At 32.7% G+C, this 65,677-nt stretch overlaps 5 protein-coding genes across 15 annotated transcripts; 2 read left to right on the forward strand and 3 right to left on the reverse strand.

The window, feature by feature from the left end:
- Positions 1 to 680: 680 nt before the first annotated feature.
- Positions 681 to 4,083, reverse strand: LOC132064277 (probable xyloglucan endotransglucosylase/hydrolase protein). The gene is made up of 4 exons (XM_059457197.1): positions 3,730 to 4,083; positions 3,504 to 3,604; positions 2,665 to 2,858; positions 681 to 1,384 (listed from the first exon to the last, which is right to left on the reverse strand). The coding sequence occupies exons 1-4, from the start codon at positions 3,917 to 3,919 to the stop codon at positions 1,072 to 1,074; spliced, it is 798 nt and encodes a 265-aa protein (XP_059313180.1). The 5' UTR covers positions 3,920 to 4,083; the 3' UTR covers positions 681 to 1,071.
- A 16,752-nt stretch (positions 4,084 to 20,835) lies between these two features.
- Positions 20,836 to 31,808, reverse strand: LOC132064278 (uncharacterized). 11 transcript variants are annotated; one of them, XM_059457203.1, is made up of 16 exons: positions 31,419 to 31,789; positions 30,462 to 30,822; positions 26,216 to 26,408; positions 26,030 to 26,121; positions 24,244 to 24,303; positions 23,582 to 23,677; positions 23,106 to 23,200; positions 22,935 to 22,984; positions 22,766 to 22,822; positions 22,561 to 22,619; positions 22,163 to 22,257; positions 21,951 to 22,019; positions 21,753 to 21,821; positions 21,563 to 21,631; positions 21,373 to 21,441; positions 20,836 to 21,239 (listed from the first exon to the last, which is right to left on the reverse strand). In XM_059457203.1, exons 4-16 carry the CDS (start codon positions 26,059 to 26,061, stop codon positions 21,190 to 21,192), a joined length of 870 nt encoding a protein of 289 aa, XP_059313186.1. In that variant the 5' UTR covers positions 26,062 to 26,121; positions 26,216 to 26,408; positions 30,462 to 30,822; positions 31,419 to 31,789; the 3' UTR covers positions 20,836 to 21,189. The 11 variants fall into 11 exon arrangements, with proteins under 11 accessions (XP_059313186.1, XP_059313184.1, XP_059313183.1 ...); XM_059457201.1 differs by having other exon boundaries at positions 23,582 to 23,686; positions 30,499 to 30,822; positions 31,419 to 31,787; XM_059457200.1 differs by having other exon boundaries at positions 23,582 to 23,686; positions 26,030 to 26,111; positions 31,419 to 31,787.
- Positions 31,809 to 35,239: 3,431 nt separating this feature from the next.
- Positions 35,240 to 38,831, forward strand: LOC132064279 (formin-like protein 11). Its single transcript, XM_059457210.1, has 4 exons — positions 35,240 to 37,141; positions 37,254 to 37,444; positions 37,538 to 37,773; positions 37,852 to 38,831. Exons 1-4 carry the CDS (start codon positions 35,652 to 35,654, stop codon positions 38,578 to 38,580), a joined length of 2,646 nt encoding a protein of 881 aa, XP_059313193.1. The 5' UTR covers positions 35,240 to 35,651; the 3' UTR covers positions 38,581 to 38,831.
- Positions 38,832 to 41,869: 3,038 nt separating this feature from the next.
- LOC132064280 (heat shock 70 kDa protein BIP1-like) lies at positions 41,870 to 45,339 on the forward strand. Its single transcript, XM_059457211.1, has 7 exons — positions 41,870 to 42,133; positions 42,608 to 42,884; positions 42,976 to 43,190; positions 43,291 to 44,013; positions 44,114 to 44,268; positions 44,386 to 44,468; positions 44,589 to 45,339. Exons 1-7 carry the CDS (start codon positions 42,073 to 42,075, stop codon positions 45,073 to 45,075), a joined length of 2,001 nt encoding a protein of 666 aa, XP_059313194.1. The 5' UTR covers positions 41,870 to 42,072; the 3' UTR covers positions 45,076 to 45,339.
- A 1,160-nt stretch (positions 45,340 to 46,499) lies between these two features.
- Positions 46,500 to 49,464, reverse strand: LOC132064281 (small ribosomal subunit protein eS10z-like). Its single transcript, XM_059457212.1, has 5 exons — positions 49,363 to 49,464; positions 49,233 to 49,281; positions 48,408 to 48,687; positions 47,798 to 47,933; positions 46,500 to 46,832 (listed from the first exon to the last, which is right to left on the reverse strand). Exons 1-5 carry the CDS (start codon positions 49,363 to 49,365, stop codon positions 46,755 to 46,757), a joined length of 546 nt encoding a protein of 181 aa, XP_059313195.1. The 5' UTR covers positions 49,366 to 49,464; the 3' UTR covers positions 46,500 to 46,754.
- Between the last annotated feature and the right edge of the window lie 16,213 nt (positions 49,465 to 65,677).

The following is a 65,677-nucleotide window of genomic DNA, read 5'->3' on the forward strand; positions in this document are numbered from 1 at the left end:
GAAATTGGCGATTGGTGGTCCACTATAGAGCTAGGCCAGTAGAAGAAAGAAAGTAAAGAAGTCCAAGTGAAAAGTGGGAATTACTAGAAAGTCCAAATGTAATATATATACGCTAGGGTATATTTGTAAAAGTAATAAATCTTAACGGGTTAATTTCAAAAATAAGGAAAATGATAAACCACACCACCGTAAAGCCAATAACTATAAAGTTGAAATCGTTAATTGATAACCCGATACCAATAAACCTATTTTACGGTTGGGTTATAAATTTTTGTTGATCTACTCTAATCTCTCTCTTTTTTTTTTTCAATTGGTTATTCCTATCAAAATTGATCTATTATGTGTCTTTACGTACATTGTAAGTACTATTATATTTAAGCATAGTCAGATAATGAGTACACTTTTCCATTTTAATTGCATCAGTTAAACTATTAGTAAATGTAATTTGGTGTTAATAACAAGTCAGAATAATTTGTTTATAATATATCTAAAGCATATAGTGATGTTGTGAACTTGTGAAATAAGACTAGAAAGAAAGTAGGGGGTGACAAAATTAGCTTGTGAAATATATTCGCGAAACCGTCTGAATTTGAACGAGTTGATGACCCATCCATTTGTTAATTCAAGCTTAAGTAGTCCAATTCAAAATGAAAGCTAGATCAATCATGCTACACTCGACAAGATAGCTAAAATTATAAACGTATTAATTCATAGTTTTAATTCAGAGATAACAAATAGTGCAATAAATTACAATACATCACTCGTGACCCCCAGAGTACATGAAGGCCTGGCATGAGATAGTACATAATCATCATGACTCCACCAATGATACACTTAAAAAGAATAGAGAAATAGAGCTTAACAACTCTCTGTCTTAGGATTCTCTCAATGGATGTTCACACATTAACATCCTTAAATTACTCACACATAATGCATATTAAGTTCTCATGAAACCCCTCTTAATAATTTAATTATTATTTAAATATCTCTGTCCTTAGTGCACTCTGGGGGAAGAACAGGGTACCTCTGCCTATCAGTGCAATAATTATAGATAGTGTATTTTTGACGGACCTAACGAAGTCTCCGGTATTGGAAAGCATCTAAATCTTGGAAAGCCTTTTGATCCCACCATCTCATCCCTTTGGTATTACAAACTTGGACTTCGTGTGGCGTGGCAGCTTCACAGCCGTCCACGTGGAATGATGTGTATGAGGCTGTGAATGGGGCTTTGGACCAGTCAGTTTTCTCAAGCCCACCTCTTGTGGCCCAATCATCAGCATCCCAAAGGCTTGAGTATATCTTCATGGGCTGATTGAATGGGAATTTCACACCAAGGTCTTTTGAGTTCTTGAATGCTCTAATTGGAACATCATCCACAAAGATCCTGCAATGTCAAGAGCAAAGGAAATTAGCCCTGTGGATTTGGTGGAGGCCCAAGAAAAAGTATGAAGGCCCAATATAATAGATGTTTATGTAAAGTCTAATGATTATGAATAAACAAGCATGAAATCGAAGAAAAAAGGTCATTGCTTTTGAGCATCTTTTCTTATTACGGTACGATTCTTTAAATTTGGCAATACCGAAAATAACCATTCGTCAACCATTCTTGTCATAACCTAATTATATTTAATTAATCTTAATATTAAAAGCCATTTGGGTTTTGGAAAATAATATTTCAAATGTTAAAAAGTAGTAACTTTTAATTATGAAGAACATATGTCTTAACTAATATTATCAAATGTCTTATTTAATTTTTGAAATGAAAAAAAAAATCTTTGAAAAAGAAATATCATATAACCTATAAACTCTTTTTATTTTCAATTGTTAATTGAAAACCAGAAATGTTAATTCAAAGTTCTTTTTTCATTTCATGCAAAATAAATAAATTATCATCTTCTGTCTATAATGTTCTTCATAATTAAAAGGACAAACCTATTTGAGTAAAATTAGTCTATTTAATATTAATCGCCAGCTGCTTAAAGTATGTGAGGACAGACCAAAAATTTGGAACCAACTTTATAACATAGCTTTTTTTTTTTTCGTAAAATCTCCAAGAAAAGGTCATTGCTTTTGAGCATCTTTTCAACCAGTGTGCTAAAATTTAAAAGCTAAGTGGTGAATAGTCACTTGTCTTTTGGAAGAAAAAGATACACCCTCTACAAGGAGACAGAAGACAAAAATTTCTGTCGCAAGGACACCAATCCGCCAGCTGCTTAAAGTACGTGGGACCAGATAATTTTTATCAAAAACTTATATATTTAAGGGTATATTTATCAAAAACATAAATCTTGATTAACACAAAAGACCAACATATATACTCTAGAGGGATTGCTCACATGGGAGAGGGCCTTACTATAATCTTGAAATTCTTAAACCATCGTGAACGAACAAGTTTTCATGCTTCTTTTTTCTTTTTATTTAAATAAATAACTCCTAGGCAAATGTGCATACTTTTTGTTAAACAACAATTGTTACCACACTACTTGTAAACATTGAGTTGTAGGACCACGCAAGAATAAAACCAAGTGCACCCGCTCCCAGAGATATGGGACCACAGAAGAAAACTTTACAGACGATAATTACTAACAAGATTATTGTTTTCTACTTTAAGAAATTAAAAAATAAGCAAGTATTTTATTTTAGGAAATTAAGGGGAATACTTACACAATCTGGAAGGTATTCCAAAGAACGGAATAAGAATGGTAACCCTTGGTTGGGTCAAACCAAAGATATACTCTCTGCTCTCTGTTTCCCTTTCCTCCCGTGAACACATTTGTCTGCAATATGTATGGCTGCCCAGTCCTGTTCCCCAAGAATTCAAAATCTATTTCATCGTGCTCTGCATTATTCGAGGACAACTGAAATGTTCACAAAAATGAAAAAAAAAATCAGTACAAAAACCATTACCATATGTGAGTTAGTGTTGGCTGTCCCAAGTTTGGATAAAGGAAAAGAGTTATGGTACATAGCCTTAGAATACAACATACATTGATGTAAAAACAGAGAAAATTGCAGATCTAGGGTGTAATCGGTATGAAGGAAAGTATTTTTTCAAGAAAAATAAGTGAGTTTTTTACTTATTTTCTTATATTCGATACGTAATAAAAAAAATGTATTATCCTAAAACCACTCATGTACAATCTAGACAAATATCATGAGAGATGGTGTGGAGATAGGGCTATACGGGTGGGGTTGAAGATGAGGTGCCTAGAACAGGGGCGGAGCCAAGTAGAGTTTAGGGGGTCGGCAAAAAATAATTACACTAATTATACGTAGTTAAAATTATTTTTTATGTATATGTCGAACCTCCTTTGGCTTCTTCATGTGTTTGATTTTTCGTATTTTAAACCTCAAAATCCTGACTCCGCCAAACTAGTTCCGCTAAGAAACTCATTTTCCTTATTTTTGGAGAATTTATTTTGTTGAAAAACATTTTCTAACACACCCCTGAGCAATGTCCGTTTTCTAGTATGGTGAAAAAGCTGAACTATTGATATACTTACGTAAAATGCAGTAACAACTCCAGCTGAGTCTCCTCCAACAAGCTTCATTTTCATGCTGAAGTGCCCAAACAGATATGATTTCTTTGACTGAAATCCAGCTCCTTCAAATGCAAAAATAAAAGTCAGAATATAGGGAGAGTAAAAAAGAAACACTTAAAAGTTAAAAGCTCATAGAAATGCACTTAGAAAACAATAACAGCCAGCTATATTAGTAGTACATTAATACCTGAAGATCTGTCAAGAACAAGATCAGCAGTAGAACCACCATTGAGGTACTTGATATGGTGACTAGCCCAACTCGGCTCATAGTTTTTCCAAAAGGGTACATCCACTGGTCTTCTAGGATACCCGCAAAATCCGAGTAGGGACAAATTAATCAAAACAATACTAAATAAAAGTCCATTTACAGTACCCATGATGATAGTGTTCTAAATCCAAGCCAAACAGAGAACACTGTTTTGTTTCTCTTGTCTTTGTGTTACAGAATGAATATGGCCCAATGGGGATGAGAAAAATGTAAGTGAAATGGCTGGTTATTTATAGCTGTAAAGGGGACTGGGTCGGACTTGTGGTTGAAACAATGTGAGATTTTTGCGATTTTTGGTGGTTGAATTTGGCCTTTCAAATAATTGTCCAAACAGGGGTTAGTGTCTTTTGGGTAATGCACATTGGGAGAGTAATTAACGGAGACATGCACATGCTCAAATCACCCTCAGACAGAGGAAGAAATTTTTATGACCCCATTTATTCCACTCTACCTAATAGCGCGTGATTTTGCACCCTTTATTATCCTTAAAAATGAATTTTAAAAGCTAGTTGAGAAAGAATTGCTCAAATCATATTAAAGAGATCGCTCATCCCTCAAAGTGCAATGTGAGACTCGAAGACCCTTGCTCAAATCATATTAAAGAGATCTATGGGGACCAAGATTGGAAATGAAAATTGGGATGGGTTCGATATCATGTAAAGAAATGAATCTTGGATTTAACTCAACCCGAAAAATTAGCTACAGAGAGGAGGGTTGCGCAAAGCATATTAAAGAGACCGCCCATCTCTTATAGTGTCGATGTGGGACTCTTGATACTATCGCCATCCCATTGTAATTATCCTTTTAGCTAAAAATAAAATTGTCCAAAATAATTACTCCTATCACTTTAGAAATTCAAGATGAAAATTGACAATCTTTTTCAACTATACACTTAACATTAAGAAATTATGCACAATATTTTAGAGGAAAAAATGAATCTCGCTTTATTAAATAGGGATAACTTATTAAACTACGTTGTTTTTTATTATGGGCATAACAAAATTAAAGCGACGATTAAAACGGGATGGAGTGAGTACTTTTCTACGACTTTCTAATATAAAGTTTATAATCTTAAACATGTCATAATATTTGTGACTATTATTTTTCTCCCCTAAAAGTCAAATGAGAAACTTAAATTACATACTTTCAGATTTAGAAATGATCATTCTGAGGTTAAACAACCTAAATGGAGTTAGTACTTCGTTAAGTTTTAAACGAAGCGACAATTCATGGAGTTAATAAATTGCTTGAATTTAAAAATAAAAAAATAATTCATGGGATTTAAACTTTTATAAGTTCAAAATTAAGAATAAATGAGGTTTACATATTTACAGGTTCTTCCGTGTTTTAAGTATAAATACTTTTATTCGAATTTATTTTCTGCATTAGAGTGTGATTATTTCCTTATTATTTTTCAAATGAGGGCTAACAACTAACAACAAACCCAAAACTTACTATTCGACATAATTTTCACCTACTTAGTCTATCTTAACTTAACTCATCTCAACCCAATTAACTTTTGAATAAATTAAAATAATGATATGTTATTAATTTATTTTATTTTAATCTCAAATTTAATTCAAATAGTTCATTTGTTACCTCTATAGACTATAGTACAGTAACAAGAGCCAACAGACGAGATGAGAGGGGGAGGGTGACAATCAAAGGATGTGGTGGAACGGATGAAGTTGTTTCTCCCTTAACTAGAGGTCTCGAATTCGAATTTTGGATATCAAAAAATTATTGGTAGGAAACATTTCTTCAAAATGTACTTTATTCGGCGGGAATTCGAAACAGTCAGGTTTTAATGGAGACACCGCATATCGAAAAAAAAAAAAAAAAAAAGGAAGGTGGAGGGTGGAAGCGACGAAGTAGGGGAGAAGAGTCGTTAAAGGAAAAGATCAGGCTAAACAGTGTTTTGTAGTGTAGTTAGGACACGTATACCAAATAAGTGCACGTGTATGGGTCGGGTTTCTGCGTAAATTTTGACGGCTAAACCGACGCGCCTTCCTAATGGGCCCCCAAAATGGGCTGGCTCTTCTACACAACGCACCCAATTGGGCAATTTGGGCAAGAGGGAGACACAGTCACAGACCCCACTATTTTGGTTCCAGTTCTTGCCACGTTAATAGATTTCCTTATTTTTGTAACAATTAATATGCTATACCAGAATGTAATAATGGAACTATCAATTTTTATCCAGAAAATAAATAATGCAGACAGCACTTGAATAACTAAGTAATGAAGTCTCCATCTGTTAAAAGGGACATTGCACAATCTGGAGTACGATATGTATCACTGGCCCACTCTTCAAATTAATTATGGTAGTATGATAAGATATTATTTTAATTATGTAAGGATAATAATAAGGAATTAAGGATCATCACACGCACAAATTATATAATCTTTATCAAATTTTTACACTTACGTACGTGAAACAAAAATCATAGTTATACACTAGTTTTACTAAGTACTGTCTTATTTTCTTCTCAAATTAATTAAATGTGTATGCTTCATCGTGTAATAATAATCCACAATACCTTTGTCGTCTTACAAACGCGAGACTTCAATGCTCAAATTGCAGCGGACGTTATTAGAGTACAGCTAATTTTGGTGGCTTAGTGTGTGTCAGCACATCATATAGTATGTCTTTTCTTTTGGTCCGAAGCACATATAAAGTTTATTGTAAACGGTGTTATTTTATTATTATAGCAACAAAACTTATACTTGCATGAGTTTTGGTCCTATGTGGCTATAAAGTTTCTAAGGATTTATTTTTTTGTCTCAAATTATTGGTAATTCGTATTTTCCCGACAATGCCAGCTTAGAAAAATATGACGGAGGGAGTATATATGTACTTCATCCGTCCCAAAATAAGTGTTGATTTAGCTCATTTTACCGCACATTAGAAAAATAATAAATATAAAGTATGGTTTACTAAGTTATCCCTATTTATTAGGTATTTTTTGAGAAAATTAAGCGCTATTAAGAAGAAGTAGTAGTTATTTAATATAAAGATATATATAGTTGGAAACAATTACTATTTTTTGTTTAGTTACTAAAGTGACACTTATTTTGATTTTTTTTTTTTTTTTTTTTTTTTACTAAAGGAACACTTATGAGACGAAGGAAGTAATATTAAATGACTTAACCCCATTTCTGAACACAGGAAATCAATTAATGGTTTCGAGCTTCCAACACGACTTGAACTAGAACGCGGGGCAAGTTTGAACTTTAATTAATTGAGCTAAATTTAAACAAGTCAGTATAAGTAATATTCACATTTTATCAGTTAAATGAGCCAAATTATATTCTCTTCGCACTAATAACTTAAAATTTTATTCTATATAATTTAAGATAAAATATCTCAAAAATACGTCATCCATCTGACTTTACGTACGTGCTTGGACTTGATTTGATGGTATAGTTGACCAACTTTAGAGTCATGTTTAATTTCACCTTCATTCTTCAACTTGAGTAAACAATAGTATTAGGCACAAGTTAACATGGAAAATGCAAGGTCGCTCGTTATACCTCTAACAAAGATGATTCTAACCTTTAAAATATTCTAAACTTAATTTAAAGACGAAGTGATCGATCATTCTTCACAACCAGGATTAGTTTGTTGATTGTGATTTGGCCAGAGACATATCTCAAAGGATATGCTAGAGAATCACTATGGAGGCATGTAATATGATAGAAAGCTCTCATAATTAAGCTCCTATAACCACATGACTTCCTCATATTTCTCGATTAGTTTAATTTTTCCTCCTATCCGGGATATATAATTCAAATTTATATTAATCTTGAAAAATGGTTATCTGTGCCGTATAGTGGAAACATTCTTAACCCATTACAAATATTAAAGGTCCCAAAAAATATAAATTTTGGAATAATTTAAAGAAATAACATGAAAAGCTTGGGACAATATAACATGATTGGTAGACCAAAGGGGTGGTCAAGTATCATATCATACATATGGACAACAGACCATCATAACTGTACTGATATCACGCATTTATTCTATTTGATGATACTGTCTTCACCGAGAATTATACTCCCCCATCTCAATTTATGTGACACTTTTTGATTTTCGAGATTCAATTTGACTAAATTTTGAAGCTAAATTGGATTAGATTAACTCGATATTTTAACATCAAAATTTATATATTTGAAAACTACATGAAAAGTACTATAAATTGCATCTTTCTCATATCAATTTAGTGAAAAAATATATCTTAAAAGATTGGTCAAAGTTCATGCAGTTTGAATCTCGGGAAACGAAAAGTCTGCACATAAATTGGGACAGATGGAATAATTAATAGTGCACCTCGGTTAGCAATTCCAGTATCCTCATTACTCCTATGACTCGTTCTAATCTAGAAATATAACCTTTCAACCAGTGACGGAGCCAGAATTTTTACTAAGGGGATTCAAGAACAAGAATAAACACGCGAAAATCGATGGGATTCAATATCTATTATATATACATAAAAAAAAAATTTAAACCTGGTATATCAACGTAAATTTTCGACGAATGGATTCAAATGAACCCTCTTGTCCCTTACTGGCTCCCCCCGCTTCCAACATTGAGATTAATAGGTATCTATTTATTAATTAAAAGAAAAAAAAAAGCATATGAGATGAAAAATACACAAGAACCCTACATGCTAAAACAACAACTTGATTCCTTCTTTTTTGGGGTCAATTGGATAATACATCGATAACCCCTTAAACTTACCGATTGATCATATGATAGTATCTCATGATGATGGATGTTTGATTATGTCATTGAAAAGATACTATGTTTATATTTTTGCAGTTATTATAAGATTACATCAATAGCTCAAAAATAAGCAAAATTTTATCATAATACACATTGAACTTGAACCTATGTCAAGTTACAATTTTCCACTTGGAAAGAGTTCATATAATATAAAAGATGATTTTATTTAGGACACAAAGAACAAGTTATCCTTAGTAAGTAAAATAGCTAGCGTACCGTGAACCAAGTTTTTTTTTGGTCATAGAAGAAAGAGGTCTATTATGAACCAAGGTCTATTATGAACCAAGTTAAGTATTATCATAACATATCTTTATTTTGACTAATTTAAGATTCAATCCAAATAAAGTTATCTAAAAGCTTTCATGCAGGCAGAGCTGTTTCGTATATTGAAGAGGCAAAGAGAGTAGACGAAATTTATTCTCAAACTTCAAATTCCATATTTATCATATCTTTCGAGATCCATCCTACAATATGTGATTTAGCCCTAATAGGAAAAAGTAAAAAAAAAATTTAGTGATTTAAGATTTAATTGAAAACCCATAATAGTTTATATAATTAATAACTTATCATAAATATATTAATACTTTCTCTCCTATTTAATATTCCATCTAAACGGAGTAGTAGTCTATTTATTCATCATATTGAAAAAATTTTGAATAATTCTATTAGGGAAAAAAATTTGCAAAAAAAATAATGCAAATTAGAAAAAATATTTTCTTTGGGTAGGAAAAGTAAATAGGAGAGAAAGAAAAATATTCTAATATATTGAATAAGTTATTAATAATGTAATCATGATTAGGGCCTTGTTTTAATCAATTAAATCTTAGTCATTTATCAAATTAGCCAAATTATTTCAAAGTTTATTCACATATTTTGTTTCTTAAAATATGGATCTTATTTGAAGTTTGTTTATCAAATTAGCCAATTATTTCAAAGTCAAACTTAAAATATGAAATTTGAAGTAAACACAGTTTTAGCTTCAACAGTAAACACAGTTTCGCCCATAAAACTTCAACAGTATTTTTGTCTCTAAACACAGTTTTAGCTTCTTCTTTTTTTAAAAAAAGATTTACTTCAATACTACTGTTTTCCTGATCTTATCCAATTCATATCCAAACATCTAGTATTTTATGTGCTGGAGGCTGATGGGGCTCTTCCCACCATATCAACTATGTTTGAATGAGATTACAATGAGCCCCACTCAAAAACTACTAGAATTAAAAGAATGTGAAAATCACAACAGAATGACGACAAATTTCAACACATATTTCACCGTCATATTTGACTATATTTCAACACACTAATCAGTCGCGCGGCAATATGGGCCTATTCCAACAGCAAAAATAATTTTTTTCCTTTCTAACTCTTTCCTATTCAGGAATAACACTACCAGCTTCCATTATCGGACATTGACATATTGAAAGTACCTATGAAATTTATATGCTAAAGAATAAATATAGAGGAATTACTATGATGAAACAAAGTAGTAAAGAACTAAGAAAACTAATAAAAAGATTATAGGAGAAAATACCATCTTCATCATTAATTAATTAATATGCATGTCTAGTAGATGAGCAAGCTAGCTAGCAAGAACATAATTCTGTGTCCCATTTGTTAATCTTAAGCACATGGCTTGTAGGGGAGTGAAGCCCAAGACTCAATTTCGGAGAGTCTTTTTTAATGGAAAGGCTGAGATAAAGAGCAAATGTCCTGTTGTATATAAAGTAAATAAATAAATAAAAAGAAGAAGTCATTTGATTACAGTTATGTTCGGCAGAGGCGAATCTAGGATTTAAATTTCAGGGGTTCAACATCTTAAATTTTTAGTACTAAACTATTATATTTCTAAAGTTATGGGTTCATATCTACTATTTATTATAATTTTAGTAAACTTTTACATATAAATTTATACTCCGCATCGAAAGTTTAGGATTCAATTGAACCCCAAGTTATAGTGCTCCATCCGCCTCTGATGTTCGGAGACCTAAAGAAAGTTCCAATGAGGTTTTCTCGAAAGAAAACAAATGCATCGTGCAAGTGGTTTGTTAAAACAACAAATTTTAAAGCTTAGTTTTTGAACACTACTTATGTAAAAAATTGTGGGATTCAACTGGGTATGTTGTTGTTGTTGTACTTATGTAAAAAATGTTTCAACAATTAAATCATTTATTATGAAAAAAAAAATAAGAAGATTCATTTGTAATTGACCGTTATGTTCAAAAACTACACCAGGGGCAGAGCTAGAGCTTCGTATATGAATTCAACAGAATCAGTGTTTTAGCTCAAACTCGATATTTATATTTAAAAGTTTACTAATACGTATAAATAATTTACACATTATTTTGCATCCACTAAACTGTATTTTTTAGAATTAAAATCTCAAAAACTAAAAATCCTAACTCCCCTCGTAATATAATAATGCATTCAAAGACAATTCCAGTGAGATTTTCACAAAGGAAAACAAATGCATCGTGCAAGTGGTTAGTTTTTTTATTAAAGTTATTAAACTTAAAATAAAAGGAGCCTGTCAACTTATTTTCAACCACAAAGCGGTAACATGAAAGTTGGGAATAATATGTCATTTTTCAACCCGTAAGATTATTTTTGGAAACAACCGGTGGAAAAAACAAAAATCATTCTGCCTCCAGTCCATTTTAAATGTCTACTTTTTAATCTTTCAAACTTATAATTCAGGAAAGAGAATTTATATATCCGAAACTAAATGTCATTCTCATATATGTAGATTGTATTTTAGATAATCCCTATCCAAACCAAGTCAACAGTCTCTTGTCAAAAAATCATTAATCCCATAAATATTACGTCTTTGTTCTTCCATTTTACAGGACTAAGTTTTGAGTTCCTCAACGAATAAGATATGACGCGGTCGTTACCTTTCGATAAGCCTGTTAACCGGGTCGGTTAAACCGGTAACCGGCACCGGTATACCCGTTTAACGGTTGCGGAAACCGTAGTATACCGGACCGGTTACGATTTATTTTTTACAAACCGTTAACCGGTTAACATGTAATTTTTCAAATTTTTTTTTCAATTACTGGCGAATATAGTCGTTATTGGGCCGTTGCCCAACGGTCCAAATTGATGAAATGGCCGTTGGCAACGGCCAAAAATGTGATTTTTGGCCTCCCTCCACCCCCAACCCCCCAAACTTTTATTTTTAACACTTTAACCCATTTCCCACTCCTATATAAATCCCTCTCCATTTTATTTTCATCCACACCAATTTTCTCTTCTCAAATCTCAAATTCTCTCAATTATTAGCTACTTTAAAATTACAAGTTCTCTCAAATTCTCAATTATTAGCTATTTTATATTTTGCAATTATACAAAAACAAAGTGTTTGGTGGAGTTGCAAGTCTAACCGCCTTCAATTCAACATTTGTTTTGGCGGAATTTATTTCGGCAATTTGGTACCTTCGTTCCAACTCTATTTTTAATTTTCGCAATTAAATTTTCGTAATTTATTTTCTTGCAATTTATTTTCTTGCGATTTATTTGCTTGCGATTTAATTATGTCTAAGAGAGTTAGAAGAGGCAGTAGTAGTGGGGGGAGGGGAAATATGGAGGAAACATTTGTGCCGGAAACGGAAGCGAATATGTGTTATCAAGTTGACATTACTCAAAATAATCCAATTTTAGATCATGAAGCATTAGAACACCGATTTGGCCCAACCTATAATGAAGACATTGATGACGATGACATTGATGACGAAACACAATCACCGGAATATCCGATAGGAGATACACAACAAGCACAACAATCACAAACACAACAAAAACCGACAAAAATTCATACGCCAACCTCTAAAGTTTGGAATTTTATGACTAGAGATGAGGAGAAAGAAATAGTCACATTACTACTATATATAAGGGAGAATCTCCAACTTTTGTAGTCCTCACATGAATTTCTTTTGTCAATTTTACCCTTAATTGATGCTTTAATGACATTGCAATTTTACCTATCTTGGTAAATTTGATTAACTATATGGGTTTTTTTAATGCTACAAGGAGTGATGATGAGGAAAAGGTAATAGTGACAGTACAAAAAATATATTTATTCAACCAAATTTAAAATTGATCCAAAAGTTTGTTGTCTTTCTTTTATGTAGAAATTATTATTAAACTTATTTCAAATTATTTTTTTCTAAAAAATTTATTATATACAAGTAAAAATATTATCGTAACGTTTTCTTTCTACCTTAGTACATGCTTAATTATTAAATTAAAAATTATTTTTTATATATAGCTAAAAATATTCGAAAAAGGTAATTAAAAAATACAGTTTAGCTCTCCAAATAATGAAAATACTAAATAATTGCAAACCAGAGTGATTTTTGGATATTGGAATATTTTACAAAAGAGGAGATAATTAGTATTTTATATAATTTAGAACAAATAGTTAGTTAAACATGAAGTGGCTAAACTACATACAAGTTTAAGAAATTATAATATAAATTTCTTTAAGAATAAAAACTAAATTAATGGGAAAAAATATGTCATTTCTTAACATGCTTTTTTTAAGGAAAGGAAAGATTAAAGTAAGAAAAACAAATAATTTCATTAACTTTTCAATTTCTTTTGTACGATTTAATTTGAAGGAACATCTACAAAAGCATTTCGGTATATCAAGACTTTTATTTATTTAATTTTAAATTCTATATTTATTAATAAGTTAACTTCGTTGATATCATCATACAACAATTTGTAGCATCAAATATTTTTTATATCACTTGAATACCGTAAATATTTTATTTTTTTCCAAAAAAGGGTTAGCTAATATAAGTTTAAATAAGAAAAAAATAATTAAGTAATCCAACATAAGGTAAAACTCAATTTGAATCATTAAAGACTTTGACCCCCAAAATTTCAGTATAATAAAAAGGAGAAGAATATCGGTGCATGCATTTGTTTGTAAAAATGAAGTCCAAATATACTTTATGAAAAATATTATTTTCAAACTTACAAAAACTTTTATATGATTTAATATTTTAGAAACATTGAGAAATTTGTCGAACTGCCCTTACAACTAATATAGTGTTACAAAAACAAAACAAAATATAAGAGTAGCCAAAAAAAAAAATAATAATAAGAAACACAAGAAAGGTTGTAAATGTAAATTTTAATGTAGTAAGCCCGGGCCAAATGACACTAGTGTAATATATGTAAAAAAATATTTCGATTCAAGTGTAGGAACAATAAGGATGGGGGAAGGGGTTCACTAAGGACTCATTTATTGACTATACATTAGGACGTTTGGCTAGAGGGAACGGGTTCCGTAGGGGGTACTCAACGAACAATAGACCCACATACCGAAAAAAATTTAGTACAAAAAGAAAGACCGTGTAGAGATATCTAAAATGGTAGCATTGTTTACCATTTTCCTTTCCTTCGGGGTCGGGTTTTGTTACTTATATTCAACGTAGTTATAATCCGATGTTTGATGGTATTCCTAGAAGTACTTGTAGAGCGGATATTATTGATTTATATAAAAAATATAGATTTTATTTGCGCCATGCACTTAATTCTTTAAATTGTAATGTTTCCCTTACCGCCGATATTGGTCTTAGTCTTAATAAGTTAGAATTTTTTGCTATTACATGTCATTGGATAGATGATAATTGGGTCATGCAAAAAATAATTATAGCTTATTTATATGATGAGGGAAGGGTCGTCATGACGGTAAATTTTTAGCGAACGGATTAACAACTATCATGAATTTTTTTCAAACTTACAAAAAAACACTTTGTATTGCTTTAGATAATGCTACTAACAACACAAGCGCGGTTGACCTTATAAAAAGGGAATTAAAACCTCCACTAGCGGATATTTTTCATGTAAGATGTAGTTGTCACATTTTAAACTTGATTGTTAAAGATGGTCTTTCCTTATTTGATGATCCTATTCAAAAGATTAGAGATGCGGTTGCTTTTCTTTTTTGTAATTCAAGTAAGGCTAAAATGAGAGATTTTAAAAATCAATGTGAGAGTCTTGGTCTTAGAAGTCGGAAAATTCAAGTTGAAGTTGATACTAGGTGGAACTACACTTACATTATGTTGCAACAAGCATATGAATATAGGGTTGCCATACAAAATACTCACAACAATCACAATAAAGAGGTTATGGAGTGGTTATTTGATAGCGATTGGGAAAATGCTTTGGAATGTAAAGAACTTTTAGAACATTTTTATAATGCTACTCTTGCATTTTCTAGACAATTTTATCCCGCGGTTACCGAAATTTTAGCATACTTGGCCGAAATAGCTAGAGTTTTATTTGAGTATAAGGCAAAACCGGGTTATCAAGCGGTTATTCATTCTATGAGGGAAAAATTTAAGAAGTATTATTTTCCCGTACCAACTTTATTCATATTGGGTTCTATTTTAAATCCTTGTCTTAAAACTTCTTATACCATTCAATTGGTTAGACAAATTTATGAATATTTAGAAATTACCACCGAGCAACCATCACAATTTGAGGCCGAGAGAGCCATAGAAATTGATCTTAAAAAGGTTTTTGAATATTATTCTAAGTTGGAAGAAAGTGTTACTCCCGTTGCTCCACCACCTAGTACTTCTATTTCTCAAAATAAAGGAAAAGGCATGTCGAGTTTAGGTGTTTTTCGGAGAATGTCTTCTTCTACTACTCAAACTACTGCAAACTTTGATGAACTTCACTTTTATTTGTCACAGCCCTTGGTGCAAATGACCGTGCCCGAAGTGGACATCTTAGGATTGTGGAAGAAATTCAAGGTGAATTATCCCGTACTTGTAAGAATGACTCGGGATATACTTAATGTTCAAATATCAACTGTGGCCTCAGAAAGTGCATTTAGCCAAGGAAGACAACAAATTGGAGACCATAGATACTCCTTATCCGGATTTAGCTTGCAAGTACTAGTTTGCATTCGCGATTGGATTCGATCGGAGCGGCGCAACCAAAGGCTAGAGGCGAGGCGAGGCGAAGAGGAAGAGATTGAATTTTTAATAGCAAGTGAAGCGGACCAATTTGAAGACATGGAAGATATCCCAATGGATGAATATAATATAGATGAAATTAGCGAAATGGTGCTTACAATGTAATTTTATTCTTGTACTACTTAGTTGCAACTCATGTATTATTTGCAAGTTAAAAAAAAATGCAACTTACAAATAAATGTTATCCATTAATGAATAAAAATTATGGCTCATTGAGCTTTCTTCTATTTACTTGTGTTCATATTCTTACTTATATGAAGTTAAGAAAATACCTACAATATACTTAGAATATACTTATAATATACATCTACTTATATTAAAAAATAGAAAGTTATAACTATATATATTTATAAATATACAATCTTGAATTTTATAATACTCATGAGTTATTAGTAAATATAAAATATAAGTAATACATATAACTTAAACATATATACCTATAATGGACTTAGAACATACTTATAATATACATATACTTAAGTTTAAAATAGAAAGTTATATACTTAGAAGAAAAAAAAACCTTGAATTTTATAATACTCATAAGTTGTTACTTGTTAGTAAATATATAAACTTAAGTAATATGTATAAATTAAAACACACACACACACACACACACACACACACACACATGACTTAATATATATATATATATATATATATATATATATATATATATATATATTATAGATACGTACACACAAACATAACATAACATATATAAATATCCAAACATGACTTAAGTAATACATATATATATAGTTATATATTTATAGTAACATAACATAACATATATAAATATATTTAAGTTAAAAATATACAATCTTGAGTTTCTTAATACTTATAACCTGGATATATATAAAACTTATATATATATATATATACAAACTAATAAACTATAGTGTTAATTTATGTGTAAAATACGTAATTAAGCAAAAAAATAAAAATAAATAAAATCATTTTTGGGCTAACCGGTTACCGGTTTGATAGAAGGGTATCGGTTCCGGGCCGGTTAGAGCCAAACCGACCGGTACCGGTTAACCGGTAACTGTCAACTGGATGGTTCGGAAATCGATAACCGGTCGGTTTGCTAACCGGAACCGGTCTCGGGTCAACCGGTTGACAGGCTTACCTTTCGATAAGGAACTGAGCTTTGTGCTGACGTAGCAAGATCAAACATTTTATGAGGTTTGTAATCTAATTATCTACATGTCTCAAATATTAAAATAGAAACAAAAGAAAGCAGAGCATTTATCAAGGCATAATACATAAACATGCCCTCAATTTGGCCACAGCTGGCAAATATGTCATCCAACTTTGAATGTCCACACGTAGACACCTCAACTTGTCTTCACTTTGTCAGTTGAACACTCATACTTACAAAATGTTCATCTAGACACCTCCAAAGTATATGTGTCACGATATCATTTGTGTTTACGTGTTCAACTTTATACAAGTTAAGGTGTGTTTCGCAAGACACTAAAAGTTGGAGGGACATCTTTTACACCCGAAATCGAGAATAGGCCTATTTATGGATTATGCCATTTATCAAAGTTGCACCCGTCAAATATAATCATCGCTATGGCAAGCCCAATTAGCTGCCAATTCATCACCCAGTCAATGCCACGTCAACGCTCCATTAGTGACATATTAGCACCACTGTAACCAGCAGTATACTTGTGCCACATCAGATGTTGATTCAGCCACGTCAATGTCCATTCGACGTCAGAGTCACATTCATGGGAAAAGGGTAAAAGATGCTGTTAAGTATGTGAAATTCATAATTTTGTCATCTGTGTTAACACAATTTGGTTCAATCATCTCTTACCGTTACTTAATTGGGCCAAATATTTCTCTATTTCACATGAAATTTAACAAAGCATAAGTAGAAGACTAATTGAAGGGCAGTTGCGGAGCTACGCGCGAATATTAAAGGCATATTTTGTCCAATTAATATTAAAGGCATATTTTGTCAAAAATGTGTATTTTTCAAATGCTTTTCAAAAAAGTGTTTTTTGGGTGTTCTATTTTTTAAACACGAAAAAGCTGCTATTAATTTAAAAAATCACAATTAAGTCTCTAACTTCAATAATGCAACAATTTAATCAATTTTCTCATCAATTTAAAGCATCACATAAAATATATTTATGTTATTTTTGAGGAACCTAAAGTGTAATTTTATGCAACTTAAATTAGCGGCTTTAGGCAAAGATGGGTTGTCGGAACTTCTATCGGGACTCTCCGTGGGTAAGCTAATGTTGGAGGAACATGATAAAGAGGAACAAGATAATTACAAATTAATATTCCAGAAGTTGGACTTGGTTTTTCTTTGGGAAAAGGACACAAGTAACAATCCGGTCCAAACTATTGACAACCGGATGGCCCAAGAAGCTTAAAAGATATTTTTAGCCTTTTTAAAATAATTCCATTTCATAACCTTTTTTCATCTAATTCTAGCATATGTATAGAAACTGTGTCACTGTTGTATAGAATATGTATCACTATTGTATATGTATAGAAAATGTATCATATGTATAGAAACTGTATCATTGTTGTATAGAATATGTATTGCTACAGTATGTGTTTAGAAAATATATCAATGTTGTATAATTTGTATATAATAAATGTATAATCAGCATATACTTACTAATTATACACACATTATACACGTTTTGGGTTATTTCTTGAAGGCTCAATTTCCTCTACCACTTCTTCATCTTTCTTCTTCATTCCTCTCGTTTGTGAATTTTTTTTGTTGTATATTTGTTTCCTTTTTGTGGCAGTGGCAAGCTCAGTCACCACAAAACGTGTAGTTCTTGTGGCGATCTCCTGGAGTCATCACAAAAAAAAATTTAACAACAACAGTACATGCAGTGACCTTTAGTGGCGACTTTGTCATATTTTGCAGTGACTTTGGTCACCAAAAAGCTTCTGATCTTTTGTAGTGGTTGGGTCGCTGGGCTATTTCGCGTAACAATTTGGGCGTTTGCAGCATTAAGGTGAAACTTGGGCCTTTGATGACCACACAATGTCGTCCTTCCCTTTTTCTTTTGGTCTTCTCCAAATGGGCCTACGTATTTCACATTGGGTCTTTGAGATAATAGACCACTTGTTGTAGCTTTTTTTAAGGCCTAATTATTAATAATAACTATTCTTTCATTTAATTATAATTAGTAGCTACAGTGATTTTGTAAATTTCCATTCGTAGCTACATCAAAATACATAAAATTGGAGAGGCTGAAGTGGTTATTGGGTGAGGCTCTCCCCTCTTCGCCTAGGTTCGAACTCGGCCAACAACATTTCTTGTTCTTACATATTTTCCTTAGCTTCTTCTCCTTGTATTTGAGTGTATTTCGCGTATTTCGTCATATGTATTTGGCCTGAGTGTCTTGTAGCTGAACGTATATGAAGCCAAATACATTCAAATACAAGACAAGAAGCTCAAATACATATGGGATACAAGACATATGAGCTAAATACATATGACACACATTCAAATAAAGTTCAAATATACCTGACATCAAATACATATGAGATACAATATGAGCCAAATACATATGACGAAAATACACTCAAAATACAAGGAGAAGAAGCTAGAAAAAATATGTAAGTAAAGTAATGTTGTTGGCTGGGTTCGAACCAGGGCGGACAAGTGGAGAGCCTCGCCCAAATACGCACGAATTCACACGTATTTTGCTGTATGTTACCTACGAGCTGTAATTGTGAAATGGTAGCTACGGTTGGTAAGTTCCACATTTAAGGTAGTTATTTCTGTAAGTTTGCCAATATTTACATCTGTCTATTTTTAAAACCCAAGCACAGTTTTTTCTACATGTTGGCCTGATAGCATTAGATGCTTATACAAAGATGATTTTGGTGGTGGGAGAGTGAATAATTTGGCACATTTCTCTAATGGAAACACATAAAGAATCTACATTCCTAAGTAAGAAGTTTGTCAGAACAATTACAATCAATAGGTATAATGGGACTTCTGACTATGCTAATAGGTATCACAATGCCCACTCAGCTCTTATTAAGTCCTTGATGTGATAAAAGATTCATTCTCAAGGGCAAATAACTATGAACAAATACATAACTTGTTCTCTGTTTCCCATCAATTCAGTTGCACTTTGATGATTTTGATCTTTTTGTCAATAAAAAGGATCCTATAGAAGCTCATAACATATAGTAACAGAAATTTATAATACCCAAATCTACAAAAGAACTTACCTTTTTCCTGCTGAACATGCTTGGTAAATGTTTTGTAGATAAAATTCTAAGTTAGTTAGGGAATTTTGGCATTTTATGTATATACAGGGACGTTACATGGTACATAATACATATTGAAGAAGAAATGAAATTTTTATACAATCCTTTGCAATAATCATATTGTCATAAACAGAAGAAAATTCATTTCATTCCATCAAACCACCAAATGACATTATATTTCATCAAACCAAAAAATGCATTTACATTGCATTAAAATAAAATAACTAAACCTACCAATTGCTTCAATAATATACTCAAATGAAAAACGAGAAAGACTGAGACATCTCATAAACAATTGAGATAAATAGATGAGGAAGATGATTTTTGGATTACTCCAATTGCCCAACTTAACTAGAAATTTACCAAAATTAAAGGACAAAACTAGACCCATTTGAGAAGATTTGGGAAATTTAGAAGAGCCAGGTTTGGGGAAGAATGGGGTTGGATTTGGGTAAAAATTAAATTCTGCCTTGAGGCAAAATTTTGCAAAGTCTGCCTTGCGAAATTCTGCCTAGCGATTTTATTTTTATTTTTTATACCTGAGCTGGGGTTCGATCCGCAACCTCGGGGTGTTTAGCGAGGGGTAAAAATTAAAGATTACCAATTTGAAGGGCAAAAATTAAAGACCACCCCAAATGAAGGGCAATCCATGCAAAAAAAAAAAAAAAAAAAAAAAAAAAAAAAAGATTATGCAAGCTAGGGTCATTTGTGAAATAAGGGCATATTTGGCCCAACCATGTAATAGTAAGGGCGTGATTGAACCAAACTATCAATGGAGGATAAATGTTGTGAATTTCTCATTGTTGAAGGGCAATTGGCCCTTTTCCTTAATTCATTCAGATAAAAACACGAGAAAAATCCTTACTTGAATTTTTCCACATTTGCAGTCAGATTTGTTCAAAATTCCCTCCTAAAAGTCAATAAGTTGTTCTTTTCTAATCATAAAACGGCAACCGAGAAAAAATATCAAGAACAAGTATCACAAAACACTCAGGAACATGATTTTAGATTGAACTTCTTATCACAAGGAATATGGTGCATGTCTCACGTATCCATCTCTGAGTCAAATCTATCAGGTATACAGTAAAGCATAACAACAATATTGAATAAGAAACATCGTTTTGCATTGAACTTAAAGAACTGATAAAAAGAAATGTGGTTTACTGATAGCTTGAAATTGACAACAAAACGGCAAAACCTAAATTTCCCTTAAAACGTTCAGACGCTTTAAAGCTTATGGAATTGAAAGGGTAAAAGAAAAGGGAAGATCGATAACAAAAAAAAAAAGAGATTGCTCCAAAGTGAACTGGCTTTTTCCCCTCTGCTACTTGCCGTTCAATTCCCTGGAGATCTCATTCTTTTCATCACTTCCGCACTAGGCATTCCTGCAATATAACTATGTAAGGGATGCAGATATAAAGCAGTTGATAGTACACAATGCTAGTTCTTTTTTATTCTTCTTTTGGGTTTATAGTTCTAATAATACAAAGGTATTAAAAAAATAAAATAATAACTTACCGAAGTAGGGATTCTGCTTCAATTCCCTAGTGATCTCATTCTTTTCATCACTTGTCGCACTTGGCATTCCTGCCATATAAGGGATGCAGATATAAAGCAGTTGATAGTACACAATGCTAGATCTTTTTTATTCTTCTTTTGGTTTATAATTCTAAGAATACAAAGGTATTAAAAACAAAAAATAGCTTACCGAAGTAGGGATTCTGCTTCAATTCCCTGGTGATCTCATTCTTTTCATCACTTGTCGCACTTGGCATTCCTGCCATATAAGCGATGCAGATATAAAGCAATTGATAGTACACACTGCTAGTTCTTTTTTATTCTTCTTTTGGTTTATAATTCTAAGAATACAAAGGTATTAAAAACAAAAAGTAACTTACCGAAGTAGGGATTCTGCTTCAATTCCCTGGTGATCTCATTCTTTTCATCACTTGTAGCACTTGGCATTCCTGCAATATAACTATATAAGGGATGCAGATATAAAGCAGTTGATAGTACACAATGCTATTTCTTTTTTATTTTTCTTCTGGTTTATAATTCTAAGAATACAAAAGTATTAAAAACAAAAAATAACTTACCGAAGTAGGGATTATGCTTCAATTCCCTGGTAATCTCATTCTTTTCATCACTTGTCGCTCTTGGCATTCCTGCAATATAAGGGATGCAGATATAAAGCAGTTGATAGTACACAATGCTAGTTCATTTTTACACACAATGCTAGTTCTTTTTTATTCTTATTTTGGTTATAATTCTAAGAATACAAAGGTATTAAAGACAAAAAATAACTTACCAAAGTTGGGATTCTGCTTGGGTGCGCGCAAAAGAGGATCTACCGGCTGACCAATGGCAGCATATCTTGGATCGTATAAAGAATAGGGAGTAGGCCTGCATTTCAAGTCACCAATTTAAGAATTTTAAGTTCGTGATTTTAATTCCTTTTGTAATTTTATAGTATTTTTATAGGTCATCACATAATTAGTATAATAGATGTTTAAGTATGCTTTAAATTTGGTTTTGACAAAATTTTTGGAGGAAAGTTGTATGTTTACATTACTTTTAGAGAAAATGAAGAAAGAAAAAAAACACTATATACATTAGGATTGTATTCATATATCCAAATAAAGTTGTTTTCAATTTATGGAAATACTTTTTCGAAAAGCTTTGCTAATCCAAAATGGGGAATGCTACCTGATCACCCGTGGATAGTCTCCCCTGCTCTGTCTATGTTCTTGCTCAACAACTTCTCTCTGCGCTCATTCCATAAAAGATGGAAAATGAGAAACATAGCACTTACCAATTTTTAAATCGTTACATACACAACTTTATTGAAAAAATTAATTTAAAAAAAACAGACTGGGTAAATTACTGAAAATAAAGGAGGGATAAGATATACTCCTGAAAGAGAAGATGATTGATGCAGCCTTGGCACTTTACTACGTGCATAGTCAGTCTGCATTTATTTGCATTATTAGACGATGAACTATTCAATAGAGTATCAAAAGAAGTTTAAATTTACATTAACAACTCAAGAAATGAGAAAATGTGACAATTAGAGACCATACCCTTGAATCATTAGTGGTTGAACTTTCAACATTTGTCACACTTCGCATTCCTGCAAGGTAAGGGATGCAGATATAAAGCAATTGATAGTACACAATGCTAGTTCCTTTTTATTCTTATTTTGGTTTATAATTATAAGGATACAAAGGTATTAAAAACAAAAAATAACTTACCAAAGTTAGGATTCCGCTTGAGTGCACGCAAATGAGGATCAACTGGCAGACCAATGGCAGCATATCTTGGATCGTATAAAGAATAGGGAGTAGTCCTGCATTTCAAGTCACCAATTTAAGTATTTTAAGTTGATTTTAATTTCTTTTGTAATTTTGTGGTATTTATAGGTCATCACATATTTAGTATAACAGATGTTTACTTATGATTTCAGTATGTTTTGACAAAAATTTGGAGGAAAGTTGTATGTTTAAATTACTTTTAGAGAAAATGAAAAAGAAAAAATCCCTACATACATTAGGATTGTCTTCGTATATTTAGTACATTGTTAAAAAAGTTACCGTAAAAAGTGAAGGATAATCCATTAGTAATAGAAAAATGAGTGGAAAGAATCCACATATATTGTTCAAGTTGATTATTTGAAGTGACTACACCTGAATATGCTCTCAGTACAAAAAAACATACTATTAATTTTTACCTCGAGGTTAGAGCCACATCAGGTCGATTCATCACAAACTGATCTGTTGGCACCTGATTATTGTGATGATGTGATCGATAATGCTCATACAATTGCCTGTGGATGCTACATTTTATAAAAAAATATAAAAGGATATCCATGTTCAGAATGACTCTAAAACTGTGTTCAAAATCTAAAAATGAGAAAAAAATCTCTCTTTAATGAATCACACACTTGTAGATGAGTTAAATCTATGCAACTCATTGTGACATATATATTTTATATATCAGGGCATTCCTCATTGACATCAGCGTCACATGAACCTGACCAGCCCAAATGGTGACATATATTAAAATAGAAGATCCGAATTTTTGATGTCACCAACATGCATTTGCACAACATTTTCATGTATATGCAAAGAAAGATAGAATATGATTTCTCATGAAGAGATTTGTTGAAGAAAAATGCACAAATAAATCGTGTTTTCTGTAAAATCTTAAACTTCTGAATGAAGTAAATGAATCATTTGACAAAGGGATCCTTTCATTGTGTTCATTAGAAAGTCCAGAGACTTGGAACCTCCATGCATTAAATATATGAGATTTCCAAGTATTTTTTTATGAATAGAGATGTTCTATTGTGTTAATAAACTTATTTACACAAAATAACCAAATAACTACTACCTGCCAGGAATTTGTGAACCCTCCTCAAAGTGACTTCCAAAATTATCACCGCTTTCGGACCTAACTCAGGCATAAAACGAAATGTTAGAATCGCTTAGAAAAGCGAGTGTAAGGCCTCACTTTTTCTCTCTCCAAAAGAATAAGATATTTGAATCTGAATATATCTGATAATTAAGATATGTCTCTAAATTAACAAGACTATTTATTTTCTCCAACATCTAAATGGGTATAACTTATCTTTATTTATAAATTGGTAAAAATGAGATTCTAATAAAATGACAATTCCATATTATATCCACAAAATAATAAAACCTTCTGTTTAGATGGTGTTGTTAAGATTGTTTATTCGATGAACCACACTTTAAATGCTAGTGCTGTGGGTTGTCAGCAGTGATAGACTGATAGTTATGAGGTGGTGATTGGGGATTGTCATGGTTGGTGGAGGGGCTGTAGTGGTGGTTGTGCAATGGTGGCCGGCGATGGCTAGTGGTGGCGACTAGTGGTGTAGGTAGTTGATGATGGTGGTAGTGGATTAAATGGTGGTAAAATGACATATTCACAGGAATCTTTAAGTGAACAACAGGTTTTAATAATCTTTAAGACTTTGCCCTCGGACCAGTTTCTTGTTTCCGAAAGCGATGCTACCAAAGTTGATGAACTATTAATAAATAATCCTACTGTAGGTGGATTTGGTCAGGAGATGCAGAAATAGTACTTCAAGATCTATTAGATCCGAATGAATCAGACCTATACAGAACAATTAAGTGATTTTAAAAGAAGAAAACAAATGTTACATCATCAGCTGACATCTGAAAATGAACGAAATTTAAACAATTATTAAGGTCTAAGCCATACAACTGAGAGAATAAAAGAAAGCAACACAAATGCTCTTACATTGTGAAATCAAAGAAACAAGAGAGAAAACCAGAGAGTGATAACTTCAGAGATGATAGTTTAAAAGAGCTTATAGTTGAGTACAACATTGACAAGACGCATGCATCTTATTTATAATGCTCGGAACTTAATTCTGCTCCCAATGTAGATTTCTCTAGATCAGATTAATGAAGAGAAAGAAAATGGAAAGAAATTAAATTCTAACAGCTAAGCGTCTGAGTGAAATTTAAAATTCATACTTCTAAATTAGTAAGAAAATTTGTTTTAGATTGATATATTAGATTACCTTCACATGATAAATGTCCATAATTATGGCGGATACGACAAACTGCCTCGAGCTCTAACTATATCTTAGTATATAGAACATTTAGGAAAGAGAATCTTCAAATTATGTATATTATTACTTTTAGATTCTAAATTCGCCTCTGGTCCACAATATTTGTCGTACTTGGATACATACAATTACTTTAACTTTTGGCGTAGACTAGGAAGAACATAAATTTTTGTTTAGCAGGAAAAGAAAAAACTGTAATTAAGCAAAGCCTCAAATAACTCATTCATTGTTGGGGCTGATGCTCTGCCATTGTACCAACAAAAGTTTGTCCAACATTTTCAAATTTCAAATGTCATCAGCAATCAATTAACTAAAGAATTTGTTCACAACATCTCCCCTCGAACTAACAAGTATAAATAAGCTCTTGAATCCTTAAGAATATATAAGCTTGTATACTATGATAATCTTACAAGAAATTCACCAATATTGGGCTACATGGAGCGGTTTCAACCTCAAATACCAAGAATTTGAGCCAAATACTCTCACCAAAGCACCATTCGCTTTATATGACAGTCAAATAGATGAGCTAATATAGCAAAGGAAATAAGTCCAGTATACCTTTGTCCAACAGCAGGATTGTTCAACAGCATGGGGTGAGCTGTTTTGATTTCTTCTCACCAAATAGTTCCTCAGGTGGCCACTGGCAATTTCTAAAAGATAAAAAGAGAGGGAGGGACAAGTTCATTGTTATGATGACACTGTCAACTTTAATTATGAAAACTGAAAATTTTGCAACGCACTTACTGGTGCATTTATAAGCTTGAACCTCTATGTAATATCTTCTAAACATGTCATTTTCATGGAACATGTCTTCCCGATTATTTTCGCGGACAAGTTCTCTTGCCGATTCTGCAAGGTCATGTTTAGGATAAACACAAATTGTGCATTACATTACAAGAACCATATTGCCAGCAGTGTTGTTTCACGCATGTCCGTCCTACCAAAGAAAATAAACGCAATTACTTCATCAAAAAAAAAAAAAACACAATTACTTCATTAAAAAAAAACACAATTACACTTGAATAAAAGGAATTATGTGAATTAACTGATTTCTTTTATTAAGTTTGAAATTGAATTAACTGAATTAATTACACAAGGAGGGGAAAACTGAAATTGTCGAGCCATTTGCAGAACCGAAGGTCATTGGAATTCAATATAATATGCGCATAAGTTGTTTGATGACATGCCAATTCATGAGCTAGAAGGGCCTTTTGAAACATCAGCTATTGTCTCTGCACGTCTAATGGAAACTGAGGAACACTTCGATGAAAACACCTACTTCTTTGTTGAGGTGGTCAATAGAAGTGCTGAGAATCTACAGGAGTTGCTCAACACACAGTGTAACATAAGACTAGAAGCAAGGTCGAAATGAATAGGAAACAAAAGCATAAAGGAAAACAACAGATTAAATTCAAAACTAGACACAGTGTAAGCACTAGAAGCTCTGGGCGTAAATAAACAGTAAAATAAGTGCACAAATGAAAACTCCTGTAACTCTCCTGAACATATTTGATACACGTGATTGGATATACACCTGCAGCTATTCACACAACAAAGAGACGCAACTTAGCTTCTTCTAAATACATTCCCACCCCTTAACTTTTTACACTTAGGTTCAAGGAAGCCTTTCTATTCCACATTGACAATTTTCAATTTTTAGTTTTCTCTCTGTACATTTGTCTTTTTTTTTTTTTTTTTTTTTTTTTTTTTTAAGTAAGATGTTTCATTAGAAAAGCATCAAGTAGATGCATAATTACAGGGGCGTAATTACAGATAGGCAAAAAAATAAAAGAATTGCAGGCCCCTATACATTGGTTCCTTCTAAAGTTAAAGTACTAATAAATCTAAGAAATGATCAGTATTAGATACTGGGGACAACATTGTCCAGCAAAAAAGATTAACTAAGCATTTGGCTTTAAGAGCTTGAATAGGAATTGAGGTATCATGAAAACATCTCTTGTTCCTCTCTGTCCAAATACACCAAAAAATTGCAGCAGGAATCATATTCCAAACCTTCCTGATGGTCTTATCAACTATCCATAAACTCCAAGACATGTGGGCTTCTCTCAAACTTTGTGGCATCACCCATCTTAACTGAAAAATACATAGGAACATGTTCCAAAGGCCATAAGCTAGTGGGCAATGCAGAAAGAGGTGGTTAACTGTCTCCTGAGTGCTCTTGCAGAAATAACATATGTTGTCCAACTGGAAGCATTTTCTATTCAGATTGTCCAGAGTAAGACATGCATTCTTTAGTATAACCCAGCTGAAACATTTAATCTTCATACCTTTGTCTTGTGATCAGGTAAAAGTATTTCATTCATAAACAAGGCCAAAATTGGCCGTATACAATCAAGGAAGATGATTAAAATTAGCATCAGCATTTATAAGTGGATTCTGATGCCTGATTAGTCTACCCTAATCCAGGTTTTATGAAGCTACAAACCCCAGCAAGTTGGAAGTCAGATAATTACATGTGATTACTTACATTACATTACAAAAATGGAGCCTCCTAAATACAACTAGAAGATAGGACAAGATGCAAATCAAACAACAAAAGACTTTATCCAACAAATTACTAAAATTTTATTTATCTCCATTTCAAATAGAAACATTCAACATAAAGTACCCAGGCATCAAATAGCAGGTGCCCATATGTGACTTGGTCGAACAACAACAACAACATACCCGGTGTAATCCCACAAGTAGGGTCTGGGGAGGGCAGGATGTATGCAGACCTTATCCACGGAACACACAATAATGATAATCTGATAGTGTGATTGACTTCCGCGAGAACTATGTTCATCAGTTGTGTTTAGGCAATGAGTTTATTGAATTTTTAGGCAATGAGTTGGTTGAAATTTTATCAAAGAAAATCGAGCTATGAACAACAATGACAACATACCCAGTGTGATCCCACAAGCAGGGTCTGGAGAGGGTGGGTGTACGCCTGTAGGGAGACCTTACCCCTACCTTTGTGAGGTAAAGAGGTTGTTTCAGATAGACCCTCGGCTCAAAAATACACATGTTATTCAGCATCAACGCCAAGATAAAGGTATTATAGACGGAACAGGATATTAGCAGTTGCCAATTGGGAAAGCTCCAATGACATACAATCCTAGTATGAACAAATCTTAGCAGAAAATGGAACATATACAGGCAAAAAGACAACGTAAAATGAATATTAAACTGCTTGAAACTCTAAGCAGGATAACTCATAATGTTGTATTTTCTCTTTCTTATTGGTATTTTTTTTTATAGGAGAGGCCCAGATAGAGGGAAGAGTTCTGAAAACAAGCTTTGGATTGTTAGAATACCTAGTAGTAAGTTTTTGGGGTGAATTCTAAATATTGATGTTTCAAAGTAAAAGAAAATGATATTTCATGTAGGGAAAAGAAGTTAACACAATAATTTTCTTGAAGGGTATGATTCAGACTCCCATGATTCGAGCAAAGGCGTGTTCACAACAAATAACCTATTTCATGTGGCTTGCGTGTATAAATGTAGCTTCAGATGTAGGAACCCAAAAAAAAAGAAAGGAAAATAGAACTAGGAAAACTATGGCAGATCCTTCGGCTATACAAATCAAGTTAACTTATTAAGTCAAAATCAGAAAGAGGGTGTTAAGTACAAAATTTCATCTGGTTTGCATCTTAGGAAAAAGGTTGATGATTTAACAATATCCTAGTTATTTGAGAGGAAGGTGACGAAAAGACAAAGTTACGACAAGCCCCTGGGTTTTGACTGGTGAAACTCCACATTCTAGCATTACATGCTTTCATATGGTTGCCAAATACGAACCAAAGATTGAGTCATGTGTATGCCAAGAAATTTACTTTTACATAAAATTAGATGAAGTTTACTTGCCATGATGTCATCCCCAGGATTTGTAGGATGATTGAGTCATGTGTATGCCAAGAAATTTACTTTTACATAAAATTAGATGAAGTTTACTTGCCATGATGTCATCCCCAAGATTTGTAGGACTTGACTCATGTGAACCACTTAAATTAGTAATAATATTGAAAATTGCAGCAGGAACTCCAGGTTGTTAAAAATAATACAGATAAAGAACTTAAACATGATAGAACTAAGGAAGTGACTATTTTACAACATCAAAACAACTAGGACAAATTTCCTTTAGCAGGGGGAGAGGTTTTAATTCAAGAAAAGAAAGGCATTGCCCAATATATTTATTTTAAGCAATAGGAATTTGAAGCTTGCAAAATGCAATTAATTCATCAAGTTGATATAATATCCATAGTCCTTCCAGTGGGGATTATGTGCTTTTTACACAACAACCCCTTGGAGGAAGAGCCAAACATGGGGGACAACAGGAATGGGCAGATTTAAGTGGAGGTGAGGGTGTTCACCCTCGGTAAAAAATTACAGTGTATATATAGGATAGATTTTCTATGTTTATGTACATATATTAACTTTTGAACCCCCTGAGCATATGCAAAAGGTTAGCTCAAGCGGTTCAGAGTGTTCAAATTGTCTCTAGCACAACATTATTTTTTATATTTAGCTTTTGTTATTTTTTTTCGAACCCCCTGAATGAAATCTTGGATCCGCCACTGACAACAGGTAGGTGAAATGGAGGTTCGGGTTTTAGAAGGGTTAGGGGTTGAGAAGAACAATATTAAGCAATATCGTCTCTACAACCAATTGGCTAAGTAAGATGGTGATTATGTCAAGTGATGTGTATTGGTTTTACTATAGTGGTATCAAAGTTGTCGTAGTGTTTTTTTTTTTTTTTTTCTCTGGATAAGGCAAAGTTGTCATAGTTTTTAGTTAGTGTTCTCTAACTGGGTCTTAGTAGTTCCATCTTTCTTGGAAGTCAGTATATTTCAATACAGTTGTTAAATTTTAGTTGTTATCAAAACAAAACAAAGCAATATCGTTTACTTTTATTTTCTTGTCATTCAATCAAAATCTTCTTAGAATCAACAGCAAGTAATTGAAACTTAAACTAAACTAAGCAAAATACCTTGAACTCTGAATATGGGATAATAGTGTCATAATACCCTCTTTAACATTGCTGCCCGTGCTCGAGACGAGCTTCATGACGTCTCAAGTATTCCATTTCTCCGCAAGTTAATTTCGTACTTCCATAGTTTGTGTTCTACACTCTCTCATTAATGACGTTCTTTTCTACCTCCCTTTTGTCGTGCTTGTAAATATATGCGTAGATCTCCTACTTGTTGGCTTTGTTCCCAATCCTTAACCATAACAACACCCTTGCTTTTCCCAACGATTTTTCACAAATGGCACCATTAACAATGGAGTCCATATCAGTACCCTCTTCCGATTCTTGAACTCGCTTCAGCAACAAATTCTTTCACCTTTTCCTACAAACAAGTTAACAAGCTCTGATTTTCAATTTTTATTCGTGTTCTATGAGTAAAAAAAATTAGATTTTGCATGTACATTCAATTCAGTAGAGGCATCATCAACCCATTGTCCATTTGTCTTCATGTGAGCCAATTAACAAAGTTTCTGAAGATTTTATTCTTTTCTGGTGGTTGAATTTCTCTACCAAAGTAAATCAAATAGCGTTATAGAATTAAAAATTATTATAATAATCAAATTGCGTTATAGAATTAACAATTATTATAATAAAAGAAATATCTCACCACTGCAAAAAAAAACACTGCTTGGAAAGATTTTCTATCACAAATATGTTTCATTCCTTGTTTTGCCTCTCACTAATTTTGTTCATTAAATTTGAATACTTGAGACATATTTTAATCTACGAATAAAATGCAGAATCATAAAATACAGAATATCATAACATTACATCCATTTAATTTGAATGCACCTTAATTGATTAGAAAACACAGATGGAGTAATTAGTTTGCTGATTTGGGGTAATTAGAAATACATTAAGGACAAAAACAATAAGTTACTTCACTAGAGGGCATATATCAGAGTAAAGAACAATCACCTGATCGACCAGACCGGCAGAATTGAAATAATGCAAAAGACGGTCAGGGACAAGATTGTAATTTCTCATTGAAGAGAACATTTCCATAGCAATGGAGTGGGTTCTTTGTCTTGTGTATCAACTGTTTGATGAAATGCTGCTCAGAATTGTTAACTTCTCCGCTATTTTGAGAGTGTTATTTTTAATGTGTGAGTTGTTTCTTTCGCCGAACACAACTTCACAATTAGAAATGACCGAGGATTGAGTAAACGCATATTTTTGCAACTATAATAAGCATAAACATAGTAAATACGGTTCGAATGAAGTACTCAATAGTCTCATAAGTTTTAACACAAGTCCTTGGATTAGTTTTTTTCACAGAAGTCGTTTGAAGTAAAATGATTAAAAAAAATAATGTACTTACACAGTTGTCCTAGTTTTGTTACCCATAATTAAATGAAATATTCTTTAACCAAAATTATTTATTTACCTATAGTTGCCTCAACCCCTTTACTATATACTTTGGCAATCTTTCAGGAGACTTATTAAATTGTGGTCACATTTGTTCCTCAAAGTCAAATTAAGCAATTTTTAACTAAAATTTTTTGTGTATTCTAATTTTGTTATTTTGATATGAGAAAAACTACAGTTTAAAGTACTTCTCATGTAAGTTTACACATCCAAACTTCATTTTCAAAGATTGTCAAATGTCCACTTATAAAACATGACAAATGAATTGGTCCTCGTCCTCGGCATCAAGCTACCTGAAGGACAAATGTTTAAGGACTTGACCCGAATGAAAAGTTGCTAGTGCTATGGGAAATCTTGCCCAGCCCAATTTAGGCTCGAAGGATGGAGACTTGGATTTACCGACTATTTTGTCAATGTCTGGCTACTACTGTTAAGTTTGACGGATACATAGTATATTTGCATTGTACTGATTTTTCAAAAGTTGACCCCCATTTTACACCCATATGCACTTTCTAAATTAGATTAATTTTTTCCCCTTCTTCCAAAATTTGGTGTATTAACTTAAACAATGCTATTGCCATAATATGTTTCTCGAATATAGTTCTTGGTACAAGTTTGTATGACACACTCCTTGAAGTAATATTATAAATGAAAAAGGCTCAAATATCTTAAATTGCCATCGGAAATAGTTCGTTATCTTTTTCAATCATCAATAAGCTTGTTCATTTACGCCATCATAAATCACCAAAATAACTCATACATGCCATTTTCCATTAACGTCGCTTTATAATACCTGAGATATGACACGTGACCTCCAATTAAGGTCTACGTCGTTTAATTAAACCAAATTTAATTTTAAATTCCAAATTAATAAAAAATCCGACCCATACACCAATCACCATACCCACCCACAACCATAATCTAGTTGGAGGCCACGTGTCATATCTGCTATTGTAAAATCGGCGTTAATGAAAAATGGCATGGATGAGTCATTTTATAAGTGAGCGATGGATAAATGAGTAAACTATTGATGAATGGCGTAAATAAAACTATCATTGATGAGTGACATAAATGAGTCATTTTCGAAAGTTCGATGGCATATTTGAACCTTTTCCCTATTATAAATTTAGATGGAAAACAAAAAATGAATAACCAAGGTTGTCTTAAATTTGACAGGACTATTGACTAATAATCGTCAAGTACATAACATGTTTATTCTATTTTCACCTTATTATTAATCATATCTATATGATTGACTCAAAAGATGGTGTTGATCCTAGTTCTAAACAAAAGCCAACCTAACTAACAATAGACTTTCTACTGCAGGTGGGACCAATCTATATAGATTTGAAACTTTGAAATTCATTAGTGGTCAAGGTGAAACCGAAGAATATGACCCAACTACTCATTGAATTGGACAGATTTAAATCAAAATGTGACAATAGAGTGGTGAAATGCAGAGAATTTGGATTTGAGCCTTTGGATTGAAGTTTTCCCTTCAATGAATCTTACACCATAAAATCAAATTAATCGAATCTATATTGTTCGGCCACATAATGCATAAAACAATAACGAAAAAAGTGTTGTTGACTTTCTATTTAAAATGTCATGCCTAAATGAGATCAATACTGTCTCCCTTTTTTCTTAATCCAAGGGTGGAAAAACAATAACACCTAAAGCTACAAAAGGAAAATTTGAAAAAACAAAGAAAAAGAAGGAGAAAACAGAAGGAAGGAATAAACCATAAGATTGAATAATCTTGGTGAAAATTGGTTGAACCAACCATTCAAACATGATAGGGACTAGTTGCATAAGCACACGAGAATAAAAACAGATCCAGCTAGCTAAACCGATTCCTTATTCCCTCAACTTTCATCCCATTTTAGTGAAAAACAACTTTTTCAATTAGCTTATCTAGTGAAATATGGGAGGGACAGCGTAAGATACATGGCATTGCTTTGTAGCGGCAACGTAAAGCCAATAACCAATATGCTAGCCCATGTCACTGTTGTCGGTTAGAAACCATTTGGTTTTCTCTCATCACAATTCATAGTCCACGTGGTTTGGCATTCAATGTTACATTGTCAAACCCTACAAATAGCACTCTTATTAATTTAATCAATTAAAATAAAAGTGTACATTGAAAAGGACATATGGCCTTGCACTTTGGATGATATTTTCTTACATATAAATAACTACATATTCTCCTATACCTAAGTATAACAGTTTAAGTTATATAAACTACACCATCATGTTACTGTTATATATTGTAGCAAGTAACTTATCTTATTTTTCAGATTATAAATTTCACATTCTCAAAAGTCTTCCTGTAGATATCAGTCGAGATAGTTTAAAATAACTTTTATACTTAGGGCGTATATTATAACTTAAACTCATATATTATTGAGTATAAGTTTTTTAAACTAATTGTGTAAAAAAGATTTATATTGTCAGGTCACTTAAAAGGCAATTGCAAATAATTTTCTCTATAAGCATCAATTGGTAACCTTAAAACAATGAAAACAATCTTCTACTGAACAAAATACACTGATATTGTAAGAAAATCTTTACACTATATGGTACTTATAACTTAAACCCATTACTATAATGTAGCCGTTTGATTGCACGTGAAACCATGTATTTTAAACAAAAAATGAATAAATAAATGAAACTGTTTTCTCAAATAACTTTTTTTTTTTCCTCAAACATTTTGAACTTTTACATTACGTAAAAAACTAAGTTAGTTGAGAACATATGTTGCACATAAATAAAAAATTGTGTCCCTCTTTCTCTAGTTTAACTAATGATAGAAAACTTTTACATGACAGAAAAAGCTGCTAATTAGTTGACCGCAAAAGTAGTAAGTCCCAACATTGTGATAATGTTGGAGGATAACAGTCTCAAGTATGACGGCTGTGATTTAATAATATCGACCAGCAGCTTATAGATAGTGAACAAGCGAAATCTCTAGGGATTTACAGATGATTTAAGTACATAAAGTGACTAATGTCTATAGGGAATTAGTATTTTGTGTCATGAGGAATTGAGATTCTTATAAAATAGTGCAACATCAGAATCTAAATTTGTCCTTGAATCTTGCATCAGAACAAAAATATCAAATTTATTTTCATAAAAGTGTCTGAGTGAGAGGATCACATGAGAAAGTGATGGATGATTTCTGTGCTTTTTCTTGCATATAATAAATTGTCACCTTCCTATGATGTAAGGCAAGTCCAACAAATTGGGACCTACCTACCACACTTTTAGATTGAAACTATGACTTTTAGCTCCATAAAGCTTGATTTTTCAAATGCAATACCCATGAATCTGGTTTTAAATCCTTAGTTCCAGTGAGGAGCATTACTAAACTGATGAGTTATGCAAATCAAGAAAAGAAGGATATTTTGTTAGCTAGAGACATAAAGACAGACTCAAAAAGGTTAGCAAGAAGATAAGTGTCCTAAAGATCAGTGATGTACTACTATTAACACAATAGTATTGAGCAGGGAGAATTAATGGAGGGAGAGGAGAGAGAAATATAGGTAATAACAAGGACAATTACATACAGGAAAGAAAATAAAGAAGGTCTAGTACACCTACAACTGCCACACTCAGGGATTTCTTGGAGTAGCAATAAAGACTTCTTCTCTGCTCCTTGCATCTTCCAAAAATAAAAACTTTGGTGCACTACATTTTTATTAATCACAAAGAAAAAAGAATGTTGGGTTGAATTTATATTGCATAAAGGTGGATGATTTCCTTCATGATTTTGTATTCAAAAAAATGGGTCATCATGGTTTTAGGATTCTCTTCATCATCACTTTCATTTTTGTATCTTTCTGCTGTACCCACATTTTGGTTAGGGATGTCTCATTGAATGCTACAAAGTACTTTAATAGTATTCATGGCTTTAAAGAAAGTCCAAATGTGAAGATCTCTGGAGAAAAAAAGTACATCTTGATTGTGGAAAAGTTCAGAACTTTACTTGGACTGAGAAAGTTCAGCCCAAGAAATGGTGATTTTGCATATTTACCACAATCACCTGCACCTTCTCCATCACCATCAATTGCTCCAGCTCCATCTCCAGCGCCGGTGCCACATGTTCATCGGCATTCTCATCGACATCCTCATCCCTTTATCCCAGCTCCACACAGGATAAGGGAAAAAAGAAGAGGTAATACTACTACCAGAGTTTTAGCTGCAGTTCTTGTTTCTGCTGGGATTTCAACTGCATTATGTGCTATTGCTCTTTTTTGGGGTTGCAAGAAGATAAGAAAGCAAAGAAAGAAATCAACTAGATCAGTGTCACTATTCAGTAGTGAAGCAGGAAGTATGTGTAGATCAAGGTATGGTAGCTCTCAGAATTCAGTAAAAAAGGTAAGTTCTGATCCAGGCCCTGACCTATTTTACCTTGATTCACTTGAAGTTGCTCTAGAAGCATCAGAACCAATTTGCCTAAAACAAAGTTCTGTAACTGAAAAGATTTACTCAAATGAAAACATGGAAAAAAGTACATTGAGTGAGAAAGAAGAACCAGAGCAGGAAATCACAGTGTCAAAGCCTGATGATTATAAATGTTTAAGTGTTGGAGAAATTGTCTGTGTTTATGAGAGTGCAAATTCAGTGAAGTGTGAAATTGATGATTGTAATTCTTCCAGTGGTGACAAAATAGTTCCTGAGGAAGCTCATTCATCATCTGATGATGATGAATTATTCCATTCTTTGTGTAATTCACGTTCGTCTAGTAATAGACTATCCAATGTTTCAGTTGGTAGTCTTATCGACACCTCAGAGATTATGCTTCAAGACGAATCAAACTTTTTAAATTGTTCTGCATCCTCCTCAACTCCACCCCCACCGCCTCCTCCTCCTCCTTTGCCTATATTTCCAACCCAATCTCCTTGTAGGTCTATAGCTTCTTCAGTGAAAATGAAGTCTAAAGTTCTGAGTCATGCTTCATTGCAAATTGAATCACCCACTAGAATCTCAGATTTTTCTTCAGGATCAAACCAAACTCTAGAAAATGATTTGTCACAGTCGACTCCAAAGACTGCTGGAGGAATTCCACCCCCACCGTGTCCCCCGCCATTTTCAAGTGGAAGTACTAATCTTTCAAAAGGTCCGCCCCCTCCACCATCTTTGCCTTTCCAACACTTGGCAGTAGGCAAAGATGGAAGTCCACTCCCAAAATTGAAACCACTGCATTGGGACAAAGTAAGAGCTGCACCAGACCGAACAACTGTCTGGGACAAGCTCAGACCAAGCTCGTTCGAGTAAGCCTACATCTTTTTTTTTTTTTTTTTTTTACTTGTAGAATTTAGATGCTATTCTCATTATTTTTTTTGCCAATTCCAATCCATTTACAAAATTATTGTTGTGGAGCAGATTTGATGAAGAAATGATTGAGTCACTTTTTGGCTACAATCTACACAATTCTATGAAAACCGATGAAGGGAAAAGCAAAACTCCATCCCCAAGCAAGCATGTTCTTGAGCCGAAAAGACTACAGAACATAAGCATACTGTCCAAAGCTTTGGGTGTGACTGTTGAACAAGTTTGTGAAGCACTAATGAAAGGTAAAACAATTCAAACTTTCAACTCCCTTTTTTTTTCCTTCATGAAAATGTAAGATTTAAGTGTCATCATCTCCTAAAACTTCTTCGAAACAGGAAATGGATTGTTTTTGCCACAATTGGAGGCTCTGGCTAAGATGGTACCTACTAAAGAAGAAGAGGACAAACTTGCAAGCTATAAAGGAGATATCAATGAACTAGGGTCAGCCGAGAAGTTTGTAATGGCAATGCTTAAGGTGCCATTTGCATTCTTGAGAATTGAAGCCATGCTTTATCGCGAGACATTTGACGATGAAGTTTTTCTTCTCAAAAAATCTTTCTCAATGCTAGAGGTAACCGGCAACAATAAGTAACTTTCTCACTTTCATCTGATAAAAGTGACTGCATTTATAAAACTTTTACTCTCTCAGGAGGCCTGCAAGGAACTCAGATCAAGTCGACTGTTCTTAAAACTGCTAGAAGCAGTGTTGAAAACTGGAAACAGGATGAACATTGGAACAATAAGAGGAGGAGCCAGAGCATTCAAACTTGATGCCCTACTTAAGCTATCCGACGTGAAAGGTACTGATGGAAAAACCACACTACTTCATTTCGTCGTTCAAGAAATCACTCGATCAGAAGGCCTGAAAGTCTCCCAAAGCATTATGGGAAAGATTGACCAGAGAAGAAAGAGTAAAGCTATTGAAAACAGAGAGGAAGACTACAAAAGGATGGGTCTTGATCTTGTTTCTGGTCTGGGCACAGAGTTATGCAATGTCAAGAAAACAGCGACAATGGACTTGGATGTCATTGCAACTTCAGTCACAAATCTATCAGAAGGAATGAACAAAATAAAAGCACTAATCACCAATGACTTATCTACAATTGAAAAGAATGGTAATTTTGTGCACTCAATGACAGCATTCTTGAATTATGCAGAAAGGAACCTAAGGGAATTGCAGGAAGACGAGAATCGAGTTCTTTTACATGTTAAAGAAGTCACAGAATACTTCCATGGAAATGTGAGCAAAGATGAATCAAACCCTCTCCGGATTTTTGTCATTGTGAGAGATTTCTTGGGCATGTTAGACAATGTATGCAAAGAGCTTAGAAGCTCAAACACTCCTAGTAGTCCTAACCCTCTAGCCCCATTCCGATAGGTTTGTGTGTTAATAGTTTTTGTATGTTTCTTCTTTTAACAATTTTCTACTATTGTGTAAGATTTTGTATCAAGAATTCAAAAGGTATTTGGCTCAAGAGCTTGTAGTCATAATGTATAACAGTGTACAATAAGGTCATCAATGTGGGAACCAAAACTTAAGAGGTGGAAAAATCAGTCCATCTTTTTTAGTTATTTGTCCAGCCTATTCAATTTTAAAGGAAATGGATTATGAACTGTTTGTTGATTTTACCCAGGAGTTGATCATGAAATGACACATCGAACTATTGAGTTAAAACGGGTCAAAATAGTGTAACCCAACGAATACACTCCGACCAACTTTGGCCTATTTAAACTTTGAAAAATTAGACAATAACCCATTTATTAATTTGATTTATTTTAACCCGCTCAAAATTTAACGCATTTTCCACCTCTACCACAACACATTTAAAGAAGTAAACAGGCAAAAAAGAAAGATGAAGAATGATATACCCTTTGAATCTAAATCCATAAAAAAATATTCCCTTTCTGGAATGGAAAGATTCAGATTCCTCCAGGCCAAATTAAAATCAACAAGGAAACTGTCTCCAGCAGATAGTAGACATCATCATTTACCTAAATTAGGATTTCTGATTTCTCACATGCACTCATAGACTTATTTGTCAGTGCAGAATTTGAAGGGGCGTATTAGAGAATATTGACTCTTTTCTACATCAATAAAAATAGCTCAGCAGCTTGAACTGGATATTAGAAAATATCACCATCTTTAGCTATATTGAGACCATATTTATGTCAGGCCATTTGAAATTTTTCTCCTGGTTTTGAAATTATAATGGTCGTCTGGTTGGCCATATTAGCAAAACAATAGCCTGTTTGCCAAACTACTTTGAGTGAATAAAAATTATGTTTGATTTAATAATTTGTATGTATTTTTATTAGTAGTTTATGTTTAGCCAATAAAGTGCTATTATGCGTCAACTTACTAAAAAAGGAAGTTATTACTAATGTTAATTAGGTAAATATGATTTTTTTATATGGTTAATCTGGTCCTAAAAAATCAAAATCACTCATGTTTTAGATAAATCACTTCTTTCAGCTTTACTAATACTTGAAAACACTTAGTTCTCCATCAAAGTTTGACCAAACACTTCATTCTATCAAATAAGTATTTTTTTTAATTAAAACAAAAAAACATGTTTGGTCTTCTAACTTGGCTAAACATGCTATAATATTCACATTAAATGATATTGCATTGTTCGATTGGTTGCATAAAAACAATAATCTGGAGAAAACTAATGCAGAATTCAGTTGACTGCATAATCTTTTTGATTGGTGATATTAAACTCAATACATGCATAAGTTTTACGACGTATAAAAATTTAATATAATGTGAAATAAGAACACATGAAATAACAATACTTGAATAAATCTATTTAAAGATAAAATCGTCCTTCAAATAGGTAATCCCTACATGACATTTTTCCTTATCTATTACTACTACTAATTCTATACATCACATAATAATCGCTTTTACATTATTATGCATCACACAACAATATATATCACGGCATAAATACAATCTACAGTGTGAGTCCCGCATGATACATGGACCAACAGGCCAATAAATGCCAACGAACCTTGGTCGAAGATAGAGGTACTTTAGACCGTGAGGTTAAATTCTCATCACAATGTGGATTTTATATCCAGCTTAGATATTCATATTTTCTCACTATTACAGCGTATTAGAAGTTTAATCATTTTAATCGGCGGAAAAGTGTGCACAGAGGACCGAGTAATAGATGCTAGTTTTTTATTTGATAAAAAAAGCATATTTAACAATTTTAGGGAATGAAGTCATAACATAATTTAACCAAATTAAATATGTTATTACAAAGATATTACTTGGGGCTAAACTGGAATTGATACAAATTCCACCCTTAAACCGATGGGAAAATGACATAGGATACCTACTTAAGACTCTTTATTACAAAACATATAGATAGTTTTCCTTATTTACAAAATATAACGATATTTTACGAAACATGACGGATTTTCATATATTTTTTGTTTTTTTATTTTTTTCAGAAAATATTTTATTTTTTTTTTTGCTCAAAGGCTTAAAAAATTACCTCAAATTTTTGTGTATGAAAGTTGTATGAAAAATGTATGAAATGTGTATGTGTGAGCGAAATTTTTAATATAATTTTCATACACAAAATTGTGAGCGAAAACTTTAAGCCTTAAATATTGTATGAAAGTTGTTACAATGTTGTTAATTGTATTACTTTTCCAGAAACCTAATATGAACTTTATATACAAAAAATGTGAATGAAATTAAAGTCTTGAGAGAGATATACATATTTTATACCATTCTCATACAAAAAATTTTGAGCGTAATGTTTAAGCCTTGATCGAGATATACACATTTCGTACATTTTTCATACACAAAATGTGAGTAAACTTTTTAAGCTTTGAGCAAGATATACACATTTCATACACAAAATTTGAGCAATTCTTTTAAGTCTTGAATGTTGTATCAAAGTTGTATACAATATTGTTATAGTTGTATTAATTTTACAGAAATCTAACATGAACTTCATACACGAAAATGTGAGCGAAATTTTAAGCCTTGAGCGAGATACAAATTTCATACCATTTTCATACACATAATTTTGGGCTGATTTTTTAAGCCTTGAACGAGATATACACATTTCAAACATTTTTCATGCCGTTTTCATACACACAATTTTGAGCGAATTTTTTAAGTCTTGAGCGAGATATACACATTTCATAGAATTTTTACACATAATTTTTTGAGCGAAAAAATAATAATAATAAATAATTTTAAAAAACATTTTTTTTTTAAAAAAAAGCATGTTTTGTATAGGGTTTGTAATATTATGTTTTGTAAATAGAAAACTATCGTCACGTTTCGTAAATATTTCTCTTAACCGATTGGAGCTTGTAAAATTTGGGATCTACACAAATTGAGATTGAGACTACACAACATAGACAGGTTGGGTCTTTAATGGAAAATTACTTCCTTAATTTATCTCTGATGTATTTAATTTAAACAGAAAGAAAAACAAAAAAAAAATGCGCCGATGCATATATTTTACTTTTATCCTTTTCCTTTATGGGAAAGCACTTTTCATTATATTATCCTACGTGCTCAATAAATCCAGAACGTTCCCGGACTCTCATTAACCGAATGGATACCCACGTGTTCAGTTTTCATTGGTTAGTTGATGTGTAAAATACTATTGAAGCAAGAAGAGCATATCAAGTTCTACTATTGGAGAGAACACTCTAGCTTCTTGTCATCAACGTGAATCAAAACCAACTCAAACTAAAATTTCACTCACGACCCTCAACTATAAATCTTCTCTTTTCCTCCATTATCATAACATAACACAAGCATTCATCAATCAAGAAAGATATATAAACAGAGGGAATAAGAGAGAAAAGAAAAAAGAAAAAAAAGTAAAGGAGAATGGCACGTTCAAAGAATTTCAAAAACTTAGCATTCTTGATTTTGCTTCTTTTTGTTTCAGGTGATTATCTTACTCTTCTTACCTTTACAAGTGGTCTTGTTTTTTGTCTCCTTTTACTTCTTAATTCTATTTTTGTTGTTTTAATTTGTTGCTAAACACATGCACAAGTTTGTTTTATATTTAGTTGAAATACCTATCCTTCTGTAATTTGTATGCATGCCAATGTTTTTTTTCAATGTATCTTCTCTGTTTTCATCTTGTGGGGCTAGTAGAATAGAAGTTTTCCCATATAATCGGTGGTTTTCTGTAGAGTAAATGAGTTATAATCGTTTGTTGAATCTTCACAAGGATTGATGGCTTTACTATATGAACAAGATCACAATTTTCCTGATATATTTAGTTCTAGTTAAGTTGTTAGGTATTTCTAATTGTTGTTCTTGTTCTTAACTGATTCAAATATATAGATGGCTTTCTTTCAGAATAAGTTGAATTTTACTGCATCATGAGCTGACGAATTTCTTGTTGTTCTGGTAGAGTTTTGCTTAGGAGTAACAGTAGCTGCTGAGAAAAATCAGAAACAGAACCTTGGCACAGTGATTGGAATTGATCTAGGGACAACATATTCTTGTGTGGGTGTGTACAAAGGGGAGAATAATGTTGAGATCATAGCGAACGACCAAGGTAACAGAATCACCCCTTCATGGGTTGCATTCACTGATACAGAAAGGTTAATTGGAGAAGCTGCAAAGAATCAAGCAGCTCTTAACCCCGAACGCACCATATATGATGTTAAAAGGCTCATTGGAAGAAAGTAAGTTTGTATTCAGCTAAGTACTGTTGTGGGACTTGTGTTTCTTGAGATTTTTGGTGTTCTAATTTGATCTGTTTGTGTTGTTTGGTAGGTTTGATGATCCAGAAGTTCAGAAGATTATCAAAATGTTGCCTTTTAAAGTTGTGAACAAAGATGGCAAGCCTTATGTAGAGGTGAAGGTTAAAGATGGCGACATTAAAGTGTTTAGCCCAGAGGAAATTAGCGCTATGATCTTGCAGAAAATGAAGGAAACAGCTGAGGCATATTTAGGGAAGTCAATTAAGCACGCAGTCATCACCGTTCCAGGTATATTCAGCAAAAAAAAAAATTATCCATAACAAATGTTTTTCTTCTTGAAAAAACTGTTGTTTTTTGTTGCTGATTGAGTAATTTGGTTCATATGTAGCTTATTTTAATGATGCACAAAGGCAAGCAACCAAGGATGCTGGCGCCATAGCAGGGCTGAATGTAGTTAGGATAATAAACGAGCCGACTGCGGCTGCTATAGCCTATGGATTGGACAAGAAAGGGAAAGAGCAGAATATTTTGGTGTATGATCTTGGTGGTGGCACATTTGATGTTAGTATACTTAGCATTGATAATGGTGTTTTTGAGGTCCTAGCAACAAATGGTAACACTCACTTAGGAGGAGAGGACTTTGATCATAAACTAATGGACCATTTCATCAAGCTGATTAAGAGGAAATATAACAAGGATATTAGTAATGACAAGAAAGCTCTTGGAAAGCTTAGAAAGGAATGTGAGAGAGCTAAGAGGGCTTTAAGTAACCAGCACCAAGTACGTATCGAAATTGAGTCTCTTTTTGATGGTATTGACTTTTCTGAGCCATTAACAAGGGCGAGATTCGAGGAGTTGAACATGGATTTGTTCAAGAAGACAATGGGTCCGGTCAAGAAGGCATTAGAGGATGCAAACTTGAAAAAGACGGATATTGATGAACTCGTGCTCGTTGGTGGAAGTACTCGAATCCCAAAGGTGCAACAGCTCTTGAAGGATTTCTTTGATGGGAAAGAACCTAACAAAGGTGTAAATCCTGACGAAGCTGTAGCTTATGGAGCAGCAATACAAGGAGCAATACTTGGTGGTGAAGGAGGGCAAGAGACCAAAGGTGACTAACTTTTCTTTACTTCTCTGATATAACAGAAGCAAATTTTATTTTTTATTTTTGCTTTGAATAACATGGTTTTGACATTCTCTTCTTTCCTCAGATCTCTTGTTGCTTGATGTGACTCCTTTAAGTCTAGGAATTGAGACAGCGGGTGGGGTTATGACAAAGTTAATTCCAAGAAACAGTAGGATTCCTGTCAAGAAATCACAAGTATTCACCACCTATCAAGACCAGCAAACAAGCGTCACAATTAAGGTAACATAGCTATAATTTCAGCAATTCTTTGATATCAAAGAGAACATTTGTTTGACATTGTAATTAGGCCATAGGAATTACAGATCGAATTGAATTTTCTTTTTGGATATCCTTTAGGTATATGAAGGTGAAAGGAGCTTAACGAAGGATTGTCGTGAACTTGGTAGCTTTGACTTGTCCGGTATACCTCCTGCTCCAAGGTAAGTTGGACATATACTAAAGGATTAATTTTGAAAAATGCGAAGTAGCCAAAAAAGAAGCATTCTTTTCACGATTATTAAAATTTATTACTAAGTACAAATTTTCAAAATCTTTTGTAGGGGAGTACCGCAAATTGAGGTGACTTTTCAGGTTGATGAGAATGGAATTCTACATGTAACAGCACAAGACAAAGCAGCTAAGAAGTCAAAATCTATTACCATCACTAGTGATAAGTCGCGCCTAAGCCAAGAAGAAATCGATAGAATGTTGAAGGAGGCGGAGGAGTTTGCAGAGGAAGACAGAAAGGTAAGGGAGAAGGTGGATGCTCGGAACAAGCTCGAAACATACATTTACAACATGAAGAACACGATCAATGACAAGCTCGCGGAGAAGATTGATTCTGATGATAAACAGAAGATTGAGAGCGCTCTTAAGGAAGCTACGGAGTGGTTGGATGATAACCAAAACGCGGCGAAGGATGACTATGATGAGAAGATGAAAGAGCTGGAAGATGTATGCAACCCTGTCATAAGGCAGGCCTATGAGAAGAGTGGTGGAAGTTCTGCAAATTCAGGAGATGAGGAGTCGTCTTACGATGAATTATAGATTATAGAGCGACACACATTACATTATTTTAGATTTACGAGATTGTAGAGTGTAACTTTCTTCTTCTTCTTTTTTTCTTTTTCCTTTTAAGATTTTAGAGTGAAACTTATGACTAATTTGGCCATTTAATTTAACGTTTCTATACTGTTTTCTCTTCATCTGCATGCTTTTCTTTCGTTTGTTTGAATCCCACATCTACTAGATATTCTTGTGTAACGCCAACACCCCTTTTTCTTACTTAGAGTTAATAGAAAACCACATTATGTATGTATAATGTCTGTAACTACAAATCTTTTGTTCTGGAAACTTGCAGTATTAGTGTTATGGACTTGCTTAAATGTGTTAAACTGGGAACCTGGAAATTTATATTTGCCGATAAGGCCTAAAACTAAGAATGATAAGTTATGGCCCTATTGAGTAGTTCAACGATTGATCTTGGTCTTTGAATGGTTTCATCAGTAACGTAACAGTAATTATTGGTCAGAGTTTATGTTGTCGATTCAGCATAACTTAGCATCACATACGAGTAATTCTGGTCATGCGAAGTTCAAGAACATACAAAAAAGGAGAGAGTAAAAGTTTAAGTGCGAGTTTTCTTGATCAATTTACCAATTCCGAGTCCACCCCTTCAGCAAGGTGAGATATTCTTCAATAGAGTACTTACTTTTTGTTGATATGAAACATCTTTACTTAGTGGAACTACTTTTGTATTGGTACTAAAGTATCAAGGAAACCATCGTCACACGGCGAATTTGTCTTTGCTTCTTTGTAGATGTCAAATTAAATTTCCATCAAGTGATCATTTTTCTTTTTAGTTAAACAGAAGTTATTTAAAAAACAATGCTGATGTATGTCACTTCTGCTATTTGCGGATTCGCAACACTAAACAATCGGAGTTCTTGTGATTTAAGAAAAAAAAAAAAGCATAAGAGCAAATGCAATTTTCCTATCAGCTCACATAACAGATTCTCAGTTTCAAGGAATCTGTGAAAAAAATATCATAGGCGTAGACGCTCGGACAATACTAAAATATTGAAGTTGATAAGATTGTATTAGCAGGGAACTGGATTTGGGTGAAAAAACAGCAGTATTTAAAAAAAAAAAAAAAGGTGGAGCTATATAAAAGTAAAGTATTTACAAAAATTCACCCACTACTTCACATTATTATTACCAAATATTGTGCAAAATACTCAAACTACTAATATTCATGCATCTAACACGATTCTCTCGACTAATATTACCACATACTCATCAACAAACTAGAAATTGAAACTACTTAAATAATATCCATACAACCCAATTTCTCTCGACACTACTTACCATTATAATTTCAGAACCTATTGGTTATCACACTTTGTTGAAGACCGAGTTCGAATTTGATGACTAGAGAGGAGGAACAACCAAACGAAAAAATGCCAAGAGCCTTAGAGAATACTGTTTTACCAAGCTATCATTGGAGAGACTGTCACTTGGAATAACATGAATTGCAAGTATATCTCAATGGATTAAAAACATAAAACAAACAAGTAACAGACGCAAAACTTATGGTTCTCTAAAGATCAACAAAGATAAAATTGCCCTGATTGTACTATTAAGTTTAACAAGAAACCGAAAAACCAAGTGATGTCAACATCTGATTTCAAAATTGAAACAACCACCTAGTCTAAGATGGCAGGAATCTAAGAGAAACTTGAGCTTGGGGGTGCACCGCCAAAACCACCAGATCCACGGCCAAATCCAGGTCTTCCACCAGAACCCTGCAAGTGTAGCATGATGGTTTAGACTTAGTTGACCAACAGAATTTCATCTAATATACTTCATCATGCAACAAAGTATAGACAACATAAATAATGAATAGTAAATCAAAAAGTAAAAGTCAGGAATGAAAACAAGGATGATTTTTTTTTGTATGTGTTAGGGGTTCTGTGTGTGTTTTGAAAAAGGAAGGGGGGGGGGGGGGGGTAGTGGGGGTTACTCTCAGCAGCAAAATGTAGAAGATGACTTCAGTTTAAACCAACTAAACTTTTCTTAACATGTGACTCCAACTAGTCCTCAAAGTAGTTTTGTGACAACTAGCTTCTCCCTGAGGAATACAAAACCCATATAAGGAGGCATAAAGGAGAACCAAATCAACACTCAGAAACCATCTTATTTTCTTTTCCGAATTTCAGTAATAAAAATTCTATGCACAACACCTAATCTGTAGGATATGATAGAGGATTAGAATCCCGACAGGTAGAATGAGGTCAAGCCAACAAACTCAAGGAACCCTTAGATAAACAAAGGATGTTAAGTTTTAAGCTTCATTTGGTAACTAAAAATTGCACCAACGGGAAACAAGGCCAACAACAAAATGATAACAGCATCTAGATGCCACAGTACATAAATATGGTAAAGCCATTCTATATCAAAGGAACATTTCCACAGCTAATTCGAATCTCAAAAGGGAAAATGAGGAAATTTTGTTAGAATTCTTAAAGCTTGTTTGTGCAGTGTAACTTCCATAGTACCTAAATTGAAATTTTAAGATATTTACATTAGCATCGACACATCTCTTATTAACAAATACATAATAAGTGATAGTCCTTATTTAATCAACAGAAACATAGTCCAATTTCTTCAAATAACAAGGAAATCATGTTCATGTAATTGCAACTAATAAGCTATCTAGAGGAAAATAACTTCAAGGTTTCAGAATTCAAAAAAGGAAAAGAAAAATTACCCTGAAAGCAGGCTGGTAGTCAGCTGGAGCTCCACCTTTCTCACCTCCAAACTCACCAGGTGGACCTCTAGGTCCAGCACGGTAACCATCCCTGTCGCCAAACCTTGGCCTTTCACCATCAAACCTTGGTGGGCCACTGCAAATCCAGTTGACACACCATTAATTATTATTTTAACAAATACACAGAAGAAGTCATTTAAAGCTTATTAGGATGATTGTCAACTATTGTATTGTGTTGTTAGTTTAAACACAATGTTTGTTTTGATTGTTACTTAAATTTTAGTTACGACGAAAAGTCTCATTTTGTGTAACAACCGATTTGGAGCTATCGAGTGGTTACCCTGTTAATTTTTCCTCGTTATGTCTTCACTTATTATCTAATAATCATTATCTATCCTTTATCCTACCTTTTTATGATAGCTCTACACCGTAGACTACTTTTCTTGTAGGTTTATCCATGTCTAATACTATGTAACGACGGGAAACAATACAACCTATCCAAATAGAATATTTATATGATACAATATGTAACAACCATCTAAACAAAGTGTTAAAACTCCAAAAAGAAATCAGTTTCAAGCTATTCAAACAAAATGACAAGGTAAATTACCGGGGACGATCGCCTGGAGGTCCACCCATAGGACGACCAAGAGGCTTAGCGGACTTCTTCAAAGTAGCAGGTACAATCTCAGAAGGAAGGTTAAGGTAAGTCCTGAGGAACTCAATTCCATCATTTGTAAGGTACCAGTAGTAATGCATCCAAGCAAATGTCTCCCTAACATACTCCTTAGATTTAAAGCTCTGCATCAGCTTAATCACTTGTAGGTTTGGCACATCGATCAATGGATGCTTGGCCAAGTTGTAATCCTTCTTCGCATAGCACACTCCCTCTACAACAACGTAAAAAAAATGACATCAGAAAATGGAGCTTCTTCTCATCTCCAAATATCAATCAATGTGTACTTTCTCTCACCACGACTAATTATCTTTAATAACCATTACAACTAAAATGGACAGGAGAGAATAACAGCATAGAAAATAACGTAAAAATAATGTGATATGACACATTAAACTACACTAACAATATAAGACAAAACTAAATTTTTCAATATATATTACCTAAACTCATTAAGTAAAGCTCATTAGCTCAATGACAAACAGAAATGACTATATTATGCAATGACATATATGGTTTTCAAGTCACATAACTCTTTGACTTATAACCACTTCCTAATTCCTAAAAATCAATTCGCATTGGTTTACTATACACTTCTCGGATACTAAAAAATGTAACAACTATCAAACGCGCTGCTAGATTCGACTAAACTGTACCTATATTAGAACATACAAATTATACACACAGATTACTGCCTGGAAAACAACTTATTCAAAAACCATTAGAATGCAATATAATTTAAAAGATAGGGATACTGACCTTGGAAGAGGTACTTGGAGATCTCTCTACGGTTTTTCTCTGAAATAATCTGAAACAAGAAAATGATAAAATTCAAATTAGAAACTTAGATAGAAAAGAGAAGTTATTCATTGACAGGAAGAGAAGATACCATGGCTGCTTGAAGAAGATTGCAGATTTGTCACACTGAGGACTTCGGCGATTTTAGCAGCAAAGTAAATGTTTCTTCAACCCTAGATTGCGAGGTTTTATATGTTAGGTTTGGCATCTTAATGGGCTTTTCTTAGGGTAGCTGATGAAGCCCTAAATCGGCCCACATTTGAAGCTGGATTATCTTGGCCCATCATACTTTGCACGGTTTTCCCTTCAAATGGACTGCTCTTTAATTTTTGTCCTTTAAAATCCAACAGGGTATAAGTTCTCTAAACTTGATATTGTGATGTGTAACTTATGCTCCTCTAGGCATAAGTTTGATTCTGAAGGGTAAAAGTTAAAGACCGGTCCATTAGAAGGACAAAAATTAAAGAACAGCACAAAATAGGGACCAAAGTGCAAATGACCCGGTGAATATTGAATACAAAAAAACTGGGTCATTTGCACTTTTGGACCTATTTTGTGTTGTCTTTAATGTTTGCCGCTCAAGACAAATATATTTTTTGCGAGACATAAGTTTATATTTTCGCATTATAATATTCACAAGTTATGTCAACGCCCTTCAAGAACTTATGCTCCGTCAAACATAAGATAAATGTTGAAGGGAAAAAATAAGGCCAGCCCATTTGAAGGGAAAAAACTAAAGACCAACCCACTTGAAGGGCAAACCGTGCAATTTCTTCAAAAACGAAAAAACACAAAAGGCATTGAGACCCTAACTGCTAGCTTGTTTGGATACTCGTTAGTCATTACATGTCGCTTTATAATGTATCATATTCTACTATAATGTATTATTTTGACGAATATAATATTTGAATAGAGTATATCATTTTCCGTCATTTCATAAGTTCACACCCCAACAATTTGAAAAAATAAGTTTTCCATATTACAAAGGAAAAGTAAAATACGGAATAGAGTTATTATAACAAACAAAAAAAAGATAGGGAAATGATAAAATATGATTATAAATAAGAAGCAAGGAAAAAATGAGGGTAAAAAAAATATAACAACATGATCACACTAACTCGAAAATGTTCTTTGATTTTCCTCCTCTTTTCATTAACGTGTTATAATATATTAGATATTCTAATAGCATAAAAATGTTGAATTATTAACAAATATAAATCTATTTCTAGTTTAGACTTTTTAAAGCTTAAACGGAGTATCAATTAAACCTTTTATTAAGGATCCTATTAAAAGAAGAAAAAGCTCCACCTATATAATTGTATTTTACTAGTGACTAGCCTAACAATCCAATCTAGTACTCCTTATAGTTTAAACTAAAGAGATATTTAATGTACTAAGATATTTTTTGAATTTTATAATCTTAATCGTGTCATGTGGGACGTTGGAATAAAAAGGGTTACTAGACGTAAAAGTAATATTCCTATTTTAAACATACTAAAAGGTAAACTAAGATAAATAAATTGAAATAGAGAAAGTAGCTGCTTTTTAGTAGGTGTGATTGGAATTCGTTGAAAAACCGGACTAAACTACATATAAAAATTGAGGAAGGTTGCGAGTGATTTAGGGGCAAGATTCACTTATGAAATCGATATGTAGAAAACATCACTATGACAACATATATCATATGGGTACATCATATATATCCTTATATATCAATGTACAGTACATAGATATTTAGTTGATATATATCATATACAAAAGATACACGAATACATAGAGGAGATATACAAAAATATACATGCGGAATACATGCATTAATACAATTACGATATACACCATGCTTCAACTCAACTTATTCGATGCATCAGCTCTACATATCGAGTAGCAACTTTTCAAATCAACTTGAAATGGGCTCAAAATTTAGTATAAGCTTTACATTTATGTTATCAACAAGACTTTTGAACGCCCACATCGAATTACAAACATTTTTTTTTAAATCTTGATTGTTAAATTTGAGAGCTTCAAGCTCAAGGATAGTGGGTTTCAAGGTCTTTTTCAAATTCAATAATTTCAATGGATTTTTTATGATGCTCTAATGACTAAAGGCGACGGTAATGTAAAACTATTGGTGATCTTATGGTACTACTACGTGGTAGAGAGATGATAAGGAAGAAGGTGACCTCATATATGTTACTAGACTAGAAACAAATTTTTTAGCTATACGTCGCCATGTGTTTTGTACGCGTTACTTTGTGTTTGAGTTCAAATTCATTTACTTTATGCCTAATATGTGTATTTTCTTGCGTAAGACATAATTTTGAGCAAATGGAATGATATGGAACTAAAACGAATCAAATACAGCTTTGAAATCCGAGTAAAAGTCAATGAATACTAATTGGGATCAAGTCTGGGGGTCGAGGGCCGAGAACGTACGACATTAGCCGACAAAAGTGCAAAGGAGATGCTTTTTAGCCAACCATAATGCACTCCGCACCGTGCCACACGACGTGATAGGGTCAAAGTAGGGATTACCTACATAATTTTATGCCCTCTGAAGTTCTAGCTTGTGCCGTGCCACACGATGTGATAAATGTTTTTCGGGCTTGTTCGAGTCCATTTTAGTTTGGGAAAGGCGTTTTGGTCCTAATGTGTTTTCATACACTGTAAAAAGATGTTAGAGACTAATTTTTTGGGACATTAGACTACCCAAAGAGGGATTGGAGATTCGACGAGGGGAAGAACGACTCAAGTGTCATCGCTCCTAAGCTTTCTTGTCTCTCTTCTATTGTAATTTATTGGTCTAGGGTTATGGTGCTTCGTTAATATTATAGTTTGAAGCTTGAATTGTCTTATTAACTTATCATACTCCCTCCGTTTAAATTTATGTGAACCTATTTCCTTATTAGTCCGTGTCAAAAAGAATGACTTATTTCTATATTTGGAAACAATTTTTCTTTATGCAATAATTTATAACCACACAAAATATACGTGATTCATTTAACATCATAAGTTTAAAAGTCTTTTCTTATTTCTTAAACTACGTGCCCAGTCAAATAGGTTCACATAAATTGAAACGGAGGTAGTATTAGCTTAGTTATTCAATCTCGTGTTTAATTATTTGATTGTCTGTCCAACGATCAATACTATTTATGAATTTTGAATTTTGATAAAATATGATTATAAATAAGAAGCAAGGAAAAAATGAGGGTAAAAAAATATAACAACATGATCACACTAACTCGAAAATGTTCTTTGATTTTCCTCCTCTTTTCATTAACGTGTTATAATATATTAGATATTCTAATAGCATAAAAATGTTGAATTATTAACAAATATAAATCTATTTCTAGTTTAGACTTTTTAAAGCTTAAACGGAGTATCAATTAAACCTTTTATTAAGGATCTATTAAAAGAAGAAAAAGCTCCAGCTATATAATTGTATTTTACTAGTGACTAGCCTAACAATCCAATCTAGTACTCCTTATAGTTTAAACTAAAGAGATATTTAATGTACTAAGATATTTTTTGAATTTTGTAATCTTAATCGTGTCATGTGGGACGTTGGAATAAAAAGGGTTACTAGACGTAAAAGTAATATTCCTATTTTAAACATACTAAAAGGTAAACTAAGATAAATAAATTGAAATAGAGAAAGTAGCTGCTTTTTAGTAGGTGTGATTGGAATTCGTTGAAAAACCTGGACTAAACTACATATAAAAATTGAGGAAGGTTGCAGGTGATTTAGGGGCAAGATTCACTTATGAAATCGATATGTAGAAAACATCACTATGACAACATATATCATATGGGTACATCATATATATCCTTATATATCAATGTACGGTACATAGATATTTAGTTGATATATATCATATACAAAAGATACACGAATACATAGAGGAGATATACAAAAATATACATGCGGAATACATGCATTAATACAATTACGATATACACCATGCTTCAACTCAACTTATTCGATGCATCAGCTCTACATATCGAGTAGCAACTTTTCAAATCAACTTGAAATGGGCTCAAAATTTAGTATAAGCTTTACATTTATGTTATCAACGAGACTTTTGAACACCCACATCGAATTACAAACATTTTTTTTTAAATCTTGATTGTTAAATTTGAGAGCTTCGAAGCTCGAGGATAGTGGGTTTCAAGGTCTTTTTCAAATTCAATAATTTCAATGGATTTTTTATGATGCTCTAATGACGAAGGCGACGGTAATGTTTGGTGATCTTATGGTACTACTACGTGGTAGAGAGATGATAAGGAAGAAGGTGACCTCATATATGTTACTAGACTAGAAACAAAAAATTTAGCTATACGTTGCCATGTGTTTTGTACGTGTTACTTTGTGTTTGAGTTCAAATTCATTTACTTTATGCCTAATCTGTGTATTTTCTTGCCGAAGACATAATTTTGAGCAAACGAAATGATATGGAACTAAAACGAATCAAATACAGCTTTGAAATCTGAGTAAAAGTCAATGAATACTAATTGGGAGCAAGAGGGGTCGAGGGCGAGAACGTTAAAAAAAGTGCAAAGGAGATGCTTTTTAGCCAACCATAATGCACTCGCACCGTGCCACACGACGTGATAGGGTCAAAGTAGGGATTACCTACATAATTTTATGCCCTCGAAGTTCTAGCTTGTGCGGGTGCCACACGATGTGATAAATGTTTTTCGGGCTTGTTCGAGTCCATTTTAGTTTGGGAAAGGCGTTTTGGTCCTAATGTGTTTTCATTTGTAAAAAGATGTTAGAGACTAATTTTTGGGACATTAGACTAGTTTAAAGGAGAAACCCCAAAGAGGGATTGGAGATTCGACGAGGGGAAGAACGACTCAAGCGTCATCGCTCCTAAGCTTTCTTGTCTCTCTTCTATTATAATTTATTGGTCTAGGGTTATGGTGCTTCATTAATATTATAGTTTGAAGCTTGAATTGTCTTATCAAGTTATCATACTCCCTCCGTTTAAATTTATGTGAACCTATTTCCTTATTAGTCCGTGTAAAAAAGAATGACTTATTTCTATATTTGGAAACAATTTTTCTTTATGCAATAATTTATAACCACACAAAATATACGTGATTCATTTAACATCATAAGTTTAAAAGTCTTTTCTTATTTCTTAAACTAAAGTCAAATAGGTTCACATAAATTGAAACGGAGGTAGTATTAGCTTAGTTATTCAATCTCGTGTTTAATTATTTGATTGTCTGTCCAACGATCAATACTATTTATGAATTTTGAATTTAACTAGGGAAAACGAATTCTAGATTGCAGATAGGTTGAACATATATATTTTTGAACCCGGGCCTTGAGAGCCGAAAATGCTTTTAGGATAGAAATATACATAATCACCTTGATTGGTTATTTTACAGGAACTATTAACTCATTCTTAATAATTCTAACTAGTATTAGTTCCCGCGTGATGCGCGGACAGTATTTAAGAAAAAGAATCATGAAAAAGAGATTTTAAAAAAAAAAAAAACTTAAATATGCAAATTTAAGGTACTTATCTTTGTGAAAGAATTCAGAAGCAATTATAATGATTATAATGGTTTTATATTCTAAATATAGGTCTAACCCACCATCCCTACCCTGTATGTAAGCACTAATTAATAGTCATCTAATAAGCACTAATTAATAGTCATCTAATATTAATAGTTATCCTAAGTTAAGGTTACTGCCAAATGATATATTGCCAAGAAAATAAAGCAATGTCAATAAAAACAACATTGCCATTTTCTACAGAAGCATAAATTTTACCATGTGTACCGACACCATAGCAAAGTCGTTAAGGCTAGCTAGGGCGATGTACAAACAATTTGCTAGACTTTATAAAAATGCCTATCACTTGTTTCCCCCGACTAAATTAATTGATGGTAAATACTTACCCTATTGAGTGCTTACACTTAACTAAACAATTAACTTTACGAATCAACAAAGTGAAAGATATATATGCAAAGCATGTCTTACATTCATTGACTTGATGTAAATACTTAGTTTTTACCTTGATTGACTATACTAATAATAAAGAAGATCTATCCAAGATATTAAACACCGAAAATAAAATAAAATTTTGTAATAGATCAAATGTTTGTTTGTACTGAATTATATGTAACGAGGTGAATATAGAGAAAAATACGAGAGTCAGGATCTATTCCAACATCCCTCTCAATTGATGATATTCAATTTGATGGGCGAGCAAAAAAAGGATTAAAATAATTAAAGATCCATATTTTCAGTAAATGGGATCCAATAGCTACGTTCTTAATCAATTACTCCTTGTATGACAATCTCTGCATAATTTCATATACTAATTATATTAATACCCTTATTGATCTTACAGTTGCAAAACCTCATATTGCAAAACCTCGGGAGACGAAAATGCATTTAGAATAGAAATATACATAATTACCTTGATAGGTTATTTTACAGGAACTATTAATGCATTCTTGTTAATTCTAATTCAACAGAAGCCATTGTAGTTTTAATATATATTTTTTGGTTACATGTACTTAGTTGGTCAAATTCAATCAACCCACACTTCGTCTCTTATGAATAAGTGTTGTTTTACAAAAAGCAAAAGGTTTACGGGTCAATCATGGAGGCGACTGAAGAAAATACAACAAGTCAATCATGGTTACTTTACAGGAACTATTAACACATTATTTTTAATTCTAATTCAATAGAAACATAGGCATTGTAGTTTTACTATTTTTTTGTTACAGGTACTTAGTTGGTCAAATTTAATCAACCCACACATCGTCTCTTATGAATAGGTGCTAGTGTTACAAAAAGCAAAAGTTTTACGGGTCAATCACGGAGCACTTTGAACGCTAGATTTATGATTTAATCGGGAACTCATAACTTAAATGGTATGAAGAAAACGTTGTTAGAAGAGATAAAATGATGTTCTTGTTGAAGATAGTAAGATATATTGTGGAGTATATCTAGCATTTGTATTGCATAATTTCTTTTTATGTAATTAAGTTTTTTTTTTTATTTGCAGAATTATCGAAGTGTATTGGATTAAAGAGATAAAAGGATGTTCTTGTTGAAGATAGTAAGATATATTGTGGAGTATGTCTAGCATTTGTATTGCATAATTTCTTTTTATGTAATTAAGTTTTTTTTTTTATTTGCGGAATTATCGAAGTGTATTGGATTACTTTAAGATTGCGGATGTTAAAGACATCCAAGAACAACTTGCTGTTAACGTGGATGAGTTAAAGTAAACCACTTGTCTATTTGTGTTTCAAATGTTTATTATATTAATATATTATTTAAATTTTTGCTCGCACAAGATCCTATAAAAAAAAATTGTCGTTCCTACAGGATAAAAGATAAGTTGATCAATAAAAAGTCAATCGATACATCTAAGGATATCACTCTACGAGATATACAGTGCGGTATATATTTTACAACTCAATAAATTTGCTATGAAGAATTTAAACATTGTAACTGTTTTTCATGTTATAGCTCATCAGCTATTTGAATTATTACCACATAAATTATTAGCACTAACGAAGCATCGGTTGGCTTTGAGAGACTGTCGATTTATCCACTTGATGATAACAACGTATGTATATATTTTTTCTTTGTGTTAATGGTACTCCAATTAGTTTCTTTGGTAATGTTTAAGTGTTGAAAAATAAATTTTGAGTCGAATATCCAAAAATACTTAACCAGATTGCAACCTATACATTTGCTTACTAAAAAAAATACAATGTATGCAGTTAATCTGTGTGAGAATCTGATGTGAAAGAATTAGGAGTCTGACCCCCTACTTTGCTAATACAACACAAAATGAAAGAATTATATAGATGAGATAAACAAACTATTTATCCTTGACCTTATATAGATGAGATAAACAAGCTATTTATCCTTGACCTGCTGATAGCTACAAAGAAGTTGAAAAGTCAATAGTAGACCAAGGTAATTAGTACTCGAGAAAGACGACTTTATAGATAAAAGATGGCCTCCAAGCTCCAATATATGAGCACTTCTTGAAGTTGGCATTACAAAATACAATAGACTGTTGTTTTGAATCTTTGGTATGGAGATGTGCCAAATTTTCTGTTTGTTTCAGGAGGCTTGACCACGTGATAGTCCCTTAATTCATGCAAAGTAAAGTAAGAACTATTTGACTGTCTCTATGATTTAACAACACAATACCACTAGTAAGGATGAAATTGTTTGTCTCTATCTTTTGGATGTAACTTAAGACGGGGGGGATAATTAATTTTCATCTTCACTAATAAAAGATGAAATTTTTTGCAGATAGGATCTTCAACAAAAAAAAAATCTAATTTTTTTTGGACTGGTCGATTGTATCTTTAGAATGGATTATGAATGATGAAATTAGAGAGGTAAAGGGATTGGTAAAACTTGACAAAGGGAAAGTTTCTACTTTTAGGAGGAGATATGAAAAATGTAATTTTTTTGTTAGTAGATCTTGCTTAGTATCCTGGAAAGGATTTTGTATAGGCTAATTCCTTTCCTTAGATTGCTTTGTCAATCTTTTTTTGTAGATTAGAGACAAGGTTTCCATGTCCCCCGTTAAACATTGTAAGTTCTTTACTTATAAATTAACATGGTAGGAGTCCAAGCCAAATCCCCACACCTTAGGCTCACAACCTAATGGTGATGACTTAAATAAAATAAAGACAAAAAACTAGAAAAAGAAAATTCAGATAGAATGGATCTTTTAATGGGATCATGAATGATGGAACTCGAAAAAGAATAAGGAATAGGCATGAGTGATATTAAAACCTATGCTTTGATACCATGCCAAAAATGAGAAAAACTAGTCATATTTATGATATCTTGATGTGAACTTGATCTTTTAATTTTGATACATAATATGATCTTAACTTAAATGTCATGCAAGAAGAATAATCCAAATTGAGTTGGAAGTTGTAACACAAGAAATTTGGTTAACCCTATTTCTTTCCACACTCAACATATACTAAGTTGATGTAGTTGCTTATTCCTTTACTATACTTGACTTTATGATTTCATCTTTAACAAAATTTAGACATCAAACTTGTTAGCATCATTTTGCGGTTGATTACTTCACCAACTTGTATTACTATACGGCTGTTTGACCTCCCATATTCATTAGTACATATCAATCCGCTCCTAATATTTTGAATGTGTTCTTCGATCACTTCCAGGTGTTTAATCACATGACAACCCATTCGTTTAAAACTTCAATTGATTGGCTATGTTCTAAACTTTCTTTTACATTTTTTTTAATAAAGGTTGTATTGCGGAGAGATACCAGAATTATATGGTGTCTTATACCTTGATGTTATGGGTATGTTCGCAATCTTATTAATTTCTAACATTGATTCTAAAGAAATATTTTCTTAAGAGTTGACTCAAACAGGTTCTACAATCATGAAATTTTATTTTTCAAGTGGTGAGCCTGTAATTTATCTATTTTGACAATATGTCTCTTTTATATTTTTAGATATTTCTGATTATAATCCTTGTATGTTTTTGAACTTTTTGTTATTTGATTTTAGGTGGATCATCATTATGTAGATTCATCTACTTATTATTGGTCAGTACTCTTGAGAAAAATGACAATTGACACTAATTATGTGAGTTGGCAACCTCAGAGTCAATGTCTTGACAATCAGTGTTATGTAGTGCTCTTTGTTCATAAACTTGTTCAAGTATTATGTTTTTCTATTTGATAATTGTTGTACAAATTACTCTCCACCATGAACCTTGATTTAGTGAACTATGCTTTTTTAATTTGATAATTATTTTGCAGATTATACTCTGCACCATCGATGTGGAGTTTCCATGTCGAGAGGATGACAAAACCACAATTGTTATCCACAAAAAAATAAGGAGTGAGAAGAAGACATCTCTTAGCAACTTTAAGGAAATGGATTGTGATAAATATGATTTCATAAGTGTCCAACAACAAAAATGTCGAGTCAGTACCTTGATTGTAGCATAAATGCTTTGCATTTTGTTTGAACATAAGTTGAACTGTGTTAAATTTAAAAACAACAAAATAGTATGGTAAAGTATAAAAACATTTAACACAGTCTTGTGAAAGTGAAAATGGTAGCGCATAGGGAAGAGATTGCGGGGAGAAAGATATTATGGAAGAGATTGCGGGGAGAAAGATATTATGATAGGGAATCGAATCATTCGGGAGGTAGAGCGATGATAAAGAGAGGAGGCAGTTGATCAAAGAGGGGTTGGGCAAATAGAGAAAGTCGAATGTTAGAAGTTGGAAATTCTGGCAGGTGAAAGCATGCTACACAAGTTGGTGACCATAGGTAGTTTCTTGAGGCACGTGATTGTTCATTTGAGATATAAATAGTTAGATGTAATTAACATTTGAGGTTGCAATGTTTCTCATATAATAAATGCAACTACATACATTCTACCATATTATAGTTATGATTATTTTTGCAACTTATTTTTCTTAATATCCTTGACACATTTTGTTTTATTATCCCTTACTCTCTTGCCATTAATGAGACCGAACAACCTCTAACCACTACTCACAACTATTACAAATGAAAATCATTGAACGTTATTTATGGATAATGTTAACTCTATGATCAATACTATAATTTTACAAAGGACATACAGCTGCACTTAGGCGATCCTTAGTCCATTGCCGATGAAGACGTTGAATTGGGGTTTCGCCAGACATTTTGTTCCCCTTTTTGCTCTCTGTGTGAATTTTCAGTGATAGAATGTGCGCAAAGGGAAAACAAAGAGAAAGTCTAGTAAAAGGGTAGAGTTTTTCTAGTAACTCAACTACACAATTTAGAAAAAAGGATAAAAATGATCTCTTGCATTTGAAGTTAGGTTTAAAATAGTCCCTTAAATATGCTTATATTTAAAATTTCCCTTTCACATGTTGGCCTAATTATTTTTCATGGCCAAATACGCTAAAGTGTTTCTTCAAAAATAGGTGATGGTGAGATTCAAACTCAGGACCTCTGCCTACTCTAATATCATGTTGAGGAGAAAATCATGTTTTGATCTATTTAATTATTTTGACAAATAGAATCAACATTTGCTTCCTACATGCTTGTGATAGTCGTTGGGCGAAACATATTTTAGTTTATCAATTAATTTATGTGATTGGCATTTTTTACGGGTCAAAATGCGGTTGATCCTTCCTATTAAACGGGAAGACATTATTTATATGTTTCTAATTGGAATATTATATGCAAATGTGAATTATTTTGATGCTGCCTTGACCTTATTTTTATGATCTCTTGTCCTCTTGGCATGATAAATACAATATCTTATTTTTTTCAATCAAGTGGTCTTTTTATTGTCTTTGTAATTGTCGTATATGTTAATTTGTCCCTGTAATTGTGTAATTAGGAATAAGAGATACTTTCCCTTATTTTTTTTATGTTATTTGTAAACAATATTTAAATCCTGGAATACTTGAAAGACTAATCAAGCCAAAATCTCTAACTTCTAAACCATTACTAATTTTATTTTTTGTGGCATATATGTCCCCACATTAAATAAAGGAACAATATTTTTTCTTATTAATTTCATATGTATCTTAATAAGCTTTTATATAATATGTTAGTTCGAATTTTGTATTTATTAAGAGTTAGAAACTTGTTAATATGACAATAATCTATTCCTTATTTAAAAGTCATGTAATTGTGTAACAATGAATAAAAATTAATTTAAAAACTATTTAAACCCTTAATATGCTTGGGGAATCATGTACGTTTTACTTGTGTTTGAGTTCAAATCTGCTCATTTTATGCCTAATATGCATTTTTTCTTGCGTAGGCCATAATTTTGAGCAAATGGAATGATTTGAAGCTAAAATGGATCAAATACATCTTTGAAATCTGAGTAAAAATCAAGAAAAAAATAATTGAGATCGAGTTTAGGGGTCGAGGGTCAAGCGCGCACCACATCGGCCAATAAAAGAGCAAAGGAGACACTTTTTTGGCCTACCACGACGCATGGTGCACGACACGACATGGTAGGGTGAAAGTAGGGTTGTCTGCATAATTTTATGGCCTTTAAGTTCTATCTTACGTTGTGCGACGCGATGTGACAAGTGTTTTTCGAGCCTGTTCGAGTCCATTTTGGTCTTGAAAATGTGTTTTGATCCTAGGGTGATTTAACCCATTATAAATACATGTTAGACATGAATTTTGGAGGAGACTAGACTAAATTGAACGAGAGAAACCCCAGAGAGGAATTAGAGATTCGACGAGAGGAAGAACAACTCGAGCATCATCGATCCTAAGCTTTTTTCTATTCATTCTCTTGTAGTTTATTAGTTCTAAGATTGTGGTGCTTCATGAATGTTATAGTTTGAAGCTTGAATTATCTTATCAATTCATCATATTTGTTTATTTATTCATTCTCGTGTTTAATTATCTAGTTTTCTGCCCGACAATTAAATACTAATTACGAATCTTGAATTTAACTTGAAAAGGGAATTCTAGATTGTAGATAGGATTTAATAAGACAAGTTCTTGAACTTGGGCCTCAGGAGATGAATTCACATTTAGGATATAAATATATCTAATTAGTTAGGTTAACTTCAATAGGCGAGTGAGAACTCAAAACACTCTTATGAGCTATACTAATCCTATCAACCAACAAATCAGATAAATTAATTAGTTGATTCTCGCGAATAACTTAACGGGATTGCTAGCTACCATAACTCAGAGACCTCGCATCTCATTGAATTCTCCTCATTTTCTTTACTTGCGTCTTTTATAGTGTTGTAGTAGTTTAGTTATTTATAATCATTTTTAGAACCACTCGAATAAGTAAGCCGTAGTTGTTTGATTTAGTTATTTAGAGTTGAGATTGAACAAGTCGTGTGAGAGAAGTGTGTGTGTGTGTTTTTAAATTTAATATATATATATATATATATATATATATATATATATATATATATATATATATTAAATTTAGGCATAGATAAGGTGATGTGACACCTCTCTATGGCCAAAGAAACACAATTATCTTTTTTCTCATTTTTTTTACTTTTACTCAAAAGTCACTCTTTTATCTCTCTTAGTTTAAGTTAAATATGCTATACTAAAAAATTATTCTTCAACGCTCTTAACTGGCCAGCAATTTTAATTTTCTTTTCTCTCCTTTTTTTTGCTTTTATTCCTCTCAGTTATCTTATTTATATCCCATCAATTAAAGAAATAAAGATTCACTTTTGATTTGCCTAATAAACTTATATAATCATTTGGTTTACACTGAAAAACCCCACGTAGCAGAAATTTTAGCATTAACACGTTCTTTCATTTAATCTGGAAAATGGATAGACTCCATCCTTAATTATATATGGAATTTCGAAGTGTGTTTTAATCTCAAATCTTAAACTCAACTATACATGCAAATTTATCCTTTAACTTGCTTTGATGTGTAAGTTGATTTCGTGCCTTTTTTTTATTTTTTATTTTTATTTTTATTTTTTTAACTTTCAGCTAAATGCTTAAAAGGTTTAATCTTTCTATTTGTTTCATTTGAACTAATGGTAATCTTATGCTTTCTAGTAGGTGCAAGATATGAATATATTTGTATACATACAGGGGCGGACCCACACATAGCCTTCCGAGTGCTCGAGCACCCATTAACCCCGACATAAATTATATATATCTGTATAGAAACGGATGGAAAATGGTATATATTAAAGCAATAGCACCTAGTGAACAAAAAGCTTAGTGGGTGCTCTGGTCGAGAAGCTGACTTGAGGATCGTATCTATGGGAAGTTCGTGGGTTCGAATCTTGGTGTCACTATTATCTTCCCTGTTTTTTCCCAATATAGTCTTCTCTCTTCTTCCTTTTTTACTTTGTTTGTTTACTTATATGTTTAGTTTTTAATTCCCTTTTACATTTACGTAATTTCCCTGTGACACAGAAAAAGATAAAAATCATTGTACAATCATTTTTCTTATTTTTTCTTGAGAAAAGTTGGCAATTTGGGCAAGAAATCCTCGAGCTAATCATTTTTTTTTCAAAAAAGTGAAAAGTCTTTTTTTTTTTAAGGTAATTTTATCGTAACTTTCTCATTAACTTTTTAAATTATCACGGTTAAATAGTTGTACTATGTGATTTGCATTAACTTTATATTAAAAAAAGTGAGCACCCACAAGACAAAAATCCTGGATCCACCACTGTATACATACGTATCTTTTTAATTCAACAGCTCACATGCTCATGTCCTCCAATTATGTTTCCATTTCACATTTCAAATGTTTTCAATAATCAATTGTATGGTATTGGAAAATACATCTTTGCACTTTCTAAATACTTACTCAACTAGTATTTACATCAAGTCATGTAAACTTACAATAGTTAAGTGATTTAGTGAGATGGAGAATGCATGCTAATCAATCATGCTAAGCGTCTATATGCAAACACGTCATGCATCTATTGAGTTGCTATAAAAATCGGGTGCTGACAAAATTTTATCTTTGTACACATCTGATAATTTTTAGGGAGAAAACGTAATAAATAGAATAAAAGTGAAAAGAGAAAGGGAAAAGAAAGTAACACATAGAAGGAAAGATACCAAATTCTCTAGAGTAGAAGCTTACCTATGGATGGAGAATCGAAAGGAATATACCAGTGAATTAAAAAAAGGAAATAAAAAAATATTTAAAAAATGAAAAAGGAAAATGAATATGAAAATCTATATATAGAAGTTAAGAATTAAAAAAAGGTGACATGGCATCTCTCTTTGGCCAAGAAACACTTTTTTTTTTTTTTTGCCTTTTCTCTTTTCCCCTTCATTTATGTGCTATGTTAAAAGGCTCAAAAGTCACTCCGTTAACTCTATTAATAACTATATTATATATGCTATGTTAAAAAGCTAAAAAAATATTTTTAAATACATTACTCAATTAAATTAGGAAGACATTTAAGAAAATAAGTTACCAAGACCATTCATTTTCCAAGAAGTTTTCTTTGCCTAAACTTTTATAACTTTTCATTTTCTCCTACTAAATAAATGAAGGGAAAAACATGATGTTGCAAACTAAACTAGCCCGCATTTCCTTCAAAATAAAATTCATTAATTTCTCTCATTGTTACTTTATACTCTAAGTGAGACTAAAAGACTATAACGTATGGGTTGCATATAATGCTAATTTGAACTAAATTATCAGATCTTCAATTTTGTCTCTGTAAATAAGTGTCGTCGGTGCAATTTTTTATTGATGTGCTGTGTTTTTGGAATCTGATGAGAGGAATAGTGAATCTGAAAGCTATCGAGGGATGCAGATAGTAGCAAATGAGTGGCTTTTTTTATGGTGAGTATCGTTTTTCTATTGTTATGCCTTCAAAACTCTCTTTGGAGTATTATTTTCATATATAAAACAACAATAATTTTTTTTATGTACAATAAAAAAATCAAAGCATTGGTTATTTCATAAATAAGATAGAGTTTAACTTTTTATAAAATGTTGAATTCAAAGGAAATAATATTTTAGTAATTTTTCTCAAAAATAAAAGAAAATGTCGATAGTATATTTACAACTAAGGTCTCAATTTTTTTTGTTGAAAATATTTGAATACTTTAGGACTTCATAATATGGAGATAATTTCAATACTCGATTATCAAATTATTAAGTTTGTTTATGTATTGGATTTCTCTTTGTATTCAGATATTCAGAAAAAGGTCATCAATTCACAAATTTTTTAAGGTTTCAATAATATTTTGGATGATAAGGTCCCTTACTTGGGGCTTTCCTCTCAATTATTTAAGGCGACCATCAATCTTTTAATAGTAAAACTTGGTGTACCACTAGTTTAAGAATGATCAAAAACCTCCTTTTCATTCAAATTGCTAGTCTTGCAAAAATAACCAAATTACAAAAATAGCCAAATTATAAAAATAGCCACTTAGACATATTAGTAAATGTTGAAGTCTTCCTTCCGTGCCTCCTTTAAGTTCCCCAAACTCATGATGGTTGAAAGCATGTTCCAAAGCCCTTGATGGCCTCCTTCATTATCATAACTTCCCTTGTAAACCCATTTGAGCATGTTATGGACCCTAAAGGCTCTTTTAATAAAAATTGCATGACGCTTTAAGCTTTTCGTGGGTGATTGAAAGCTTCCATATCCAAGATAGCGCACACCCTCACTCTTGACACTGATCTTGGTACATCAATCTGCATCAAATATTAATCAGTAAAACGAACAAAATGATAGAATCAACTTATTGGATGAACCGCTTTGTCATGGAAAGCCACTGCCTTGAAAGCGATTTCGGCCCGACTCCGATGCAAATCGTTAAGGGTGGTCACTCCGCAAGGTTCTACAGCTCTTCCAAACATGTGCACTCATGGCTGGAAGTTTGGATTTGCACAAAACCAATTGTCCTGAAAACAA

The sequence above is a fragment of the Lycium ferocissimum genome, chromosome 7 (genome assembly GCF_029784015.1).
Source record: "Lycium ferocissimum isolate CSIRO_LF1 chromosome 7, AGI_CSIRO_Lferr_CH_V1, whole genome shotgun sequence".
Lineage (NCBI taxonomy): Eukaryota > Viridiplantae > Streptophyta > Magnoliopsida > Solanales > Solanaceae > Lycium > Lycium ferocissimum.

Excerpts from the sequence above, each read along its gene's own strand:
- LOC132064281 (XM_059457212.1), bottom strand. Across the intron at positions 48,688-49,232 it reads CTCCAAGTACCTCTTCCAAG|AGGGAGTGTGCTATGCGAAG; the intron begins GTCAGTATCCCT and ends ACGTTGTTGTAG. Across the intron at positions 46,833-47,797 it reads ACTACCAGCCTGCTTTCAGG|GGTTCTGGTGGAAGACCTGG; the intron begins GTAATTTTTCTT and ends CTACACTTGCAG.
- LOC132064280 (XM_059457211.1), top strand. The coding sequence starts at position 42,073 with ATGGCACGTTCAAAGAATTTCAAAAACTTAGCATTCTTGATTTTGCTT. Across the intron at positions 43,191-43,290 it reads CGCAGTCATCACCGTTCCAG|CTTATTTTAATGATGCACAA; the intron begins GTATATTCAGCA and ends GTTCATATGTAG. Across the intron at positions 44,469-44,588 it reads GGTATACCTCCTGCTCCAAG|GGGAGTACCGCAAATTGAGG; the intron begins GTAAGTTGGACA and ends AATCTTTTGTAG.
- LOC132064278 (XM_059457202.1), bottom strand. The coding sequence starts at position 26,061 with ATGCTGTTGAACAATCCTGCTGTTGGACAAAG. Across the intron at positions 23,201-23,581 it reads GATGTGGCTCTAACCTCGAG|GACTACTCCCTATTCTTTAT; the intron begins GTAAAAATTAAT and ends CTTGAAATGCAG. Across the intron at positions 21,442-21,562 it reads GAAGCAGAATCCCTACTTCG|GAATGCCAAGTGCGACAAGT; the intron begins GTAAGCTATTTT and ends CTTATATGGCAG.
- LOC132064277 (XM_059457197.1), bottom strand. The coding sequence starts at position 3,919 with ATGGGTACTGTAAATGGACTTTTATTTAGTATTGTTTTGATTAATTTG. Across the intron at positions 3,605-3,729 it reads TGTTCTTGACAGATCTTCAG|GAGCTGGATTTCAGTCAAAG; the intron begins GTATTAATGTAC and ends TTGCATTTGAAG. Across the intron at positions 1,385-2,664 it reads TGGAATACCTTCCAGATTGT|GATCTTTGTGGATGATGTTC; the intron begins GTAAGTATTCCC and ends TTGACATTGCAG.
- LOC132064279 (XM_059457210.1), top strand. The coding sequence starts at position 35,652 with ATGGGTCATCATGGTTTTAGGATTCTCTTCATCATCACTTTCATTTTT. Across the intron at positions 37,142-37,253 it reads CTCAGACCAAGCTCGTTCGA|ATTTGATGAAGAAATGATTG; the intron begins GTAAGCCTACAT and ends GTTGTGGAGCAG. Across the intron at positions 37,445-37,537 it reads TTGTGAAGCACTAATGAAAG|GAAATGGATTGTTTTTGCCA; the intron begins GTAAAACAATTC and ends TCTTCGAAACAG.